Source organism: Macaca fascicularis, chromosome 13 (assembly GCF_037993035.2).
Source record: "Macaca fascicularis isolate 582-1 chromosome 13, T2T-MFA8v1.1".
Lineage (NCBI taxonomy): Eukaryota > Metazoa > Chordata > Mammalia > Primates > Cercopithecidae > Macaca > Macaca fascicularis.
Window position 1 is genome coordinate 107,604,156 of NC_088387.1, and position 72,089 is coordinate 107,676,244.

A 72,089-nucleotide genomic window follows, 5' to 3' on the forward strand; every position below is an offset into this window, starting at 1 on the left:
CCTGTCCCAACTTTGTGATAGATGATTAGAGTCATTTCTTGAGGAAAGGTAATTTCATTTCCCAGTCTTGGCCTCAATGTCTCTGCACCTAAAATGCTGAGATTGGGTTAAATGATAGCTAAAGTGTAATTTCTCTGACTCCCTTATGAGATTGGCTTTTGAGATTTACACTTTTCCCCCCAATACATTTCTCAATAAACTAATATGTATAACCAAAATTACCATTAAAAAATTGCATGTTAGTGAGTATAGGGCTTCCTCTATCCCCAGCAGATTTTGTTCCTTGTCTCAAACTCATCTAACTTAGTAAAAATATGTTCCTTATATAGAAAATCACATAGAAAATCATCGTTATCATTTATTCTGCTCTGTATGACAGGATCCACTTCAGAAACTTTCTGGGACTATTCTAACAGTCACAACTGAACAAACCTTCATTCATCCAAAGCTAAGCCAAAGTTGATTGAGACTTCAAGGTTAAGTTGTTGCCGTGATTAACTGATTCTGTGGAATAAACGTTGAATAATACGTATTTTGGTGTTTAAAAATTGTAATGTATTTGGAACATCCTGTTGTGCATTACCTTTTCTTTCTAGAAATATTTAAATGATTTTTAAACATCAGAAATGAATTTCAGATCTTCATCCCCTGTGATCAACAGATGTTTATCTGTTAAAGAGATTGTTGGAAGTTTCCTTGTCACGGTCTAGACATAATGCAGTGCCACCTGGATAAAACCTTGCAGCCCAGACTGGGGATTTTGCCCATTTTATTAGCCAGTTTCAGGTCCAAGGGTGCATGCGGGTCTCTATACATAAGGTCATTGACCTGATCCTAAAGTATGAAATCTGATTTAGGCCAAAATAAGCATTTCTAAGATCTCACTTGCATTGTATTCAAAGTCATTAGGAGTTACAGTGAACAAATGCCTCTGATACTTATTTTGAATCCTCACTCTTATTTGCCACATGTTCTTGAGACTTTGAAGAATTACTTTACTTCTTTGGTGTCTGTGTCTTTATTTATAAGTGGTGGAGAATTGTACTCTGTGTGTAGAACTTCATTTTCTAAGATGTATTTCAAGGAAGTCTAGTCCCAGGGGATGCACTATCAAAAAGGAATTTTATGGTAATTTGAGTTTAGAAAATTCTGTGTATTCTTAGAGACTCAAAATGCATAACAAGCAAGATACAGTGACTCATGCCTGTAATCCCAGCACTTTGGAAGGCCGAGGTTGGAGGATCACTTGAGCCTAAGAGTTTGAGGCTGTAGTGAGCTATGATAGCACCATTGCACTCAAGCTTGGGTGACAGAGTAAGACCTTTAAAGACCTGGGTAGTGTTAATGAAAAACAGTATGCCATTTCACTTGTGTTCTAAATTATTTCTGAACAAGGAATCATTTTACCTTTTATTTCCCCACTACCGAGTTTGTGGAACATGCTTAGAGAAATGTCATAGAATAATTTGAAGGCATGGTGAACAAAGATGTGAAAATATTTTGATATTTGATGATAATTCTCAAGCATAGGTTGTTGAAAAACTCTCATTACTATACTTTTAAGAGCATCTTGCTGTGCCAATATCAAACTAAAACTTCCCTAACACTTGACTTTCTCCTAGAATCATATACATTTTCATGTCATCATCCTATTTGATCATCTACTTTTGACACCAGTTAAACAATGGGTATAACATAAGAACATTTTGGCCACAAAAAATCAGAGTTTAAGATAGTGAAACCATCACTTCTTGAGCATTTCACCCCATACTCCCCTCTTACTCTGGCTCCTCTCCTGCCTCTCCCACTCTCTACATCTCCTCTTCCTTCCCCTCCTTTACTTTTCCCCTTTTCCTTCACGATCTCTGACAGCCTGACATAGTCTTTTGGTCCAAGCCAACCAAGTTTTACTGGGACTTTACGTTTGAGAAAAGTGCTATGCCAATACTGGGATCCAAAACAGGTAGCACCTAGACGTGGCTCTCAAAAGTCTTACTTTCTGATAGAGATAATGCATATGGAACAAAGAAGCTAAGAGTGACTCATGAAATAATGAGATTCTCTGTAAAGTACAGGAAGTGACCCAGTAGTTAACTACTCCTTCTTCCCAGTAGTAGAAGGAGTAGTTAATCTTGCTGGGAAATGTGGGAAGGGAAGTTCGTTAGTTAGGGTTCTTCAGAAGGAGAGAACTAATAGGATACATGTATATATGAAAGGCAGTTTATTAAGGATAATTGACTCACACTGGTATATATGAAAGGGAGTTTATTAAGGTTAATTGACTCCTGTAATCACAAGGCAAAGTCCCATGATAGGCCATCTGCAAACTGAGAAAGAAGGAAGCCAGTAGTGGCTGAGTCTGAGTCCAAAAGCTTCAAAAGTAGGGAAGCCGACAGTGCAGCCTTCAGTCTGTGGCTGAAGGCCAGAGAGCCCCTGGCAAACCACTGGTGTGAGTCCAAGAAAGAGTCCAAAGGTGGAAGAACCTGGAGTCTGATTTTCAAAGGCAGGAAGCATCCAGCACAGGAGAAAGATGAAGTCCAGAAGACTCATCAAACCAGCTTATCCCACCTTCTTCCACCTGCTCTGTTCCAGCCGCGCTGGCAGCCAATTGAATGGTGCCCACCCACACTGACGGTGGGTCTTCCTCTCCCAGTTCATGGACTCAAATGTTAATCTCCTCTGGCAACACCTTCACAGACACACCCAGAAACAATACTTTACCAGCCATCTAGACATCCTTCAATCCAATCAAGTTGACACCTAATATTAACCATCACAGGAAGTGTGCACTGAATGCTTCACAGAGTAGGAGATGCCAGAGCAAGTGAGTTGTCATTTCCTGGGCAGTCAAGGACAGCAAGGTGGTTCTAGTAAGGGTAGTAGATTGTGAAAAACCACAGAGAGGGAGAGAGGGAGAGAGGGAGAGAGGGAGAGGAGGGGGGAGAGAGAGAGAGAGAGAGAAAGAGAGAGAGAAACAAGTTAGATGACATGCAAATCTGCAAATCATCCAAATAAGTAGTAGAAATTTGGAGAGAAGCTGACACCGCCCTTTGGGCAGTGGCTTTCTATCATTTGTAAGCTTTGAAAACTCCTTGACTTCTTATCTGGAAGCTCAAATTTTACTTTGCACTTTCCCTAGCTGAAACAAGGGGAGAGAGCTTCCACTAGGCACTACTGGAAATCCACTGCTGCAGAAATATGAGCATATCTGTTTTCTGGTAGCACTCAGTAAATTTTTAATAGTGGCATAAAAGGATGAAAGTTTACCAAAACTAGAGAAAAGAAAAGGGGTAAATGAAAACACTTTATTGGATGCTATTTCAGGTGAAAAACCAGGATCCATCTGTTAATCCAGTAACACACGTAAGCAGCTTTCAAGAAAAGGAAGTGCTGATGTACATTAGCTCCTTCTGCTATTAAACGTGCTGGAACATATTTTAAAAACAGTTTAGAGCTAAAATTATACCCATTTATATCTTCTATTCCTTTGAGGTCTTTTAGTGATAGACAAGTCCGAACTATATTTATTCACGTGGGAGAAGAATTATCTTTGATTACCAAGTACTTTCTGCTTGAATGAAACCACTGCTGGGTATGTTGGGGTAGGTGTGTTTCTGTAAGATCAAAGATGGGGAAAGTTTGAGTGAAAGGAAATTTATTGCAAACATTATAAACATTCAGTTGACTTCTACCTCCCTATTTAGCCATGGCTCTGAATTTAACATGAATGCATTAGAAAAGGCTTTGTGTTATTTTTCTTGGCATACCTAAGTTGGTGTCCCTAAAGGGACAGCTTTATCCTCTCATGGGTGTCTTCTATCAGTCCTCACCTGGTGAGAAGGATATTTAAATCTTTAGCTCTGCCCATGGCAATGCCATGCTACAGACAAACATAGAAGGATATTCTGACCTGGCTTTATCAACCGTGTTACTTATATCTTGGCTCTTTTTTCCCATGGAGACAGAAATGCCAAACCAAGGCTTTGGTATGTTTTATCTGTTTCATTTGTAAATTACTCTTTTTTTTCACAAACGAATACATGTTCACTACAGATACATTTAAAAAACACAGATATGCAAAGGGAAGAAATTAAATCTACTGGCGATGCTTGACTCCTAGAAATAATTACTATTAACATTTAGAGTATATCCATATATTCATCTTGTCTTATATACTTTACAGTGCTTAAATGGTGTTACACAGATTATTTTGTAACCCAATTTTTGCATTTTAAATATATCAAAAACAAAAATACTTTTAAATTCAGTAAACAGTTCTACAACATAGCTTTTGCATGGATGCATGCTATTTCATTATAAGGATACATTCCAATTCATTTAAACAAACAATTCATTTCTGGACATTTGGCTTCTGGTTTGGAACCAATATAAACAGTGTGGCCAGAAATATACTACTCGCTAAAATTTGTACTCATTTATACTTTCCTCCTTAGAATAAATCCACAAGTGGAATTTCTGGGTCAAAGGCTATGCACATGCACATGGCCACTGCTGTTGATATGCTTTGAAAAACTGTCCTCAAGAAGGAAGGCTATTCTTGTTATGCTCCAAAAATGAATGCATGATAACATTTCCAACAAATATTACCAGTTCCAGTAAATACTGGTTCAGCCAGTTTCATATCACTTAAAATTCCTGGGGGTGATATCCTCCTCTGTACAATGGGTACAATAAAATGTACACTCAAGGGAAAGTGGTTAGGATTAAATGAGATAAGTGAGGCAGAGGAGCCTTCTACATGGTAGGGGCTCAGTAATGCATTTGGAATTGATTTAAGTTCATTTTGAGAATCCAACTTACAGATACAGCTCTTTGATGGATATTACATTTTAACTATTGAAGCTTTAGGATAAGGATTAAGTCACTTACGAACCACCATGATTCTATGCACCCTAAGGGAGGTTCCTCATCAGGTGGAGGGAAAGAGGTGCCTCAGGATAGGCACTGGGGACTCAGAAGGTTGTAGGGGTGGAGGATGAGAAATCACTTAATGGGCACGATGCACATTATTTGGGTGATGGATACACAAAAAGCTCAGACTTTACTGCTATGCAATGCATCCATGTAACAAAATTGTACCTGTACCCCTTCAAGTTATACAAATTTAAAAATAAAAGACAAAACAAAATTAAAACTGCTCTTAAAATCAACTTGAAATCAAGTGAGCCAGGTGGGCCTTAGTGATGTGGGGACTCCAAAAGGGTGGATAATTTTAAAGAAAATATAATCATTGGTTAAAGCTTGGAAAATACTGAAAAATATAGACGGTAGAGTGGTCCCCTGTAGAGCCGTTGTCCCTGATCTGCACTCTGGCATGGTGCCATTGGCTGATAGGGCAAATCGCTTTCTTTCTGGATTGAGAAGCACCAGAGCATGGTGATAAACCGTGCTAGGTGTGTGGAGTCAGAATTCTGGGTCCACCATTTGCTTGCTCGTTGAATCTGAGCCATTCTCCACACCTGTATCGGGTCTCTCGGGGATGATAATGATATATTGCAGGGTTGTGTGAGGATTAGATGAGCGAACACGGGTAAGTCACTTAACCTGGAGTCTGGGAATCCATAACGATCCACACACGTGGCTGTTGCTACTTTATGTATTTTTTGGCACTCCACTGCTTGGTTACACAGAGGCCACCGGGAACAACTCTAGGTGACTCTCTGGGTTATGGAGGGCAACAAATGTTACCCCCCACCGTTCGTCATTGTCCACAGAGTCCTCTTGAGCAGAGAACCATGGGAGAAGTTTCCTTCCTGTTTTCTGAAATGGAATAATGTTGCTTATTGCTGTTGTTTTCCTGTTAATGCTTCATTTTGTCCACATACAACACATAGTCTACTGTGTCTCCCTGTCTGTGTTGGTGGCTAGAAAGCTTAGGGGTGGATTTGTGTCCAATCTCTAGCTAATATGTAGGGCTTCTTGGGATACATTTCATACACTAGTCACCCTACTGGCTATACCTTATCTTTCTTATGTTCATTCCACATCTCTTTACATTTTCTCAAATTTAATATTTTCTTGCATGTATTTTGTAAACAACTTCAAATTGATTTTAGAACAAGACAGATATAACTAAAGAAATAAAAATTAAGAAGAACATAAAACCCATCCCTGGTACACCCACTGCGGTAAATCTTGCTTATATAATTTCTTCTTTCCCTCTTCGCTCATTGTCTCTGTCTCTGTCCCTCAAATGTGTATCCATCCTTCCAGCTTACCTGCAGGCATGCAAGGTATGATTTTCATATAACTTTATGTCCTCAACATTTTCTTTCATTATAAAGTTCTTCATAAAATGGCTTTTAATGGCTGTCTAGCCTTCTATCATATAGATAAGCCATACTTTACTTAACTATTCTCCTGTTGTTAAAATTTAGGCTTTGTTTTTCTAAATTTTCCTTTGCTGTGTAACATTTATCTTTTTTTTTCATAAAAGGCATTTTATAATGTGGCAGACTTTATAGAAGTTTGGGGCTACATTAGGGGTTAACTTCACAGCAACACTAACAGTTATAATGCTTATCACTAACCTTGTGTATAAATTTATATAATGCTTTACCGTTTTTAAACAAAATGCTTTCTTATGTTATTGGCAATACTCCTCCTCCTATTAAAAATGAAATTAAAGCATATAATGATTTCTGTCTGCCCCAGCAGAGTCAGGAAGCAGGAGAGTGGCATTCCCTGAGCCAGCCCTCTATGCATCAGGCAAGTGTGTAAAACAAGGAATAAAAATATCTTCTCCTTTTGGCATACAGAGGGCTTCATTAGAGAAGTCACTGAGGAATAGGAAGGCTTAGCTAGTAATTCCTGCTGCACCTGGCTTCTTCTTTCTCAAACCCCCAGAGGCAGTCTCCAACCATCGAATCCATGGCCTGAGAAGCAGGAGGCGTCCTTGCTGGGACCTCACTCCTGGTGGGTCTGGAGTTCACAGGCATCATCAAGTCTTCCTCAAAGACTGGGCCCTTCACCACTTGGTTTTCAGCAAAATGCAAGAATCTGACATCCCCGGATATGTTAAGGGTTTTGAGTTGGATGTTTTTCCAACTCAGTTGGCAAAGTCTGAAGGCCATGTTTAATAGAAGATGAGATGCTTGAGCTTTCAGCCTTTATCTTTAATTAAAGATTATAAGCAACATTTTAAATTCCCCTGTCAAAGAACTCCCTGCCTACAGCTCCCATGCCTAGTGATCCAGGCTTGAGGCCTTTATCTTGCCTCTGTGGTTGTGGCACCATATTCTGTCTCAATCTACTGACTTTTGTTTCCAGAATGTTATTTGAGTCAGGCTCAGACCTCCTTCAGAAACAACTGTGTCGTCTGTATAGATCCTCCTGAGTTTTGGATATCTGTGTTAGCAAACATGTCTCTTGCTTATGTTGTTTTTCAAGAAGAAGGCCTGGGTTGACTCTAGAATCCAGCTTCTATCAGCTGAGCCACTGTGAACACCAATTAGAACTTTAGTTTTTAAACCCATATCCAGGAAAATAATTATTTCCTCACAGAGTCACTGTGGAGACTGAACTGTCTGAGGTTAGATGAGATATTATTTGAGGACATGGCTGATACTTAACCAATGCCTGTTTCATTACGATGACCTGATTTTGATTCAAGAGTTTGACCTGGGCACAATTGGAAGGAGTTGTGAGAGCAAACAGTTACCAAGTTCTCAGAATATGCCTGTTACCATCCTCAATGCCTTACCAAAAATCCTACAAGGTAGGCACTGTTTTCATCCCCAGATCCACAGAGAAGTTAAGTGGCTTGTTGAGGTTTAGAGCTAGATGGAAACAAAGCCATGATTTGAACTCAAACAGTCTGGTTGTAGAATCTGTTCTCTTGACCACTCACTCATGCTGCCTAAAGCCTAACACATTGATTAAGAATGTGTTCTCTTTAAAGATTAACAAAAGCTCTGAATGTGGTTAGGCATTGGGAACCCTGGCCGGGCATTGCATCTTATTGCCAATAAATACCCACCTTTGCCTCCCAGCCAGTCACAGTCCCCTCTTGAGTCTGGGTCCTGTGACTTCAGCTCTGTTTTTTTCCTAAAACAGTGTATGACTTGCAAACCTGCTTTGCCACTGAGAGGTTTACATCTCAGTAGATCCTGGACCAGAGAGACCCAAGGAAAACAACCTCTTGTGTCCCAGTACCAAAGAAGAGGGGCTGTGACCCAGCATAGGAGTGGCATAAACTGAGTGTTGTTCTACACAGGAAAGTCCTGTGTGGCTCCTTCCAGGCGAGACTGTCAAATTTTTTACTCAACTTCAAATTATGCATTTTGGGGCTAAACTTTATCCCACAGAGCTCTTAAGCTTACACAGCAGTGTGCAGTTTACAAAGTGTTTTCACTGCTTTGCCTTGTATAGTTGCCATAGCTAGTTCATGAGGGAAACCAGCAGTTTTTTCTTCCATCCCTGGCTCTCTAGTCCCTCCTCTTTGCTTTATTGAGTTCCTGTGGTGGGGTGTGTTTTGAGAACTAAAAAACAAAAGACAAGGCTCTTCCCTTACTTTCCCGTTGAGTCCTCATGGATTAATAAATGGGGATGTGCTTTAGAATCTGGATTTCTTGATGGGAAATCTAGCGATTGCTCTTTCCTCGGCTTGCCTTTTCCAAATGGCCACCAAACTTGATTAAGCGCTGAGTGCTGACGTATCAGTAACACAGGGCTCATAGCGAGCCTGTTACAGAAACTGTGGGCTCTAGGCCTGATCTTCTGCATGCTTAGGAAATGGCTCAGATCCAATCAGCTTGCATTTGATAAATCCTTTTTGAGGTTGTAGCCAAGGCTGACCGCAGCTAGTGATGCTAATGCTACATCTTGCAGAAACAAGAATGGTTAAAATCAAGAACTAACGTGCCCTAACAGCACTTTTAAAACAGGACGAAACAACATGAACATACTAATTTCTTAATCCATTAATTAATTAATTAATTTGTTCACTCTGAAATGGGGTGACCTCTGCATGGTAAAGGACTTGTCATGTCCATTGTATCTGTAGAATACCAATGATCAGTCATTGTAGAATACCAATGATCAGTCTCTCTGCATGCCCCCCTCTCATCAGGCCCCCAAAACTCTCTGATCAATAATGAGTAAAAGCTCTATACAGTTTCTTTCTCCTCTTTGTCTTGGGTCTTGAGGATGAAGGTGGCAGGAGAAGGGCATTCGTTTCTATTTCGCAAAGTGGTGGTTAAGAAGGAGGTCAACTTGGTGAGTTGCATCCAGGCACGATAAATGTTTCAAGTCCTCTTCCCTTAGTAGCTGCAGAGTCAGGGCATCATCAATTTCTGCTGTAATGAGACTTCAGCTTGGGGCTGCCCACTCCCTAGTACTTAGAAAGAGGTGACAATCAAACTGGCAAAGGCACTGTAAAGTTCACTCAGCAGAGACTTGGGTGAAGGAAGGTCAATGGTAATGCTGCCACTTATTGGGCATGGCGCATTAGGCATGTTGGATGGTGTGTAGGGAGGTGGAGGGCAAGTCCCTCTAGCAGAAGACTGAAGCTATCAGGAGTCGTAGCACCCAGGTCAGAGTCTGGGTCTACTGCTGGTCCTATTATATTCCTGTCTCTCATGCCATCTGTCAGAAAACAGAGTTATAGCTGTACTGATTAACCATTTCAGCCTTCCCACATGGCTACCTCTTCAAATGGCTGAGCTAAGACTTGTTCAAGCACTTACTACATCAAGAACCCAGATTCTCCATCCTTTTCTCTTCCTGAAGATATTCCCTTTTGAAAACTTTAAAATGCAAAGGTTCCCATTAGCTATTTTTTTTCTCAAGAAGGTGAACCTAATGACCACCCTCTGAGTAGGTCACCCTTAGGATTCCAAAGTGACTCTCATTCCTGCCAATATTGTGACATGACCTGTAATTATACTTTTTTAAAAAAATATTCTGACAGATAATCTGTCTCCCTCCATAGATTCATTCATTCCTATGCCAACCTCAAGGGGCCAGGAATTTGTAAATAAGTCATAGATATTCTAGATATGTGTCTAGCAATAAACTTGATTTTTTCATATTTCTCTAATTCCCCAGGATCTGCCTGGCTTCTGACATGTTGGACTTTGTTTCCTGGTACTGGCTGGGGGACACCCTTCAAAGCTGATGGCTGAACTCAGTTTCTCCAGCTTGGTGTTGGGTACCCCTAGGATATGGCTGTGCTCAATTCCTTGTCCCTGGTACTCCTGGCCCCTCTGACTGGCTCCCTTTACATGTAGCCCCAGCCCCATCCTAGGGCTTACCCTCCCCCCGCCCCTCAACCCCTTAACACCCTGGAGGGAACATGCTTACTATACCTTGTCTGTTACAAATTGTTCAGAACTCAATAAACCCTGGACAACACTCTTTCTGACTTAATTTATTCTTATAATGTGTCTTTGTAAGTCATCTTCTCATGAATAACAGGGCTAGGGTTTCGCTTGCCTTGTTGATATGTTGTTAAAAAGAAATAAATTGTATTTGAGTAAATCTGAAAAAGAAGAAGACTCTCCCTCCTTTCTCACCAGTCCTGCCCCACTGTTGCCCAATGTCAAAAATGTACTTGATCTGAAATTGCTCAGTAAACCACAAACAATAAAATAGAAATAATCTCTCTCTACAAAAATGAGGATGAATTAGTTATCCTTTAAATAACAAACTTGAAAGAGTACTAATCTACCCTGAGAACTTTTTGAAGACCTGCCTTTGTCGCCAACTCTCTAGGAGGCCTGCTGTAGTCCTTAACCTCTGGGACCCTCTTGTCCTCTCTTTATAAACAGAAGGCACAACATGGATATTCTATGGTCCTAAGAGGATGGCACATCATTCACAATGTAATGTGAGCAAATAGTGAGACCTTTGGTTATACATAATTTTGTTTTTACTATATGGATAAACCTTGATATTTAGAAATGAGCAGAATTATGTTATTCTCTGTACAGCCATTTGAAGTTAATTAGGCAGTGAATCTTAATTACCTATATTAGATGAACCTGGAAAACTAAAGTGAAACAGTTTCTGCACACTGTCTTCCAATCTGCCATTAATAGCATAAACAAAGAGCCAAATTCCTACATTTCGTCAGCAACCACTGACTTCAGGGTTTTTTAATTCATGGTTACATTTTTATCCCAGGTTAACAGTTTCCAGATCCAAGATAAGCCTCAACATTCTCTCTTGAAATGAAGATGAGAGAAGCTTAAGAATTTATTCTGTTTGGGCTGCTATATCAAATACTGTAACTGGGATGCCTTATAAGTAACAGATTTATTGCTCACAATTCTGGAGGCTGGGAATTTCAAGATCGAGGTGCCAGCAGATTTAATGTCTGGCAGGTGCCCATTTCCTGGTTCATAGATGGCATCTCCTTACTATCTTCCCAAGGGGTAAGTTCTCTGAAGCCTTTTTATTCTTTATTCTTTTTTTTTTTTAAATAAGGGCACTGATCCCAGAAATTTTATCTCTTAATACTATCACATTAGGATTAGATTTCAACAGATAAATTTGGGAGAGGATAAAAAATGTCTAGACACCAGCAAGGACTATGGCAATTCTTTACTCAGGCAATTAAGTTGTTCTGATTCTATTAAAATTTATTTTCTTCAGCTCCTAACATCTTGTATGTGCAAGTGTCTCAGCCTGAAATTTTTGTCTAAGTAGTGAAGTATCTAGGAGTAAGATCATCCACGTTAGAATAAGACCTGCTTCAGACAATCTGGATTTGAACATAGCAGTTGATGTCTTCTTTCTTCACTATGTAGAGCAAAAGGATTTTAGAAACCACCTAGTTCTCAGCCACATTTGGCCCATTTTGCTGATAGGAAAACTAAGTCTCAGAGGGGTCAAATGTTTTGCTCAAAGTCATGCAGCAGCTAGTAGCAAACCCAAAACTAGGATCTAGCTTTCTGACTTTTAATCCTTGATAAAAAAAAAAAAAAGAAAAAGAAAAAGTGTATGTTTGGTTGATTTAAAATGCTGAGTGTGGAAGGAAAATAATTTCAAAAGATTAACAACAATTACAATTTCTTTTTTCCAATGAATCCCAAGCCCTTTGATGCTAAAACATTGAAAAAGATGAAGTTTCCTTTTACAGCTGTGCAGACTTAGACTTCTCCTTTGTACCTGGAAACATGATGCATTATTCATGCAAACAGAATGTATTTGTTCTGAGACTCTGCAGAGGAACAAAAAAAAAGTTAATGGCAAAATTAAGAGAAGGAGTGATCTCTGCTGTGCTTTGACAGAACAGCTATGAATAGCTATCTAAAGTTAGACATGGAAGCCCTCCTTGGGAAAGGAGCCCAAATAAAGACATTAATGAAAGCAGATTTATCGATGCATCTGGAATTCTACTGACTTTGTTCCTTCAGGTACAATGGTGTGCCATCTCTGGAGTCCTTCCCTTTCAAGTTTTAAGGCATTTAAGTGTTTTGTTTAATTTAATTTAATTTAGGAGAGCTAAATAATTAAACATGAGGCCAAAGTACATAAGAAAGTGGCAGTCTTTTATTGCAAATATGCACACGCTCTCAGGCGAAGTTCTCTGGTCCTCAGGTGTGGGGGGCCAGGGAAGTCCCACCGGCGCTCTGGGGTGATGTTCTCCGGTCCACGAATGTGGGGGGCCAAAGAAGTCACCCTGGCTCCGGCCGGCGGCAGACTTTTATGCCTGGGAGCTGGAAGGGGAGGAGTTTGGGGCGTTTGTGTAGGAGTGGCTTCTTGAATTTCACTGTCCCCGGCTTGACGTCATTCTGCGCATGCTCAGTTGATTTGGTTCTTCCCCCGGGCGTGGGAAAATCTGTGATGAAGAACCCGGAAACAACAGGGACTGCTCCATCTTGTTCACCTTCCTCCATCTTGTCCCTTTTCCCTCACCCAAACATTAAGTACTAGACACCACAGTAAAAAGGGCTATGGATTCTATTTGTCCTCACTGTATGTTTTAGATGTGTAAAAAATATTATTTGCATGTTGTGAGATGTCAGAATAGTTTGAAGAGGGAGGTTACAGTGTTTTATAAAAAGGAAATATCCCAAAGTGGAAATGATTACTGTGGCATCACTCTGTTAATAGGCACTTGCTTAAAGTCTAGTGTATGGCAGACATCACAGTTATTAAATATGGATAGCAAGATTTTTCAACAGGTGATCTACAGACACCTACAGCTGACTCACTTGAGGCCGTTGACAAGATGTAGATACGCATGCCAATTCCAGAGCTTCTGTAGCTGAATCTTTGGGGATAGACCTGAGCCTCTGCATTGCTAATGTGCTTCTGGGGGCTTCTGATACAAGAAACTGCTGTCGAGGGTGAAGATTCTTTCCTTCTTTTGCTTCTTTATTCAAAGTCGCTTATTTCATTTGAGGTATACAATGAAAGATGCGTTTAAATTAGGTCAAGATGTTTTGGGGCAAGCTTGTGACTGGTCTTTTTTCTTCCTATAGATAGTTTAGACTTTACCCCATAGGAAATAGGGAACTCACCACAATCTTTGAGTAAGATGGAATGCCTGATTTGATTTTTAGGAAAATAATCCTAGGAGCAATGGGGACACTGCACAATAGTGAAAAGATTGATTCGATCATTAAGGTTGTTTCTAAATGAGTTTCTCATACATTTATGTTGCTCCAAGATCATCTAATAGAAAGGAGAAGATCTGATATTCAGAATGTAGCTAAGAGTTGTTTTAATTTAATTTAATGTAACTTAATTTAGGAGAGCTAAGTAATTAAACATGAGGCCAAAGTACATAAGAAAGTGGCAGTCTTTTATTGCAAATATGCATACACTCTCGGACAAGGTTCTCTGGTCCTCAGGTGTGGGGGGCCAGGGAAGTCGCGCTGGCGCTCTGGGGTGATGTTCTCCGGTCCACAAATGCGGGGGCCGAAGAAGTCACGCCGCCTCCTGCCAGCTGCGGACTTTTATGCCTGGGAGCTGGAAGGGGAGGAGTTTGGGGCGTTTGTGTAGGAGTGGCTTCTTGAATTTCGGTGTCCCCGGCTTGACGTCATTCTGTGCATGCTCAGTTGATTTGGTTCTTTTCCCGGGCGTGGGAAAATCTGTGATGAAGAACCCGGAAACAACAGGGACTGCTCCATCTTGTTCACCTTCCTCCATCTTGTCCCTTTTCCTTCACCCAAACAAGAGTATTTCTCTTTTTCTCTCCATGATAAGAACATTTTGGAGTGGGTTTATTTCTTCCCCTGCTCATTCCTCTTTACTTGTGCAGAAGTAACTAGCCTGATTAGTATAACTATGGCCAGTTGTTCTCCAATTTTGGTGTGCATAAGAATCACCTGGAGGGCATGTTACACTAAAGACTGTTGGGCCTCACCCCCAGAGGTTCTGATTTGGTGGGCCTGGGTTGGGAGACCAATAAATTTGCATTTCTAACGAGTTGCCAGGAGATGCTGATGCTTAACAAGGGGCCACACCTGGAGAGCTATCTTTTTAGGCCAAAGCGTTCTTTACCTGGAAGTCTCTTGAAATAGTAAGAAGGGCAGTGGGGGGTTCCTCTTTGCTTTATTTTTCAATGAATTAAGCTCATCTGAGCTGGTCCTATTCACACTGTGGAGAGACACCCTGTTCCAACTTTTCAGTCTAAGACCACGTGTGTATGTCAAGGTGAACCTGCTTGTGCGTCCAGCTGTATCACTTGGGTGACGCATAGATTAGGATGTTGTATTTCAGCAATCTCAAATCCAAGTTCACCATCTCATCCTTCTATTTACTAGATTGTTAGACAGGAAGGGGGAATGTGATAGTATTTGAACATCAACCACTTTTGTCCTCTTTAGGAAGAAAGTTTCCTTACAGAAAATCTGCATATTTGCTCAAATGAGCTGATATGCCAAACCTTGGCACCCCTTAGGCCGAGAAGTTTGCAGTAGATTGTGTGTGGATGCCATAGCATTGCAGTGACAGGGAGACATTATATTACCGGGACTTTAAGTTACAAAAATGAAGCTAAATTGCACCTATAAAACATTACTGTGTGATGTTTTGGCCCGGAGATTGTTAATATTTGGGATTTGACAGAGTACTAGAGTAGCATTTTCAAATATTGTCTCTGTTTTGTTTTGAATTTCATCCTAGGAGAAGAGGAAACTTTTCCCAGGAGACTTGCATTCATTCAGCTTCCAGAGGTGGAGTCACTCCTGCCCACATGACTCCCAGGTATGTTCTAGATTGTTCCCTTCAGAAGCCCTGAACATGAGTATGGGTTTCAGAGATCCGTGCTGAGATCAATGACAGAGAAATGTTGCATTTTTAGTCAATGAGAAGATAAAAAGAAATAGGATTTCTTCCTAGATCAGTAATGTGTCATTTTGGTGCATTGAGACTGAAAGCCTATGAAATGGAAAAAAAATTAAAACAGCCCATGTGTGAAGCAGACTGTTTTCAGGAATGGGAGCAGAATTAGTTTTAAAAATGACAAGTTTTCGTTGTCAAGTCAGAGAGGAGCAGTGGAAACGTGGGGAAAGAAATGAAGGAATCTGTGTTGATTGAAATGGAGCAAGAGAGGCATTTTCTTAACCCAAAGACTGAGAACTTACGAAATGCACAGATACGAATGGGAAAGGATTTTGCTGTATCTAATTGCTTTCAAAGGAATAACTAAAAATAAAGAGGATGATTTAGTCGTTACTAGAATGGAGCCTATATTTCTCCCCTAAATTTTGGCAACTATTAGGCAGTATCTTCTCAGAGAGGGAACTAGAATGTTTTCCCAGAGGAAGGCTGCCTTAAGCACCGTTGAGAGACCTTCTCTTAGTAGTAAGTGGGGAACCAGTCACAAGAGCAAATGAGATACCACCCTAAAACCCGAGACAGCTACATGAGGAGATTACATGAGATGGTCAGATTGTTAAGGTGGATACCAGCAGAGCATACTTCAACGTAGCACAGTGACTTGTGGGGAAACAGATAAGGCATGTGGTATGAGGGATATGGCTAGGAAATGTATGAAGTTGATGGATTCAGGGAAGATTGCATTCTCAGTTTCAGCAAGAAACATCAGTAAGATTTAAACTGGGCCTAGATTTGCTGTAGACTGCGGGAAGAGACCATCCATGTTGTGGGCTGCGTTTATTTTTGGCATATCTGGAACAGACTGAATTTCTTTCTCTCATGCTGGGGACACCGTGAGACAGAAGCTGGAGGAATGTGTGTCTGGCCCAAGAGCAAAGAGAAAGGAAGGAAAGCAGAGTGATCTAGCTAATAGGGTTAGCTCCACATGTGGTTAAGAAGAGAGAGAAGCAACTTAGAAAGTAGGTTAAACATTTTAAACTTCACTTAGTCTGCTGAGAAGGAAGAAAAGGAAAACAGGGGAACCAGAGCACTCAGATAAATCCCTCTGTGATTAAAAAAAAAAGAAAAAAAAATGAGAAAAGAAAGACATTTTGCTGCCAGAAAAACAGAACAAGTTAGTCAAGGCCTGAAAAATTCGAACACTGACAGATGAGAAGATTTTCAGGGAGGGTACATGGTCTGGGGCGTGTTGATTCTTGCTGGCCTCTGGAGGTACACTTGCTTTTGGAAGTTCATGAATTTGCTAAAGGCGATTTTGAACAGAGAGATGTGGAGAACGAGGATGACTACCTTTAAGAGATAAGCTTTGTGTGCCTAGGTAACTCAAGAGCAAGAGGTAAGATCAGTAGCCACTAGTACATGAAAATACAACAGGCTTTGGAATCTTGCTGGGGGTGAAGAATGGCATAGAGAAAGCAAGGCAGTTGGGAGAGCTGACTGTTTATAAAAGTTATACATGTGAGGAAACATCCTCGTGAGAGACTCACTAGACAGGGTCTGCCACTATTCGGTTTTGAGTTAAAGAACATACAGCTCAAAATGGGGTTGGAATTTCAGAGGGACAGACCCTAAGAGGGAATATCCACCTGCAACTGTTTAACTCTTGTAAAAAGTCAGGATAATCCCAAATGCTACTCCTAGGGGGGCTGTATGATAGATGGATTTATTTTTTCCTTCAAGAAATCAGGAGGTCACAATTAACCTCTCAATAGAAGATTTCTCCTTACTGGTTTTAGATAATGACCCCAGGACAGACACAATACCCTCCTGGCAGAACTAAAGCCAAAAATATTTCCTCCTTTTTCTCAGTCAGTATTAAGCATTTGTGGCTGGAGATAGTACCGTGAGCCTGGGTCACTCTTCGAATTAGGTGCTAGGATCTGAAAACCTGACTCTGCATGCAGTAGGTGATTCAGAAGCTGGGGATTTATTTGTGACATCTAAACAGTGCTGGTATGAGTTTGGCTCCGTGATACTCTTATGTGTACTTCCCACTGATGCTATGGAAAATGAAATCATGAGAAACTTGGAGTTCCACTAACTCAATTTTGGAGGTGCTAAAAGCTGTAACCACTTGGCAGAAGTGGACCAAGATGCTACTTTTGCTGAAGACAGCCTCCATCAGAGTGACACTCATCTGGCTGAGGAAGAGCAGAATAAGGAAGTAGGGAGTGTATTATTTTCTAGGCTGCTGTAAGAAAGGTTGATCATCCCTAATTGAAACATCCAAAATCCAAAATGGTCCACAATCTGAGACTTTTTGAGTGCTGACATGAGGCCACAAGTGGAAACATCCACACTTGAATTCCGTGCATGAAACAAATTTGTGTTTTATGCACAAAATTAGTAAGAATATTGTATAAAACTACATTCAGGTTATGTGGATAATGTGTACATGAAACATAAATGAATTTCTTGTTTAGACTGAGGTCCAATCCCCAACATATTTCATTATGTATATGCAAATACTTCAAAAAAAAAAAAAAAAAAAAAGAAATCCGAAACACTTCTGGTTTCAAGCATATTAAGTAAGAGGTACTCAAACTGTACCACAGATTTGGTGGCTTAAACCAACATGAATGTGTGGTCTTATTGTTCTGTGAGTCTGAAATGGGTCTCATTGGGTTAACATTAAGTTTGGCAGGTTTGCTCTTGCCTTCTAGAGGCTTTAGGGGAGAATCCATTCTCTTGCCTTTTGCAGCTTCTAAAGGTGGCCCACCTTCCTTGGCTCATGGCCCCTTCAGATACCTTCAGAACCAGCAACACTAGGCTGATTCCTTCTCACACTGCTGTCTCTGTGGCTCCGAGTTCCTCTTGCCCTTTTAAGGACCCTTATTGTTACATTGGGCCCATACAGAGAATCTAGGATAATCTCCCTATTTTAAGGTGGCTAATTAGCAACCTTAATTCTATCTGCAACTTTAGTTCTCCTTTGCCATATAAGGTAACATATTCACAGATTCGAGATTAGGACATGGACACAGGACAATTATTCTGCCTAATACAGGGAGCAAGAAATTTTGTGCCGGGCGCGGTGGCTCAAGCCTGTAATCCCAGCACTTTGGGAGGCCGGGATGGGCGGATCACGAGGTCAGGAGATCGAGACCATCCTGACTAACACGGTGAAACCCCGTCTCTACTAAAAAATACAAAAAACTAGCCGGGCGAGGTGGTGGGCACCTGTGGTCCCAGCTACTCGGGAGGCTGAGGCAGGAGAATGGCATAAACCCGGGAGGCGGAGCTTGCAATGAGCTGAGATTCAGCCACTGCACTCCAGCCTGGGGAATAGAGCGAGACTCTGTCTCAAAAAAAAAAAAAAAAAAAAAAAAGAAATTTTGACTTCAGTTCTTTAATCTTGAATGTATGAGGCATAGAGGATTTTTAAAAATTTTACTTCCTTCCTTAGAATGTAAAAATGGGGAGATCCACATACAAATTCCGGGCATTTTTATGTTACTCTTCATTGTATATCTTATAAGCAATATTTTAATGATGTGGCAGGGCATAATTTGAAATAAAATAGGTGATGAATTTTTGGTATAGGATAGAGCATTTAATGCTAATTTCATTAATGTCTTCTTCTGGCTCTTCAGCTGAACTGCCCGTATCATAGAAGGGCAGTTGTTCGTCTGTCTTATAGGCAGAAGCAGGAACCTTTTTTATACGGATGATCTTTTTCTCCATAAAGAAAATGAGTAAAGCAATACTCCTGGCTGACCCAAGTCTTGGCCTTTGAACCAAATGTTAAGAAAGAAGAAAAGTGAGGGAAAGGAAGGAGAAACACGTAACCTTTTCTTTCTATGCCAAAGAAGAGTCTGCCCTCCTCTCTGTGAGTAGGGAATATTGTGGTGAGCAGTTTCAGATTTTCTCTCCAGTAGTTTTCTTGGGCCCATACTGTTACGGTTACTGAGGGTCATGGTTCTCTCTCTCTGCTTGTCTCATGGTTCAGTAAAAGGGAAGTGAATTTTTTTTCTGCTTTCTGTCCAATGTGATAAAACTATACATACCCACTGTACAAATGCAAATTTTTAGCTTGTGACTGGTGAGAAATTCTGAAAACTTTGCTTCAGGTACCATTACCATAAGAGGGTAGGGCAGTGTCCATTTATTCTCAGGCGCAGGTAGTACTTTCCAAACCAACTTTATCGAGAAACCCTATGTCAAGGGCTTGTATGCAATTTCGAAGATTAACAATGCTGTTATATTGATCACCATTAACTATCAGTTCTTTGAAATTGGGATGGAGGGGTGATTTCTTCACCCCCAAACTTACATGTCTAGAAGATAAACAGAAATCCTAACAAGCAGAAATTTAAAGATGATATTACAACACCTCTCAACCTACCGAAGCTGTGACCTAAATTGTTATCCACAGTTTTATAAACACATACACTTTTATGAAGTCTTAACCCACAATGCTGTGATCGTCATCATCATCTTCATTAGAAGCAGATGACAGCAAAGTGTTGCCTACACATTTAGAATAATGTTTAAATAATTCCTGGGTGGGGGGTGAACCTGGTAACCTAATCAATTTTTGAGGGGCTATAGTAGGAGCTGGGGATGGGGGATTATTTAACAAATAATGTCTTCAAGAAACTAATTTATCATCTAAGATGATGATGAGAGTATATTAAATTGAAAAACAGATCACTCTATAAAAAAGCAATCAATATAAAAATCTCATCAATATCATTGGGATAAATTTTTGAAATATAACATTGTTATTTGCTTTTTCTCTTCTATAAACACTTAAGATTTAGTATAGGATATTTGGAAAATATAGTGCAATGCATGCACACACATATCTCAATTTTCACTTCTGAGGATACATCACTGTTGAGAATTGTAGTTGAACATATTTTTGTTGTTGTTGTTGTTTTGTTTTTGTTTTTGTTTTTTGAGATGGAGTCTAGCTCTATCGCCAGGCTGAAGTGCAGTGGCACCATCTTGGCTCACTGCAACCTCCGATTTCCTGATTCAAGTGATTCTCTTGCCTCAGCCTCTCAAGTAGCTGGAATTACATTCATGCACCACCATGCCCAGCTAATTTTTGTATTTTTAGTAGAGATGGGGTTTTACCACGTTTGCCAGAATGGTCTTGATCTCCTGACCGAGGCCCGCCTTGGCATCCCAAAGTGCTGGGATTACAGGTATGAGCCACCGTGCCTGGCCTGAACATGTTTTTATTGTGTCAGACAAGCCTTATCCCTTCCACTCAAATGGCTATCCCCAAATCTCTCCTATGTAGACATTCCAGAACTTCCCGGAACAGCTCCCAGTACTTGGTTGTGCTGGTGTCTTCCAATGTCAGTCTTGATGCTTTGTTTTCAACTTCCTTTCTTTTGAAAAAGCAAATCTCAGTATTCTGGAACATTTGTTACACTCTTGTTGCCTCCCTTAGGCCAGGCAACCTTGAAGGCAAGAGCCGTTCGTTCCAGTATCAGAAGGGAGATACTAACGAGGAGGGTGCAATGCTGCAGATGTGCTGAGTATGTATCTTATTCTCTGAAATCAGTATATTTTTCAGCTAGTTCTTCCTCCTGATAAAGGAAGATGAACTCTCTCTCTGAATCCTTTATTTTTGTTTCTAGAGACAGAAAGATTAACGGAAAGACAGAAAGATTATAAACACAGGTATAGCCTGTGTTTATAATCCTTTTTTTATGGACAAAACTCAGAATCAAAATCAACTGATCTTCTACTTCCCTCCCCAATCACCATTTTATTTTTCCTCACAGTAGTTTAAAACGTGATCAGAAAGATTTTGTTATGTACTATTTTCAGGGCCCAAATACAAGAAAAAGTAGCTGCTGTAACAATTCAATTTTAGAATAATATTTCTAAGAAATGCTCTGAAATGAAATGCATTTTAAACCATTGTATCATTGAATGTCACCAATTTTTTTTTTTCAGTTTGCTCCTTTACTAGTTGTCCAGGTATTTCAATCCTTTCCTTTTGAATGGCTTTAAAAATTATTTATAATAAACTGTAGCTATTATTGCAATGAAGTGATATTATTCCGGATAGGTGAATATATGTTATTTTTGTAGAGCAATCATTTAGGAATCATAGTGTAGACAATTCAGAGGTTATTTCTCTTTACTGGGGAGGAAATCAACTCACAGGATGCTTCCTAACTTTATTTCCCTCTCTTGTTGAATACGTCTCTGGTTTCTTATACATAAACCCTTGAGTTACATCGGTTGTTGGTTATTGCAGTGACCTTAAGGCCGCACAGCTAGTGAATGGCAGGCTTGAGGCCAGAGCCAAATATTTAGTACCCAAGTCCTTTGCCCTTGGCACTGATTTTGCTTCCTGTCCAAAAGGATTAAAATAGTTTCCATTTAGGTGACTAAAAATAAATAAGAGATCCTTGACTGGAAGGCTTTTACTGTACAGAAAATTTCTTTTCATGTTTGAAAAGCTTTAAGCCCCAATTTCATTCTTCTGTATGTATCTAGTTTTCTCAACACTATTTATTAAAGAGACTATTATTTTTTATTGCAAATTCTTGGCTCCTTTGTCAAAAATCAGTTGGCCATATATGTATGGGTTTATGTCTGAGCTCTCTATATTATTCCCTTGGTCAGGTTATCTATTATTATTATTAATATTTTTGGCGAGCACCATGCTATTTTAATTACTATTGCTTTGTAGTATTGTTTGAAATTAGGTAATGTGATACCTCCAGCTTTGTTCTTTTTGCTCAAGATTGCCTTAGCTATTCAGGTATTTTTGTAGTTCCATATAAATTTTAGTATTTTTTTCTATTTCTGTGAAAAATAATGTTGGAATTTTGATGGAAATTACATTGAATTTGTAGATTGCTTTAAGTAGTATGGACATTTTAAAAACTAGTTTTTTTCAATCCATGAACACAGGATATCTTTCCATTTATTTGTGTCTTGTACAATCTCTTTCATCAAAGTTTTATAGTTTTTGGTGTATACATCTTTCGCCTCTTTGGTTAAATTTATTCCTAAGTATTTTATTTTTTGTAGCTCTTATAAATGAGATTACTCTCTTGATTTCTTTTGCAAATCATTTGTTGTTAGTGTATAGAAATGCTAATGACTTTGTGTGTTGATTTTGTATTCTGTGACTTTACTGTATTTGATTATTAGTTCTAACAGTTCTTTGGTGGAGTTTGTAGAGTTTTCTGTATATAAAATCATGTCATCACCAGTGACAATTTCACTACTTCCTTCCCTACTTGGATACCTTAATTTCTGTCTCTTGGCTAACTGCTCTGGCAAGTTCTTCCAATACTGTTGAGTAGAAGTTGTGAGAGTAGGCATCCTTGTCTTGTTCCAGGTCTTAGAAGTAAGGGTTTCAGTTTTTCACTAATGAGTATAATGCTAGCTGTGGGCTTCTCACACATGGCCTTTATTGTGTTGTATTGTATTTCTTCTATACTAATTTGGTGACAATTTTTAATTATGAAAGAATGTAGAATTTTATCAAATGCTTTATCTACATATAATCAGATATATGGTTTTTGCCCTTCATTCTGTTATCTCACAACATATACAAAAATCAAATCAAAAATGTATGAAAGACTTAAACATAAGACCACAAACTGTAAAGCTGCCAGAAGAAAACATAGGGGTGAAGTTACGTGAGATTGTAGGGCCAATGATCTTTTGGATTTGATGCCAGAAGTGCAGGCAATAGAAACAAAAATAGACAAATGGGATTATGTTAAACTGTAAAGCTTCTGCATAGCAAAGGAAAGAATCAACAGGGTAAGGAGACTCCCTACTGAATGAGTGAATATATTTGGAAATCATACAAGTCCTAAGGAGCTAATATCCAAAATATAATGTATAAGGAACTCAAACAATTCAATAGTAAGAAAACAACACGGTTTTAGAAATAGGCAAAGGACCTGAATAGATAATTTTAGAAGAAGCCATACAAATGGTTAACAGGTGTATGAAAAGGTGCTCCACATCACTAATTATTAGGGAAATACAAACTAAAACCACAATAAAATCTCACTTCATGCTGTTAGAATGACTACTATCAAAAAGAAGAAAGGTAAGTATTGATGAGTATGTGTAGAAAAGGGATCCCTTGCATGCTGTCGGTGGGAATGTAAATTAATATAGTCATTATGGAAAACTGTGTGGAGGTTCCTGAAAAAACTAGAAATAGAATTGTCATATGATCCAGCAATCCCATTTCTGAATATTTACACAGAAGATTTGAAATCAGTTTGGCAAAGGGTTATCTGCACTTCTATGTTCCTTGCAGCATTATTCACAATAGCCAAGTTATAGAATCAACCTAAGTCCATCAACAGAAGAATGAATAAAAAAAAAATGTGCTAGGAACACGAAATGGAATACTATTTGGCCTTAAAAGAGAAGGAAATCCTGACATTTGTGACAACATGGATGGAATTGGAAATGTTATGCTAAGTGAAATAAGCCAGGCACAGAAAGACAAATGCCACATTCTCACTTATATGTAGAATCTAAATCAATTGAACTCACAGAAGCAGAGGGTAAGACGGTGGTTACAGAGGCTGGGGGGTGGAGCAATGGGGAACATGATGGTCAGAGCATATAAAACCTTAAGAGGAACATATTTTTGGGTTATGTTGCACAGCATAGTGAATACAGTTAATAATAGAGTATTGTATATTTCAAAATTTCTGAGAGTAAATTTCGAGTGTTTTCACCACAGACAATCTTAACTATCGGAAGTGCTGGATATGTTAACAAGCTTGATTTAATTATGTCACATTGTATTAATAACTCATAGCATCACTTTGTACCCTATAAATTTATAAAATTATAAATTGTCAATTTATAATTCAAACAAAACAAAACAAAACAAAAGCCTTGAGCTCCAGGGCTGGCTCCTACTTCACAGCCAGGATGAGACCCTTAGCAGAGAGCATGCTGGGAGGATGGAGAAGAAAGATGGACACCATCGTGCTTTCCCAGTGCTGATAGGGTCTCTACTGGGATGTCATTTTCTATAGCTATTTATTAATTAATGGAACAAATGTTTACTAAGCATTTGCTCTGTGTCAGAGATGTTTAGGATAAAAAGGGGTGAACAAAACAAACAAATAGTGCGGCTTCCTGGAGCTCACATTTTAACAATTGCCTTAGTGTTTTATTCTGTTAAGTCTGTCTTTAGCACCAATGATCTGAATGCTATCTCTATAATAGATATTTTGGTCGCAGAACAATTGCTACTCTTTACTGGATGCTTGTAACATTCCAGATACCATGCTAAGCAGGTCATACATTATTCAATTTAAACTACCCATCTTTGAGGTTGTTCTTATAATTTTTACTCTATATAATTAGTACATGGTAGATCTAGAATTTTAACATAGGTCTGTTTGACTCCTAAAGTTATTCTCTTTACCACAATCTACACTAGTGTATCTTAATAATCGTTGTCTTAAGTTAGAGGTCCAAAATAAAATAAAATAAAATAAAATAAAACATGAAATTGCTTTATTTTCATATCAGATAAATTCAACATAAATTAGTTTTCAAATCAGAAGAAAGCTATTTGTTCTTTAAGTCCCATTGTGAGGTGGTAAAATAGAAGTATAAACTTCAGGATGGACAATTATGTCTATTTCAACACTTGCCTAGCTTATCATACATGGATGTGTTACTGTTGAAAATTATACCATCATCAGCAATTGTCTTCAGTTCTTTGTACTTGACCAAGAGTATACAGTAGATATATTACATGGTTAAAATGATTGCCACTATTTTTTTTTTCTGGCACAGGGTCTTGCTGTGTGGTCCAGGCTGGAATGCAGTGGCATGATCTCATCTTACTGCAACCTCCATCTCCCTTACTCAAGGAATCCTCCCACCTCAGCCTCCCAAGTAAGCTGGGACTACAGGTGCCTGCCATCATGCCAGGCTAATTGTTGTATTTTTTGTAGAGATGGGATCTCACTATGTTGCCCAGGCTGGTCTTGAACTCCTGGGCTCAAGTGATCTGCCCATCTCAACCTCCCAAAGGTGTGAGTCACTGCACCTGGACTTTTGCCAATAGATTTTAATAATTATTGTATTTATCTTCAATGGAAAGTATGGGTCATAGCTTAAGGAAGTATGTATTTAAAACATACTTACACACATACAATACATACATACACACATTGTGGCAAAAGAGTTACTAGTGGTTTATACAAATGTATGAGTTTATGTAGCTTTTCCTCAACTCAGGTCTTTGATAATACATACAGTCTTTGACTCCCATTCTTCTTGTAACTTTCAAATGCTTACCTGTTTTAAAAGCTCTGTTTCCTTCTCTTCCCCTCTGTCCTTCTTGGATACCCGTTCTTTTGCAAATATTCATTATGGCTGCTCCATGTAACTTCTACAGCATTAGAAGTTCAAAGCTGGGGCCAGGCTTTATGATTCCAACTACACTAGCTGTGATTTCAGCATGATTTTGAAAACAACAATGAATTCTAGGTGGTTAGAGAAAGTAATGATTACCATAGATGTGCAAGCAAGTCTGATGCAATGGAGAAATTAGAAAATTATATCAGGAGATATTAATATTAGCAGATGCTAACCATTGAGAGATGATCATATTCCAAGCAATTCTGCTAAGTGGTTTGTATAAATCATCTCATTTAATCCTCACAGCAGGCCTATGTAAAAGATAACTGATTGCTGAGAGAGGTTCAGTAACTTGCTCATGGTTTGCACTGCTTGCAGATAGCTAATCAGAATTAAAGTCCAGGTAATTTTATTTCTAGAATTAGGATTCTTCTATAGTATGTGATAGGGTCAGAGATGGTGAGGAAGCCTTCACAGAGGCAACACCGCTGTACTTAAGCAAAAATTTCTACTGACACTTCAATCCCATTTACCTCACTTTACCATTTCAGGTGTAACTAGATAGCATCAAACATCTCTTATTTAATTAGATTAACTAAACCATATAACATAAGTAATTATAATTAATTATCTAATCAAATAGTTGTAATGACTGAAATTTACATAGTCCATGTTTTAGCACCATTTGGATTTGTGCACAGTTTACTACAGCCCTGTTCATTGTTCTTCTCACTACCAAAGAATGCTTAGATTTGATTTAAAAGTTGTCTCTTGCTTCTTGTATTGTGCCTCAGATTCTAGGATTACAACCAAAAAGAAATTGTATGAGGTAAAATTTTATGATATTTTCAATCAAGAAAATCATAGACCATGAACAAAATGGACAGGTATTTGAACAAAATCTTTAGGCATCTTGGTCTTTATCATGAAAGCTTCTATTATGAAGTCAGTTAGAGACGATAATCTATTTGGCTTAACCATGTATAGCTATCATGTGCCCAAAGCTGTGTGACTCATCTTCATTGTTCTTTTACATGAACTGGAAAAAGGTGCTGCTATTCAGCTAGGCAATGGCAAGAGGATTTGTTAGGGAGAAGCAGGCATCGCTTCACAGAGATGGATGCAGCCCTGAGCCAGGACACAAACTTGGCAGGTGAAGAGAGGGATGAATTGCAGCCCATACTTACCAACAGAACAGGAACATTTGCGAAGTAAACAACCATACACGTTGGTTCTGTCTGCCTGTTGCTATAGAGGAAATTACAGGTAGAACGCTGGATACCATGTATTCCTTTCATATGGTCTTAAGACCTTCTGTAAGGTCGGTAGTGAGGAAACTGACTAAGAGAAGCTGTGAGCACACAGCTATTAAGTGTGGGAGCCAGGATTTAGACTGAGGTCTGATTTATTCTAAAGTATGGCTCATTCTCTCTGATACACAAATACCTTATTTCTGCTCTGAAAGAATTTCCAAACTTGTGGGTGGCATAATTAGCCCCGATGAACAAAAAGCAGCAAGTCGAATCCTGTTTCTTGTGCACATCAAGCATTTTCTCATCTCTTTGCCTTTGTTTAATCTCTTTCTCCTACTAGGAGTTCCCTTTTCTTCTCATCTTCATGTATTAAAATCTTGTCTGTTTTAAAAAATGTCAATAAAATACTATTCTCTCCATGAAGCTTTCTGTGATACCCTTTAACATGAAAATAATCTCCATCCTCGGCTGGGCGCGGTGGCTCACGCCTGTAATCCAGCACTTTGGGAGGCCGAGGCGGGCGGATCACAAGGTCAGGAGATCGAGACCACGGTGAAACCCCGTCTCTACTAAAAATACAAAAAATTAGCCGGGCGCGGTTGTGGGCGCCTGTAGTCCCAGCTACTCGGGAGGCTGAGGCAGGAGAATGGCGTGAACCCGGGAGGCGGAGCTTGCAGTGAGCCGAGATCGCGCCACTGCACTCCAGCCTGGGCTGGGCGACAGAGCGAGACTCCGTCTCAAAAAAAAAAAAAAAGAAAAAAAAAAAAAGAAAATAATCTACATCCTCAAAATCCCCAAAGCACATTCTTTACCACTCTGATGGATCTGACCTTGTTGGAACTTTCATATGGCTATATGTATACATGCCTCTTTTGTGCCCCTCTAATGGACCATAAATTCTTAGATGCTGACGTTATATAAAAACTTTTTATCACCACTTCTTGGCACAGTATAGGAATTCAAGAGTTTGTTAACTAAATAAATCAATGATTGTATAAATGATTGAATGAATAAACCAATGATAATTAAGACTTATTTTCAATAAAATGATAGGCCAACCACCAATGCTGCTGGAAATAATGAAAAATCTTGATAAGAGAGTTTTGAAAATCTTAAATAAAGAGCTAACATGATGTTACCAGCTGAAATGAATGCCCCTCAAATTTGTATGTTGAAGTCTTAACCCTCAGTACCTCAGAATTTAACTTTATTTGGAAACAGGACCACTGCAGAGATAGTTAGCTGTTAAGAAACTAGAGAAAAGCAATGCATTGCCTACTGAAGAACAGCAATTGGAGTGGCAGTAGAATTATCATCTGAAACCATGGAAGCCAAAAGGAAGTGGCACAAAGCATCAAGTGCTAAAAGAAAAGAGTAATCAACTCTGATTTTATATGCAGCAAAAATATCCTTCAGGAATGAAGGGAAAATGCAAGCCTCCTAAGATAAAGGAAAACTATGAAAATTTATTGCTAACGGAGACACCCTTAAAAATAACTACAGGTGACTCGGTGCGGTGGCTCAGGCTTGTAATTCCAGCACGTTGTGAGGCTGAGATGGGAGGATTGCTTGAGCCCAGGAGTTCAAGACCAGCCTGGGCAACATAGTGAGACCCATCTCTACAAGAAATAAACAAAATTAGTCAGGTGTGGTTGGTGCATGTCTGTAGTCCCAGCTACTCAGGAGGCTGAGGTGGGAGGATCCCTGGAGCCTAGGAGGTCAAGGCTGCAGTGAGTCAAGATCGTACTACTGCACTCCAGCCTGGGCGACAGAGTGAGACTCTGTCTCAAAAATAACAGCATGGCTGAATCCCACATTCCATGCAGCATCTATCTCGCTCTTTATATCTTAGAGTTATTGGGAGGTTTAGGATTTTTCTAGTCATCTCATTCCTACAGGACAGTTCTCCAGGTGGTCTTGAACCAACCCAGTTTCCCCTTTTCTTGTTTGTAGTTTTCAACAATAACTGTAGAAGGTTCTGGGAATGCACATCCTGATATAAGCAGAAACTGGAGCAACCTGGGCTCTGTTACAGTCCCTCCCAGAAAAGGATGTCCTTCAAAGCTTTGGCACAGTGTGTCATGTTCCCTGCGGTATAAACCCTGGGGCACTTACAGAAGAGGCTACATCTGCCCTGGGCAGCTTTCCTGAGCCTTTTCCTGAAGCAAGCTTGCCCCGAATCCTGGTTTCTGTGGTCCCTTGCTACCTATTTGTAAGTAATAAACCCGCTTTCTGTGACTTGGGTATTTGAGCATTCTGTCTCACAGACTCATGCTCCAGATATGAATTGTGTTATTCCTCTGGAATAAAGAAGCAGTAGCTGCAGCAGATGTCTTGTTTATTAAGCATGTTTTAGTTCCTGCTAAGACATCATACACAGCCCTTTGATACCTGGCCCCTACTTCCCTTTTATTCTCTGTGTGGGGCATCCTGAATGGTATTTAGCATCTGTGCGGCCCTGGTCCTCTCTGAGCCTTTGCCTGTTTTCTTCTCTTTCCTTCTGGGAATACCTTATCACCAATCTCTTTCCCAGTTAACACCTCCTAAAAGTCAGTTTTTAGGTTAATTCCTTCACAGAGGTATCCCTGATGCTCTGGATTATGTTAGATGCTCTTGGAATGTGCCTTCAAGGGATCATGTCTTTCACTTACCATGGAAAACATCCCATTCATTGGAATGAGCTGCTGGCTTCCCGGGGGCAGGAGCTGTGTTATCTTTTCCACTGTCAACCTGTGTCAGGTACTCTCTTCATGCATCATGAAAGTCAATAAACCTCTGCCATAGAAATGAAAAACAAGTCTATGATTCTTTTCTGAGAGGTTCAGAGGAAGCTTCACTGTCCTCTGCCAATAGTGAATCAATGATCACCAATCACTGATGGACTGTATTTGGTCCCACATTGGATAATTTCTTTTTTTTTTTTTTTTGAGACGGAGTCTCACTCTGTCGCCCGGGCTGAAGTGCAGTGGCCGGATCTCAGCTCACTGCAATCTCTGCCTCCCGGGTTTACGCCATTCTCCTGCCTCAGCCTCCCGAGTAGCTGGGACTGCAGGTGCCCACCACCACACCCAGCTAATTTTTTGTATTTTTAGTAGAGACGGGGTTTCACTGTGTTAGCCAGGATGGTCTTGATCTCCTGACCTTGTGATCCACACGCCTCGGCCTTCCAAAGTGCTGGGATTACAGGCATGAGCCACCACGCCCAGCCCATATTGGATAATTTCTAAGTCATTACTCATTTCTGCTGTACTAATATTCTTTTGTGCTACGTAACTATTATATTAAAGTCAAGAGAAAAAAAAATGCAAGAAATGAAAAAACAACCTACTATTTCTTAGTTTCCAAGAAAAATAGAAGATTTAAGCCTCCCCTATTAGATTAAATCATTTTTCTAGGACATGCTAATTTAAACTAGGTTGTAAAATATATCCCAATTACTACATTTAGCAAAGCTATGTAGCATGAATTTTCTGTCACATTTTCCTAAAATGGGCTTCATTTATATCCTATTTTACTTTGCCTCATTTGATTTAATTGTTCTTGAAATATTCTACTTTCTTGTACAAACTTAGATCTTGAGGGCATTGCCCTCATGCATAACAAATTTGTTTTTTACAATCTTAAGGATAAAAGAACTTCAACTCCATTATTTCTTTCAAAAATCTTTGATAAGATATTTTAAAAATGTATTTTGTACTTATAAAATGCTATAAAATAATACTATGCACTCTTTCAATTTCCAAGTTATTTATGATTTTAAGAAATGTTTATAAAATACTGAGAATTCAAAATTCTTTAGATCACAAAATTTCAGATAACTCATGTAAGCTTCACAGCTACCTCAATCAGTAGGAGAGTACTGTCACTTTTATCCATGTTTTACAGGGGACAGCATGGTAATATGTAGTTTTAATCCAAGATTCACATTTGTGATTTTCTTTGATATGTAGAATACATTAAAAATAACAATAAGTAAACCCTTCAGAAGATACAGTTCTGTTAAGCACATTTATGAATGAGAGATTAAAAACTTCAGAGCATGGTAGCTGAGTCCTGACAGTGCAAATGTACTGAACACTTTTAGGTTCCTTTGCCATCAAATTAATCATTTGGCTAAAGTGGAAAAAATATGAGTCGACCTTCACATTTAAAGTTGCTGTTATCAACCTGCAAAGAGAACATTCAGTTAAAAAATCATTTTTAAAAGAGTCTATCATAAAAAAGATAATTATGGGTTTGAAGCATCTCAAATTATAGAATTCCATAGAATTTTAGAGCAAAAAGCACTCTTTCAGATCTGCTAGTATTCTGAACTTTCAAAGAATTACAGTATTCTAATGCTTTTTAGAGGTGCTGTAGCCTGAGTTCCCAAGTACAATGACATATTTTGGTTCTGACGCATGAGGAAATTTTTATCAATTCTGAATAAATGAAAAAAAAACTAGTCAATTGTTTAAATAAACTCAATTATATTAAATTTAAAGAATTACATGTTATCTAAGATTTTAATTGTTTTATGTTTTTAAAATTCAAATAATATTTTCTTGTTTTATTTGCAGAAATTAAAAATTGACAATCCTATCTCAGGCTCCTCCTCCCCTTCTCTGAGTGTATATGGGAAATTTTATTAGTCTGTGATACCAAACAATTTGGGTTCAGGAATATTAGCCACTGCTGGTGCTTCTGGAAGGATAGATGGATAAGATAAGGACAGGAAGTGTTCAACAACTTGCCGTAGGTCTGGGCTTGGAGCCTGGGTCCCCTGACTCCCAGGCCAGGTCTCTCCAGCTCATTGTGCTGCCACAGAAACCACAAAATAGCTGCTTTTCCCTTTTCTTTGCCAAATCCAAGAGTGAGAAGCTAAATTGCACATTAAAATTCTACTCACCAATTCATGATAAAGCATTAAAAATTTAAATTTGATCCCTTTTGTCAAGCACCTTTCCTTTTATTAATTATCTAATCACAACAGACTCGATCAATAACCCTTGTTACATGAATCTCCAGCTTATTGATAACGTCCATCTGGGTACTATCGTGTATATGAAGACAAATGTATTTAAAAATTATTAGAGCACTTAAAATGAGGGTAAATAAAACTAGCCCAGTCTCAGCAGAATTGTGAGAAAATCATGAGGGGGGAAAATTACTTTCAATGGTAATGTTAAGGAGATTCACTCCAGCCCTGAGCCTACAGAAGATAACATCTTAAATACAAATTTCATTCTCTGATGACAGAAAAACTGTTAAACAGCTGGCGTTCAAGAAGGAAAATAGCCTAGAGTAGGGTGAAATTCCAAACATGCTATAAAAACAAATGCCTGATATTTTTATTGAGGTAATTTATTTTGAAAGGGAGGCGAGTAAATATTTAAAAAACAAAGTCAATAATTTTCTTTTTATTTGTTCAGACAAATGAAAAGGTCAGTAACTGAGCTCCTGATATGTGCTCCCAGGAGACAGGACCATAACGGTGATTTTTCAGCCTTGTAATTACTGCTGGTTTGCAAAGAGCATACATATTTGCATAATATAAAGCAACATGTTATGAATACAACAAAATGTAGGATACAGCCGCCAGTGCTGGCAAAATTAACTGGACCTAAGGGGAAATCAACTCTTTTAGCCTCCCCTAAATGTTCCCAATACCTCTAGATAGTGGGCATTTTGGAGGTTGATGATGTTTCCTATGATGCCGACCATTTCTGCAGATGGTATATACAATGTGTGAGAAAAACTGAACAGCAAGAAATTAGAAATAATCCTTTATGTTTGCATGTTGATCTAATATTTTACAAAACACTTTGCATATGGGAAAATAAGGTTCAGAAATGTCAAGATGTTAGTTCAAAGCCACTCAGGTAGAAATGGCTGAAGAGGAATGGAAACTAGTGACGTATGACTCCAGATTCAACTTGTCTGCCACACGCTACTTCAAATCTATCACTCAGTGTCTTAGAATATGCTTGTGTCTTAACATGTGCACTATAAGCATGTTCATTTCACCTGGGAGATGGCTGTTTCTCCTTAATTTGGTAACTCTTTTGTATTCAGAGATCTTGAGATTCAGAGCTGGGGCCTTGCAGATGAGGGAGTAAAGTTAAATGATGATCCCAAATCCAACTTAGGTCAGACTCCATGATTTGGTAGTTCTGTCACCTGGCTCCAGGTGATTGATTGTTCTTTCCAACACAGCCCATTCTGTTTCTTTCCAAAGTTGCTTAGTTTCAACCAAGGGGCTTGTCACCATAGCCTCGTGCAACGTTAGGAGGACTAAAAAATTACGTGATATAAATAAAGTAGCTTGTACGTGTTTAGAAAGGTACAAAGATCTAAACTAGTACTGACAATACAAGGAACCCCATTCAGGTCTTTAGGAATCAATTGAGTGGACTTCTAGTTATAAATGGCTTATTATTATTATTTTTTAAATATTGCTCTGTCACCCAGGCTAGAGTGTAATGGCAGGATCTTGGCTCACTGAAACCGCCATCTCCCAGGTTCAGGTGATTCTTCTACCTCAGCCTCCTGAGTAGCTGGGACTGTAGGCACACACCACCACATCCAGCTAATTTTTGTATTTTTAGTAGAGATGGGGTTTCACCATATTGGCCAGGCTGGTCTTGAACTCCTGACCTTGTGATCTGCCTGCCTCGGACCCCCAGAGTGCTGGGATTATAGACTGAGCCACTGCACCCGGCCGTAGATGGCTTAATTCTGGCCATGTTGAGGTTTGTCTGCCACTGATGTTTTGTCTTCCTCTCCATCTAGTCGAACTCAAGCAACATAAAGGAATGTCTTCATTTCCATGATCTAGTGAGGTTTTCTGTTTGATTTTGGTGTCTATAAACTCCTGGAGAAATCTCCTTTACCCTTGTAATTGCCTAACAATGCCGTAACCTGGAAGATGACTTATGTTTGCATTTCATTCATATTTAAAACAAACATGAATAATGTTCAGCATTTATTTCTCCAATTCCTTAAGACAGCTGCCCTCTTGTTCTGTCCTATAATTCACCTGTATTTCATGTTGAATCATGACACCAGTCAAGATTCTGAGAGAGACAAACTGTTCAAACACAAATACTTCATTTAAAGTATTCTCAGCCCAGTACTTTGGGAGGCTGAGGCAGGTGGATCACCTGAGGTCAGGACTTTGAGACCAGCCTGGCTAACATGGTGAAACCCCATCTCTACTAAAAATACAAAAACTAGCTGGGCATGGTGGTGGGCACCGTAATCCCAGCTACCCAGGAGGCTGAGGCAGGAGAATTGTTTGAACCTGGGAGTCATAGTTTGCAGTAACCTGAGATGGTGCCATTGCACTCCAGCCTGGGCAACAAGAGCTAAACTCTGTCTCTATCATCTATCTATCTATCTATCTATCTATCTATCTATCTATCTGTCTATCTATCTATCATCTATCATGTATTTATCTCTCTATCATCTATCTATCATCTGTCATGTATTTATCTATCTATCATCTATCATGTATTTATCTATCTATCTATCTATCTATCCATCTATCCATCCATCCATCCATCCATCCATCCATCCATCCATCCATCCATCTATCTATCCTCTTAGTTAAGAATGCTTTGATTTCAGGTTAATTTACCTAAACAGTATCAGAATGAAGTAGAAACAGCGTGAGACTCAGAATTTGGATCCTGAAGCTCCAATCCCAGTTTCACTGCTAGGTTGCTTTATGAGCCTTGGCAAGTCTCTCTTCTGTGAGCCTGACTGCAATGAGGGATTAATTAGATGGTGCCTAAGTTCCGTCCCAGGCTACAGTCATTACATTATCTTGAAATCTATAATGGCAGAAGGGCTTCATCTGACTTCTTGACAGACGTCTATTGCCCCATAACTATGGGAAACAAGCTAGACTGAAACCTACACAAAGCATTCTCCTTTATGTTCTTGGTAAAAATACTGGATCAGGTTCTCAGAGCATGTTAACAAGTCTCAGGTAGTGGTACTTCATCCTGATTCTGCAGGTTTCTAAAGGCTTATCATCTATATTCTCATTTATTTGTGGCTATTGGCTGGTTATGGAGTGGCAGACATCTTAATTGCACATTAATGAGGAGTTAATTGCAATTAAGTGTTTTAATAGCAGCTGGTGATTATTAGCTTTTGAAGAAAAGGCAATTTTAGTTTAAGTAGGTCCCACAGCTTTTTAGGCTGAAAAAGGATAGACAATAATAGACCCTTAAAGCAGAGAATCTATGTGCAGCAGAGAATCTATGTGCAGCAGAGAACAGTCTTTAGGAGAGAATGTACCCTTTCAATGAGATCACTCATATGACTTGGGTCTCCTCTAAGAGAGGATCAAATCCATGTCAGGGCATTGGAATGGATTCCTATGGATTTGGAGTCAGGTTTCCCTATCATACCAGCTTAGACAAACTCTGTGTTTGAGTCGTAGGGTCCTCACTTGTAAAATCAATAATTACTACCATACCCACCTCCCTGGGTGTTGCTAAACTCAGATAAGATGAAAGACACGAAAGTGCTTACAAACACATGTGTATATATTCACTCCTAGCTGTGCTGATCATGTAAAGTCATCTCTCATTATACTCTGGAGGACATTTAAGCCAAGACAATCTCTATACAACCCAGTATAAAACTATTATAGAGGTAATTCACTGATAGATGAAAGGTGCCTGGGATGGGGTTATTGTTGAAACATCAAAACGGCAGAGGAAGTTTCCAAGAATCAACGACTCATGCTGAATCTTGAAGGGACCTGGAGGAAATGAGGCCTCTTGTCTGGTACAGTTTACGGACAGGCAGGTCTAGATTCCTTCCTTCTCTGTGATTCTAGGCAAAGAATCCTTACCCCAAAGTGCTTTAGACATTTTCCTTCTGTCTTCTGACATTTCCTTTCTCTAAAAGAGGACAGACAATTCGGAGATGAGCTTAGGGCACAATTTCAGGTTGGACAACTAAACTTTCTCTATACTCTGGGTTCATGTCAACTGAGGAGCTTCAAGTGCTTCTTGTCTTTCCCTAGGCTAAGGCAAAAGATTATTTTTCCCTCTAAGCAGACACAGAGATGATGAAGAGACCAAACTGTTGGAGGAGTTCCTATCCCACCAGTCCACATATCCTGTGTGATGGAAGCAAATCAGTCCTGAGCCCCGGCTGCCATGTCTGTGACTCTTTCCTTCACTGTTCACTGGCCCCTCTTTTTGGACCCCTCTCCTTGCTCTCTAGGTCCTGCCATCTGTAGAGACTAGTGGCATCTCCATTGCTGGATTTTTCATCCTTCTCTTTCTTCTCTTCCCCCTTCTTCCTTTTTTGGCTTCTTCAAAATAGTAATAATGATGATTACTATAGCAAAATGTATTTGGCTAAGAGTTTGTAGATCTGTAACCTGATATCACAACTGAAAGGTATGACGGTTTCCAGTTTATAGAAGAGGAAACTAATGCTCAAGGTTACATGATCAAGAAAAGACTTATTCAAACTTCACATAGCTACTTAGAGAGAGTGTTAGAATTTGTGTCTGCAGGTTCAAAGTCCTGTGGTGTTTGCATCACACCCTGTTTCTTTACCTGTGTACCTAAATTTATTCTTAACAGAAATCAGATATTAGCCTAGCATATGTTATGGAGAATGAAAGTGTTTTCTTTTTGTGGAATTACTTGTCCTTTGGTAAGTTGAATTCACGTAAAAATAACACTAGACTGGGCAGTCGGAATTCCAGGGTTCAAATCTCGGATCTCCTGTCTGTAAGACAAATAGAGGACTCAATGAGCAGTTTTCCTACTTTTCGCTTAAATGTATACAAGGCCTCTCTGTTACACAACTTTAGGTGGTGACGTTCACTTTGTGTCCCATGGCAGTGATGTTGTTTTTGTGTATGATATTTTGGACTCTGGTGGTGTTTCAAATGTAAAAACCAATAATTTATTTATTTCTCACTTAGCTTATTTGTTTCGTTATTATGGTACTGACATTTTGGTTGTACAGAATGTGTAAAATCTGTATTAAGTGTTTCTTTGTTTTAAATAGATGTTAATTATAATGCCAGCTGCATGACTTTCCTCTAACTATGTAACTTCCTTGATTCTTGGTTTCTCTGACAATCTAGAATGGTCTCAGGCTGGACTTCTAATATCATCTAACCTACAGCTGTGCAGATTTTAAAAGATGCTCTGCGGAATGAGTTTGTGTACTTCTCTCTCTCTCTCTCTCTCTGTCTCTGTGTGTGTGTGTGTGTTGAGACAGTTTTGGAGGTGTGGCCAGGAGCCCATTTCTCTAAACTGTCTCTGAAGCCAGTAGGATCCATTGTTTTCTTTGTACTGATAGCCAGCCTTAGCTGCTGTAGGGGCATTCAGGGCTTGAGTCATTCACTCATTCATTTATTATTCAACTCAACAAGTATTTATGAAGGGCTGACCCTGGCAGGCCCTGTACTATGATGAGTCAGACCCTAACCCTGTGTGAAAGAAACTCGTGGATCAATGTCAATATAGACAGGCCAAGAAACTATCAGAAAGCAATACTGTATGAGCTACGGTAGGAGCACTAAGGAAGCCTTCCAAAGTTATTCAAGCAGTCAGGGCAAGGGAGACTTCATTACTGATTTAGCTATTGAGGATGAGTTTTTCAGCAGAGTGGCGAAGGAATGGGTAATGAGTTGGGAAAGATTTCCTGGTAGAGAAGACAACATGACCTGAGACGTGGTGATGAAGTTGGTTAAGATATTTGTTTATTTAATCACTTAATCTATCCCAATATTGTGCCTTTACTTGGGACAGTAGCAGACTAGGGCTGTAGCTGGAGGCTGAAGAGAGCCACTTTGTCCTAAGAGAACGAGGAAAGCAGAAGCAAATTCCTAAAAAATTTTTTCTTGAGACATTGAATCTTTCACTAACAAGCCTAGTTCCTGAGCTCTGAGACTGAGTTCCCCACCCAGCTGGACCCATGGCACCATGACTGAATCCTGAGTGACAGATGAAAGAGAGACCTGGGATGCAAACCACATACCAATTTAGCAAAGGAGCCCTCTCGGGATTTCCTCTAAGATCCTGACTGCAGAGAAACGACACCATTTCCTGGCTTTAAAATGGAATTTTGAAAACCTTTCTAGTAACCTGCTTCTTTTGTATTGATTAATTTAACTATGCATGGGAATTGTATTTGGTGGTGATGGGAGGTTGTTTTAGGGAGATCTCAGAAGGCTTTTTTTTACCTCCAATAGCCTCAAATTTCCTATTCTGGGATATAAACCTTGCTTTTCACATGGTAAGATAAAGCTTAGAAAGTCAAGCTCCAGCAAGAGCTGACACAGCAACTCTGCTCAGGTGGGCCATGTTCTGCAAATCAGGGGTCCTTGACTCTGCCACTCACTGGCACAGCTCTCTGGAACTTAGTAAAGTGAGAAAATTAAACTATATGATAACTACATAAACAGTTCATCTTTCTAGGGCAACTTCTAGTAGAGATTGGATTGGCTGGAAGCATCTGATGGTGGCTAAAACGCTATGCCTTGTGGGTAAGAATGGACCAAAATGGGGGAACTACTATCCATGGCTGGCCCTGTTGGGGGGAGGCCCTTCTTTTTGGATCATCAGGGCTGAGCTCCACCCATCTAAGTAGTCCAGTGTCGGGTGCAGATACCTGTATTACAGTTGAGCTCCCTACATGCCTCCACCTATTCTTTGGTGATGGCCATTTCCCTGCCTAGATGGGCTTCCAAGATCCATCTCTGCAGTGGATTAACCTACCCAGTGTGTGTCCCACACAAGTGAGCAGATTCTGTGCCCAGCTTTGGCTTTCTCACTTTTCCTTCTTTTCCAATTCACCTGCTCGATCCTTCTGGGAGTGAGCCAACGTGCCATCTGCCCAGGGCTCCAGATTGGAAAAGAGAGGGGACACAGTTAGAAAGGAGACCTCCTCATGTATACAAGACAGAGGTCATTTCCTGGTAGAAGCAGTATGTAATTGTATTGCTTACAAATAGCCAATTCAAGCCTCAAAATGAGGCCATGGAAAGGGAAGATGAACTCAATAAAAATCAAACCCTTGAAACTTACTTTGAACATATAATTTTAGTAACAATCATCATCTGGATTAATTATGAAATTACTAGTGATGTATAACCAATGAAATTACCTCTTAAAACTTTTATGTTTTTCTCCGTCCTCTTCTTGAAATACAGAATAAATCCAAAATGAGTATTTATCCCAGTAAAACGCCTTGGTTTCAAAGAACAGCCAGCCTTGCTGCCTGTTGATTCTTCCCAGGTGAATGCCACCCCCAGGCTTTCTTTGGCATGCTTCAACATTATGCATGAGCAATTTGGCTTGTAAAACCAGTTTGCAAATAAATGAATTTCAGAGATCTGTTTAACAAGAAGGCAAAATAGTGATCAAAGTGTTCAGTTGATTAGAAGAGGAATATGAAAAAGAGGAAGACAATAAGAGACAGAAATGAAGAGAAGGATGTATGCATGTGTATATATGATCAAACCTGCAATCTGACAGCTCTGCGGCCTCAGGAGGACTGAAACATTCACTCTCAGTGCTGTTGGGAGCCTGAGGACTAATGAGTGCTGATGGCAGATGTATTGTGCCTTTCTGCTTACAAAGTTCTTGCAGTTATGCTATCTCCTTTGATCTCAGCAATCTGCTCAGAAAGCTAGACCAGAATTGCAATTCCCATTTCACAGATGACATTGAGAAGTGACTTGTCCAAGGAGATCATTTCTGTGTGTGTGTTTCTTTGTTTTTCTTTTCTTTTTTATTTTTTTGAGACGGAGTTTCACTCTTGTTGCCCAGGCTGGAGTGCAATGGCGTGATCTTGGCTCACTGCAACCTCCGCCTCCTGGGTTCAAGCGAAAATCATTTGTTTTTTGATAGAGTCAATTCTTGCCAATGAGCTACAGAGGCTCTATACATTCTTTGTCAAGTCCACCTTCCTCATCAATTCTTTCCTCATTGCTCTGCTGTTGTAAGGTAACTTGAGAAGTACCCCCATGTGCATGAAATGGATTTAGTGCTCCCCATTCCTGATGTCTTAACGCCTCAGAAATTTCTCTCCAGAAATTATATTCTTGACTTCCTCAGTTCTCTTTGGAAAGGCAAATGTTGCTGGAAGGATTCGTATCTTAAAGGAAGGAAGGTGGATTAGAGGAAAGAACACTTGGAAACTGCAATGGGCACAGATTACCTGAAACATCATTCAGCACTGAGTGTACAATTATACCCAAGCATCTCAGCTTGGCACTAAAAGCCCTTCACTTTAATTTTTCAGCTTTATAATCAACTTTATGATCAAGGCATGTACTATCATTTGCTGCTTCCTAAACACACCCTGCACTTTCTCATCCCTTCCTAATAGGAAGCACTCACTTTCAACAAGAAGTTGTCTTCTTTCAATTTGCCTCCTTTCCCCTTCCTGCTGTTTCTTCTTCTTGGGACTTCTGTAGTAATTTTCACAGTAGCCAGCATCAATTGTAGTGTGGGCTACTTTTCTGTTGCAGCTCTGACCAATTTCCACACACTTGGTGGCTTAATATAATGCAAATGATCTTACAGTTCTGTAGGTCAGAAGTCTGACCTAGTCACTATCCCATTGCTTAATCCCATTGCTAAATCCCATTGCTAAATCGTACTCAAATACGTCAGTATTGGCTTCTTTCTGTTTGGCTTATGTGCTGAAGTTTAGCACACTGAAAGCAGGGCCTTCATCAGTCTCATTTACCATTGTAAACTCAACTCACAGTAATGACTAAAGCCTCAGTGCATAGGCCATCTTTTCGGGGCCATTTTTCTTAACTTCCAGACCTGGCATTCAGTGCCATATTCTTTGTTAGGTTGTCAACTCCTCAGGGGATATGTCCTGGTCTCACTCTCCAAGTTATGCCTCAAAGCACTCAGCTCAATGCACACCCACAACTGTGTGTAATACTGCCTCCACACACAGAGAAGGGGCTTCCCAGAGTCTAGCATTATTTAATTGACTTTTCCTATGTTCTTAAGGGCTACTGATCCAAATAAACTTTAGAATGCTCTTTCTAACTCTCTTTTCCTGCAAGTGTGATCAGTGTTCATAAACAGGTGAGTATTCAAGAGCTTTTCTAATTCTTTTCTGAGCCTCATAATCCTCCTGAGTCCTCACCAAAAGTAACTCCTGAACCCAGAACTTAGGAATTCCAAACGTAAGAGGCTAATACTGCACTGAAATGCCTAGTCGATGTCCTGCTTAAAATTCATAGGCTTGTATTTACTGCTTGCCAACTGCCACCCTTGGGAGTACCAGACTGAATGCTAATTTTCTTCTTGAAAGCCCTGAAGACAGACCTTAAGGAAAAGCAATTACAAAAATATATTACCACTGCCACCCCTAACTTCCTTTCAGTCATTTTAGAAATCAGTTTCCCATATCTTACAGAAGAACTCATATGTGAACTTTGGCGTTCGAAAGGCTTGGGTTCAAATTACAGAACGGCCATTTCCTAGGTGTATTATCTACATGAAGTTACTTCACACTTCTGAGCAGGGCCCCCAGCACAGCTTTACAGGCCATTTACTGTACAGTCTCAGTAGATGCCACCCACATAGATCACAATGAAAACAACCCACTCTGGAGTTGTACACTGCTGCAGCCCCATCTGAGCTTCACTATACTGTAAAACGTTTGATTTGAACAACTGCCATGCATGCTGGTTATGGGGATTGATTGAAAATAATGCATCTAAAATACTTGGCATACATTGGAGTCACAATAAATATTAGTGAAGTGTCTGGTTTGAAGCTAGCTCTTGAGATGTTCTCATGAACACTGGACTGGAGCATGTTTTACCCAGCCACTAGCAGGTGGGAATTTTCAGCCCTTTTCATCCACACAAACACATAATTTGGCTTCTGATGGACTGGGGTTGATAATTGTTTACAACTGAGTGTTGTGCTTTCATCTGAGTAGCCTTCATTAGGCACAGAGAAAGAAACAGGTGCTGTTCTTTTGAGGTTATCACCACGCAGAGCTTCCTGACTCTCTCTCGGGCTTGGATATAAGGGAAAAAATGTTCTAAGGCAAATGTCATTGTCTGAGTGACGTTTCTAAATCTTGACTCAGAGCACATCACCTTCCACCTATTCAGCTCATTTATTGTAGCAAAGAGGGCAACTCCATTTAAAAAATGTATGATTCTAAAGGAGCTTTATTATGGCCATATATTAGAAGTATACATTTATAGCTAATTATTTGAATATTTAAATATGTTCTTTATGTTTTGACACACACAAAAGATCATTATACTGTATAACTTTATCTTGTTTATCTAATCTTTGTAATAATTAATATGCTATGCTTTATTTATTTTTAAAAATTATGTGTTTATTCTTTCTAATAAACTCTCCACCCTACATTTTCTCTCATGGAGACTGATGATGATACATGTATACAAAGATGTTATGAAAAGATATAGAACTCACATCATGGAACTTTCTAGGGGGAGCATGGCCAGGCACCCAAGGTGCTGGGGAATCACCGTAGTGAAGGGACGAGCAAGTGGCTCTGGGTGTTATTATGACTAGGGACTGGGGCCGGGATGAAGGGCCCTCTGCCACAGACCAGGGACACATTTAAAGGACACATTGTAATTGTGTGTATTTTTGAGGTACAATTTCATGTTTTAACACATATCTATGTTGTACTATAATTAACAAATGTTGTATATTACCAAATACCCAGGAAATAGGCTTTCAAAAGTTCTCACCGCAAAAACGTAATCAATGCATGAAGTGATGAATACATTAACTACCCTGACTGGGTCATTATACAGCATAGATATGTGACTCCATTTTTTTATGTGTGACCACTCACAGTGTTCATGCTCTCTCTCTCTCCCTCCCCTCTTACTCCATGTCTAAGTAAGCTGATTAGAAAGCCTAGGTGTACCCTCCATTTGCCCCAGAAGGAAGTTCTAACCATGGAATCCCTGGCCTGTGGTATAGGACCCTTGACCCTGGCCCCAGTCCCTAGCCATGATAACACCCAGAGCCACTTGCCCATCCCTTCACTAGAGTGATTCTCCAGCAGCTTGGGTGCCATGCTCCCCCCAGAAAGTTCTATGATGTGGGTTATAAATTTTTTTGTCCCATCTTTGTACATGTGTATCATCATCAGTCTCCATAAGAGAAAATTTGGGGTGGAGAGTTTATGAAATCCTCCATTGGGCAACCATAAAACATTTTATTTGCCTTTCTATCCATAAAACTCTTACATGCTAGGTGGCAGCTAGGATAGAAAAAAAGAGAATTGGACATGAGGGTGAAAGACAAGTGTGAGTCTTGTTTTAGCCAGTTATCAGCTGTGTGGTATCAGTGAATGGCTTACGTGTTCTCACTCCATTGAAATGGGCATCACGAGAAGTCAAAGGATAAAGACTTCAGCGCCTAACCCCATGTTTAGACATAGTAGTTGCTGGGATATTATGCTGATTCAGTGGGACAATGACTAACGTGCTTAACACCGTGCCTAGAATATAGTAAGTGTTCAACAAGAGCTAGCTTTCTTCCTTTTTCACCCTCTCTTTTCTTGATTCTCCTTTATCACCATAAAGAAATTCAGCAATAGATCTTTACTTCCTGCTTAGCTACCCTCAGTGTCCTGTCCAGCCCTGCCCTTGCACTGGATTCCCTATCCGAAATAAACTCAGGTCAAGAGAAGGATTTCATGATCCTAAGAACAGAGTAAGCCTAGGAGTTGTCATTCCAGGTCTAGACAATAAGGACTTGGGACCATCAGTGGCCATTTCCACTAAGACCATGTAAAAAGATGTAATCATATTTTGGGGGATTTGCATCAAAAAAAGTGTCCATCTCACGATAAAGTAGAAGTGATATTGGTAGATTTAATAAAATACAAATTATAGATTCAGACTTTCATGAAAAGGCATTTTGGAAAGAAAGGAATGAACATCAAAGAGAAAAGTCAAACTCTGAGGTAAATGTGGGTGGGGAACTTAGAATGAAGGGCAATGGTTAAGAAAGTAATCCTGTAATATTTGTAGGTGGTTATGGTCACAACACGCCCTATAATTTAGAGTCTTGTAATTTGGAAGACAACATTAAAGGTAACATGAACTGCTTTTGCCATGAGGCAATAAAGCTGTAAATGATTATCTTTTTAGTTCAGTTTATTCACCCCATCACTATTTCCTCGTTGTTTTCAAAGAAAGATTGGATAACCTTTTTGTTGCCCCAAATATAGGGTGACCTTTCTTTAATACAGAGAGAATTATTTTCTTTCAAAGGAACAGTTCTGTTTTCTGGACAACTCTCCTTTGTGAAATATAGGATTTTAGGTTGTCAGATCTATTGTATCCTTAGAGAGAATCTTAAGAAGTCCGACCCCCTCTGCTAAGAGATGAGGAGACTGCATTCCCTATCTTAAATAAAGTCAAGCCAAGAGAAGGATTTCATGATCCTAAGAGCAGAGTAAGCCTAGAAGTAAGACCCAATAAGGTTAAGTAACTTGCCCAAGATCTTACAACAGGTTAATGACTGACTATCTTGCTTTTTTTCCTGTGTAGCAATACATACTATACAATTGACTATTTCTCATTATTATGAGAGACATTACCACTCCATCTATGTATTTAATGTGAACTTGAGTTTTCTCCTAAACTTTTATCTGGGTCACTAATAATGCATTTCGAAATTGATCCTGCTGTATTTTGTGGTCTTTGATTAAAGCTTAAAATTAGAGGAAGACTTAAGAGTGATATGCCTCAACATCTCCACAATGTGGGAATTCCCTTAATAACATTCCATTTCTGATAGGTAAACATGTACTTTTTCTTTAACAGTTCTAGTGGTGAAGAACTAACTGCCATAGGAGCAAGTACAGGCTCTCACTTGCTCTCTTTTCTCTTAGTCATGTTGAACACAATACTCTTTTTTTTTTTTTTTTTTTTTTTTTTTTGAGGTGGAGTCTTGATCTGTCACCCAGGCTGGAGTGCAGTGGCACCATCTCAGCTCACTGCAACCTCAAGCGATTCTTCTGCCTCAGCCTCCTGAGTAGCTCGGATTACAGGCGTATGCCATCACACCTGGCTGATTTTTGTATTTTTTAGTAGAGACAGGATTTCACCATGTTGATCAGGCTGGTCTCAAACTACTGACCTCGTGATCTGCCTGCCTCAGCCTCCCAAAGTGTTGGGATTACAGGCTTGAGCCACTGCGCCCGGCCTAGCACAATACTCTCTATCCAAGCCAGCCTATCCCTTCTTTGCTTTTCTTCATCTTATTCCAAAACTGAAATCCTTCATTCTTAGGCCACAAGCATTGTTCTCAAGCCTTGGTTCCTTCTCAGCTTTCTTGACCCTGTTTTATTGGGTTTGACCGTGTCATCGCTTGTTCACGTCTTTTAAAAATTGGACTTTATTTGAGGAACTTGACAAACTACTTGTAAAAATAAACAATCTCATCTATTTTGCTTTTCTTTTGGTGATTTGTGATTGTGTATTTTCTCTTTGTAGCATCCTAGGAATCTTATAGAAGAGGCAGTTCAGGGAATATTGCCACAGATGGTAAAACCAAGACTAAATGAGGCTACTTGATTCACAGATACCCACACAACTAGTTGAGAGACGGATTTCAGACTGACATATTGGTCTCTGTCACCGAAGCTGAAGCTCAGTTTTGTTTTTAACAATCTGTGTGTTCTCCCTATTGAATCAATGTCTAGCACCTGTGATTATATCTGGGGATGAGAGGCATTTTGGGGGAATGCAGGGAAATTCCTTTTATTCCTAAAATTAACCCAGTACCATAATCCCCCACTCCATATCTTATTTCCGATAACCACTACATATTGTGCAATTCTTATTTTTTTCATTTTGTCTATTTTGAGTAGCTAATCCCCTTCCTTCCTACTCATATGTCTGGCCTAGGTCTCCTAGAACAGAAAGACAGCTTTTTCTAGATTGTACATAGCTTCCCAAATTCATGACAGTCATTCTCCTGTGATTTCCACACTGGAATCTTGCCTGTGAAATGTGTCCAACTGTTCCTAGGTGGCTTCTCAGTTTTAGACTAATTCCCATCATGTTGAAACAAAACAGACTTGTGAGACATAAGCTCAGATTTTAGATTTTGAGAACTGGTATTTTATCATTCAGTTCTAGAATCTGAAATGACAAAGGAAAGGATAGAGAAGAGTTGGTAGTTGGCATGTTAACAGGCAATGAACACAGGAGAAGAACAGGTACATTAATTTAATCTCTCTCTGATTCTCAGGATCATCATTGGTAAGTCAGACAAACTGTCATCAACCTGCTCCTCTTCCTGTACATCCATGAGCCAGCACATATGAAGTGCCCACCATTGGTGCTAGAAACACAGTAGGCTCTCAACCAGTGGTGATTTACTGTTTTATGACAAATGAGATCAGGCATAGAAAATGTCAACTTCAGAGGTCTCATTATTATTAGTTGTTCCTTGGGTGCTTAGGCTTTCTCTCTTTAATTAGGGGCTACTCCATTTCCCTTTTGGAATACCATTAAATCACAAAGGCTGCCTTTGATCTGCCTGGATAGGTCACACCCAGATTTGTAAATACAGTTACAATCTCTAATTATATTGTAAGTGCTGACAGCTTGCTGCCTAGAAGGGAATAAGTATAAACCAGGATCCTTAGCCACTACTTCAGTTTCTCCATTCCTGGATGAACCAGGTAAGAAGTGTGAGAAAGAGCTCTGACTTTCCTCTTTTGGAAATCTTCCCGCAAATCAAGTAATTCTGGTCCTACCTAGTCGCTGGGGCATACACAGAGAGCAGAAAACAGAAGTCAGCATAGTATTGAAAAGCATGAGCTTTAGAATCAGGCAGATAAGTTGATTCAAATCTTAGATGAGCCATTTGACTGCTGTAAAGCAAGTGGCAAGTTTTTTTTTTTTTTTTTTTTCTGTCACCATAAGTCCCCATTTTCCTTACTTATAAAAGGGACATCATGTTACCTACTTTTTGAGTTGTTGTGAGATCAAAAGAGATAATGTGTGTGATGCACTTAGCACATAGTAGAGGCTAAATACGCGTTAGTTTTGTTTTCGTCTTTTCCCCCCCAGACTTTCTGTAAATGCACTAATGTCTGCCTCCTCAGCAGGGTTTGTCTTTCCATGCTCAGGAAGCTGCCCCTGTCACTCCCAAGCAGTGAGTGTGTTTATTGAAATGGTTTCCCAGCCTGCCTAAAAGGCCAATAAAGAACACCATATTCCTCATATGCCTATTCATTTACTTATGCACTCTATTAACTTCCATTGAAGTCCTCATATATGAGATGCAGGTAAATTGGAAATTACAGTTTATGTTAAAATATTAACCAATCTCCTTAAGAAATACATTAAATCAAGAGTAGAGCTTCTGAGATATAATTTAGAAACTATAGGCTGGGTGCGGTGGCTCACACCTGTAATCCCAGCATTTTGGGAGGCTGAGGCAAGCGGATCATGAGGCCAGCCTAGTCAACATAGTGAAACCCCGTCTCTACTAAAAATACAAAAAATTTAGCAAGGTGTGGTGGTGTGCGCCTGTAATCCCAGCTCCTCAGGAGGCTGAGGAAGGATAATTGCTTGAACCCTGGAGGCAGAGGTTGCAGTACACTGAGATCGTGCCGTTGCACTCCAGCTGGGGCAACAGGGTGAGATTCCATCCCCCCACCAAAAAAAAGAAAAAAGAAAAAAAAAAACTATATAATTTACATACTTTGATGAAACTTGCATTTAAATGATTGACTTATATTTCCATACATCTTGATAACTTGCAAAATGATTTTATTTGAATACTCTTAATCTATCATCTATCTATCTATCTAACTATCTATCTATCTATCTATCTATCTATCTATCTATCTATCTGTCTGTCTGTCTATCTTAGTCTGTTAGGGTTACTATAACAAAATATTATAAACTGGGTAGTTATCAAAAAGAGAAATTTAATTCTGTTCTGGGGGCTGGGAGTCCAAGAGCAAAGCACTAGTTGATTTGATGTCTGGTGAGGGTCCCCTTCTTGGCTCATAGTCGGCCATATTTATTCATTTATTTATATTTATTTTTGAGACAGGTTTTTGCACTGTTGCCCAGGCTGGAGTGCAATGGCACAATGTTGGCTTACTACAACCTCTGCCCCCCAGGATCCAGTGATCCTCATGCCTCAGCCTCCTGAGTAGCTGGGATTACAGGCATGTGCCACCATGCCCAGCTAATTTTTGTATTTTTTGTAGACACGTGGATTTACCATGTTGGCCAGGCTGGTCTCAAATTCCCGGCCTCAAGTGTTCCACCCGCCTTGGCCTCCGAAAGTGCTGGGATTACAGGTGTAAGTCACCATGCCCAGCCTATAGCCAACTTCTTGTTATAGCGTCCCATGAAGGGAGGGGTAAACAAGCTCTCTTAGGCTTCTGTTGATAAGGGCACTAACCTCAGAGCCCTCATGACCTCCCCACCACCAAAAGCCCACCTCCTAAGACAATCACATTGGGGATTAGGATTTCAATGACCACAAATGAATTTTGGGAAGACACAAATATTCAGACTATCTTTCTAGCTATCTAATTTCCTTGTGCACAGTAGGACTATGCCATATTTTAATTACATTGATAGATCTCTAGAAACGAAGGGGTAATCTGTCATTTACTAACAAAATACTGCCAGATATATTTTATTTAAGAATTCCTGCTTTTTTCACTAGAAAGGAAACAGAATGAACTCATCTCAGCATTGTTTTATATAACAAAAATGTATAAAGTATCTATAACATGGCAAAGACTGCATGATTCCCCTCCTCTGACTGCTTGGCCCCATTGGATTCTTTCTAAAACTGTGTCTTCAGGCAAAGCTGAAGTTTGCATATCGTTAGCATGTTGTGGAGGGAATGTCATACATCAAAAAGGAGATGTTGGACTAAAAATTAGTTGTTGAGTTAAGGGGGTAGTGGTCTTGGTTGGAATTAATGAAGTCAAGTAGAAGATGAGAAAAGGATGGGAAGAGAGGTGGGAGAAGCAGACTGGGCAGCAGTGTGTGTGATTAAGAGGAAAATGGCATCAGTGGATTCTAAACAGGGAGGGCCAATGCCTATTTTTATTTAGTAGTCAGCAAGCCTTTATTGAGTATTACTATATACCAATGTAAAGATGCCAATGTAAAATGGTTTCTCCACCTCAAGGAATTTTGTTTATTGGCTGTGCCCGTCTCAGCATCATCCAGGAAATAGGTCAAGGATTAATCTTGTGTGATTCATCTTTATCTAACGTAGGCAATAACAGTCAGGCACACCTTAATGCCATTTGACACTTGTTTTGTACAATTGCCTCCTCTCTTTCCAATTCTTCACACACACACACACACACACACACACACACCTGGCTAAACTTTGATTTACTGTATAATTCTTTTATAGGAAGAAAAAAATTGGTCAAAATATATGAACAGCTGTTCTCTTTGACAGTTGTATTTTTCATTGCAAGTTAATTAAAAGATAAGACGTGGGTCCAACCGTGATACACTGATTCTCTCTTTGAATCTTTGGGAAAAAAATTTGGAGCTGACCCTGGATCAGCGAGGTAAATATTTATTATAGCTATAGAAGCCAAGAAATTCTTTCTTACCATTGTGGCCACTTTTCTCTGAGGAACTATAGACCTGGACTTGTGTGGGAAAGAGTGGGAAGAAACATGAAGGGCTTTGTGGGAAGCAGCGAAATGAGGTCTGGTGGGACTCAGATGGATCCTAACTCTGGCTCTGTCACAATCCCACAGTGCATGTGATCCCTGGCAAGCAGCTTGAAACACTGTGTAACTGTTCTTCTGATCTGCTACAAAAGATAATCGTATCTAGTCCTCATCCAGAGTCTTACTAAGAAGAGAAGACTAACTCATGAGAAATAACTAAGGAGTAGCAGAAACAGGTGTTCACAAGAATGACATTTGTGATTATTAACCATGACAGTGTGTGTCAGATTTTTTTTTTTTTTTTTTTTTGACAATATCTTGCTCTGTTACCCAGACTGGAGTGCAGTGGCATGATCACAGCTCACTACAGCCTTGACCTTCCAGGCTCAAGTGATCCTCCTGCCTCAGCCTCCTAACTGTGACTACCAGCACATGCCACCACACCCAGCTAATGTATCTTTTGTAGAGACATGGTCTTGCTATATTGCCCAGTCTGATCTCAAACTCCTGGTCTCAAGCAATCCTCCCACCTCGGCCTCCCGAGTGGCTGGGACTCTAGGTGTCTGCCACCATGCCTGGTTAATTTTTTAATGTTTTGTAGAGATGGGATTTTACTATGTTGCGCATGCTGGTCTGGAACTCCTGGACTTAGGTGATCTTCCTGCCTAGGCCTCGCAGAGTGTTGGCATTACAGGCATGAGCCACCACTCCTAGCCACTTATAGTAATGTTAAAAAGTAACAAATACCTAGATTCTACCTCAGACTGGAGTTATTCAGTCACCTTACCTTTGCCCTCACTCCCCCATACCCTTCTCCAAAAAAAAAAAAAAAAAAAAAAAAGTGTATAAAAATGATATGAAAGGCTGGGCATGGTGGCTCATGCCGGTAATCCCAGCACTTTGGGAGGCAGGAGCGGGCGAATCACCTGAGGTCCAGAGTTTGAGACCAGCCTGACCAACATGGTGAAACCCCATCTCTACTAAAAGTACAAAATTAGCCAGGCGTGGTGGTGTGTGCCTGTAATCCCAGCTACTCAGAAGGCTGAGGCAGGAGAATTGCTTGAACCTGGGAGGCAGAGGTTGCAGTGAACTGAGATCAAGCCATTGCACTCCAGCCTGAGCAACAAGAGTGCAACTCTGTCTCAACAACAACAACAACATGATATTAAAAAAGAGATCCTCCTTAGGTACACACATAAAACATTTTCAAATGAAGCCTGCTAGACTGTGAACTGCTGGGAGGCAGCTAGCGGGAAGAGTATCTTAGCAGCTCTGTGCCCTTCAACCTGGAATGGGGCTTTAGCCACTGTTAGAGAGGGACAGAGGAGGGAGCAGTGGCTGGGGTCAGGAATGTTAGGGTTTTAGTCTCTGCTACTCATAGCTATGTGACTTTGGGCAAGTCAATTTCTCTCTTTGATCTTCAATTTTCTGACCTGCAAAATAAGGTAATTACAGAGTGGTGGCCCTCAATGTTTTCCAAAGCATGGGCTCTGTGGAGACCGATTTGGGCTTGAATCCTGGCTTCAACACTTATTTTTGGCCTTGGCACCTAGATTGTTAATTTTTTTCCATTTTCTTCTCCTTTCCTACACATAATTACGATCCTTCACATAATTACGTTCTCTGTGACTAAGACACAGAGAACACTGTGTGTTCCATCTGGTCTACCTCTGGCTTATCTTGCTTTCAACTAATTCTACAGAGTGAGGAAGAGGGAATATATAATAAATGGAGAGACACTTAAAGCTATGATTGGATATGTTTGGCTGTAAAACATCTGGAAAATTCAACTTCTTAAGGCAGTGTCTGTGGGGAGATATTGGGATATTAACCACCCTGACAAACTCATAGTAACAAAGCACTTTCAGAAATGATATTGAACAGGATAGCATGTGAGCATTCTGGCAATCCTGTGAATCAGCCGGGCATGGATTGTTTTCCACTTTTGCTGAGGATACATCTCAGGCCCAGAAATTTTAAGTGACTTAAGTTAAAGGTTTCTTGTGAATATGGCAGGAGTGCCCAAATATCAATCAGGTGTTCTGAATGCAACCTACTTCTCTACCCTGCTGCTTGTTTATATCAACACTGACCATTACTAGTAATATAAGTAGTGTTTATGATGTTTTTCAACATTCAAACTCTTTTCATATACTGTCATATCAGCTGTAAGCAATACCTGGAGGCTTATTTTAATTTTACCCAGCTGTAAGTTTCTTTTACAGCTGAAGAAACTTAATCTCAGAGATTTTAAAATATCTGTCCAACATCATAAAATAGCAAGTAATGGATTTACAATTCAATGTTTTGAACTCTTTGTTTCAGTACTTTGGAAACCGTATTAATAGTTTCTTTACTAAATTCTGTATTTCCATAGATTCGTAATCCTTTTTGAGAGAATTACTTGATAGAATGGACAGAAATTAGACAACAATTCAGAAAGGCCTTCCAATTTGTATTTATTTCATTCTTCTTGGTAGTGCTATCAAGACATACAAAGACAAAGATTATCTCATGAATCCAAAAGATTCTTAAAATTGAGTTCCATTAATTCCTTCTGAGCCCAGATGCCACCAACTGAAGTCTTCAAATGTGTGGATTTCTAAGCTGTAGACCAGTTTTCCCCCACACAGTGTGTCCAGCTACTTAAATTTGATATTCTAATGTGCATATGAACTCTGGGTATTGGGAAAGTTATTGATCTGGATTGCATGACAGCTGCTTAATTCCAAAGTCTTAATTCCAAAGTTACAAAAATAAACCAAACTTGAAAATTAGCTAGTTCTGTCCCAGGCTCATCCACTTTTTCCCCCTTGTGTCTAACAGTGAACTAGTCCATCTTATAGCTGCAGTTCTTGTTTAGCTGTGCTTCCTTTTAGCCTTTCCCAAAATGTGTTACTAATGAAGTTAGATTTTCTGTATTAATTTGGTACCGTATTGTACCAATATATGTTAATTATCCATTATATTTGTATTTTACTTTATGAAAATGGTGATGCACATTAATCTAACTCCTATATACCTTGTGATACAGTAATAAAATATAGTGTGATTCTCATTTTACACATGAGAAAAAGTATCGTGATTACTACTAATAAAAAGAGACTTGAAAAATTGTGACCTCAGTTCTGCTAAATATAGGACTAGTCCTTTTTTACGCTACATATATGATATCTACTTTAGATATCACTTCTTTGGCCACTTTTTAAAATCAACAGATCTACTTTCTAACTGAGAGTTAGTGGACACTTACCTTATGTCCATACGCTCCATGGCATAGAATAACTGGAGCTTTTGTTACAACTAAAAGTTATAATAAGCTATTCTATAGTGGTTTGGCAACTCTGAAAAGAAAAATCATCTCAGCTCAATTATGTCCCCTCAAGTTTAATCCATTTAATCCAGCTTTCTTTTTATGAGTTTCGGCTCTTGCTTGGAGAATTCTCTCTGCCACTCTCTGTTCTACTTATAGGTGTATTTTGTTAAGACTCCAAATACGTTAAGTCTCCAAATAAGGAAAAATACGAGGAAGAAAAACCATTTATATGTTATGATTTATTGTCAAAATGGTTATGTTGGTGAGTGGGGATTCACTCTAGTTTATGAATAATATATTTATGCTATTAAATCTCCTGAATTTATAAGACCTGTGGTCAAAAGAGAGACTCTAAGTATAATGAATTGCTACCACATAAAGGTAGTCAATCTCTATCAGCTTCCATTCAAAAAATGAGCTGGAATGGTTGCAGAAATGCTCTGAGAGGTTTCCAACTGGTGCTTTCTGTTTTAGTTTTGCAAGCTCTTTGGGAAAAAAAAAGTATTGAGCAGCCGACCCAAATTTTTTGATAACTTTAGTGGGCCCAGAAGCAGTGTATGCTGTGACTTATTAATACAGACGGGAGGCAAAATCTATGATTCTGTTAGAATTGGGGCATTTGGAGTGACTGAGAGGTTGAAATGTCAGCATTTGAACATGCAAAGTATTCAAAAAGGCCAGAATTTCATCTAGGTTCAGACTGGTGTTAAATAAATGGATGTAAGTGGAGCCAGGAAGCATAAGTTTTCTGTACAATTGACTTTTTGTAGCTAAAAATATTAGAGCATTCTGGTTTCTTTATTCAACTTTCATTGATTTAGTGTCTACTGTGACACAAGCACTGCTTTAGGTATTTGGATGCATCAGAGAATGAAACAGACGAAGTCCTTGCTTATGGGGAACTTACATGAGAGAGGCCAAAAGTAATTAATAAACAAGCAAATATTTAGGAACTCAAGTGATAAAAATGACCATGGAAAAAGAGCACCTGCTCAACTCATTGATTCAAGTCAACCAAGATGCATGCAAATAAAGTGGCTTGTGAGTTCAGAGGGTAACTTCTTTTTGCCAAGGAAAATAATAGAGCCTCAGGAAAAAAGTGACCTTTAGTTTGGGACTTGAAGGATAAATGACATTACAGTAGACAGAGGGGATGGGCTTGGAAAATCCTTCCAATGCAGAAGGAGACTCATACAAATATATGCACATATACCAGTGCATGATGTGTTTCAAGAGCTGTGAGTTAGCTGCTGTATCTGGATAGTATTGTTCATGAAGAAAGGCAGTAGATCATAAGACAACCAAGGAGAGCAATGGAGAGCCACCTAAAGACGTTAACATGATGAGAGTTAGGTGCTGTATAAGATCCCTTTGTTTTAAGGGCCTTGTTCTACACAACATCTCTGCATTGAGTTAAATAGATGTGCATGTTGCAAATACTGAACCTGGGGGTCATGTCCCATAGACACAATCAGGGGAGTTGAAAAGCCTGCATGACGCAGATTTAACATCCATTGGTGCTCACTGTATGTTAGAAACTTATCTAAGCCCCCTATACAGAGATTATTTTATTTAATTCTTACAAGGAGGCTATCATCATGGTACTATTATTATTTTAACACTACAAATAAGGGAAGAGTGAAGGAACATGTTAGAATCATATAGTTAGGCTGCAAGAGGCCTTCAAGGCTATGTATTACATTCTCATTAGGTGGGGAAGAAAATGGAAAGGGAAAGTGCTCCATCCATAGTACCCCCGCAAGTTAGTAGCAGAGCTGGGACTAGAGATCAGTCCTCTGGCTTTGGGTTCTGAAATGCATAGTACAGGAATCATTGAACTAAACATGAGCCCGTGCCTCCTAGTGGGTCTCCATGTCCTTCTGTCCCTTTATTGACTATGAAGTATACAGACACCGTGTTCTCTGTCACTTGAGAGGCCTCAAGAAACCATCTCAATAACAATGGGTGTTCACCATTAGTGGTTAATTCATTTGGGAAGATCATTTCCTGCCCCACATTGTAGCTCTGAAATTAGAATGACCCCGAATGGGGAGTCATTTTAAGTATTCACTATTTTCGAGTGAGTTTGTCAAAAGTTTTTATATCTAAGCCCTTGCAACTCCATAGGTGGAAAATATTGGTTTGCATTGACATCAGAAGCTACTGGGGTAAAAAGACGGGGCTCTGAGAGAAGAATGTGTAAGTACAGCAGGGGTTTTGTGGTTAGTTTTCAATTTGGAGCTGGCATTTGCCTCCTCCTCTTTCATGAATTCCAATTCCTGCCATTCTTCTGTTATTACATTGTACTAAAGCCAAGCTAATGTACATTTCTAGCTTGCATGATATTTTGGTGATAATTTATATAATATCTTAATTACATGCCACTCTTTACTCTAGTGGCTTTCTTTCCATCTTTGGGTTGTGTCTTATCCTGCTATTCCCAGGAATCCTTCCTGAATCTGCCCCAGCCAGCTCTAAGCACACCCTTGTACTGTGTTTTCTTCACTATTCTGTACTGGGTGGATGCATTTACTGTATCTCTTTGCAGACTCATCTGTGCATGCTGCCAAGAAGGTAAAGTGAGGTAACAAAACTGGATTCTGGTTCCAGCTCCCCACTTACTAACCTATGACAAGTTCTAGTTTCCTCCTCCCTAAGGCAACTCATCCACCAAGAGATGGGAGGTTGTATCAAATATCCCTTCCCAATCTAAAAAGCAAAAGCCTAAGTTTTTGATACATTGCAGTCTTCTCAGTATGAGAGCGAATTCCCTATTTCTCTTGGAGTCTGTGCTCTACACCGAATAAGCAGCAAATGGCACAGTAGAAAGAACATTCAACCTAAAGTCATAGGCTTGTGTACAGATTTCAGCTCTGCTGTTACCTTTCTGCATGACCTTGGATAAGCCTCTTTGACAGACTTGGCCTTGGTATCCTCATCTACAAATTAGGGAGGATATATAACTCATAGCTGTGGGGAGGATTAAAAGAGATAAAGTGTAACAGTGCAGCACACACGATAACTTCCAAAAATGTTGAGTTGCAGCCACACAAAGGGGATATTCAGCTTTTGTTGTTACAATTGAGGGTTTATCTGGTTGAATTTGACATAACTGTAACTATCACCAGACCCTCTTTTGTCCAAAATGAGGAGTTCTTTTGTTACAGAGATAGATTAGAATAAGTTTAACTCAGTGGGAAGACTGCTGCTGTGCTTGGAAGCAAGGGCATCCTGGAGGGTCTATAACTAACCTTGCATTCTATAGAATCTCAATTCATACCTTGAAATATTTAGCACAATGACAGACACAGCTATATTTGCAGTTCCAAGATTAAAAAACAGGGTAAATGCCTTCATAAACAGATCTATAATCATTGAGATGTTTCCAATAAACTGTAATGAAATGTATTATTATTTTACCTATGAGACTCAATAGATTTGCAGATGGATAAGGACCAGTTCAGCTCAGCTCATCTCATTCTGTGAAATTGCCCATTCAGAGCTGCCCACTGCAATATATTCAGGAGTGATTTGTAGCAAACTTGCTCAAGTGACTTCACATTACAACCTTTTTCTCAAGACACTTTTCTAATGGCTCCTTTTTCTTGCTGGGTTTTCAAAGTCTTCTTTTGCTTTTGTTCTTGAATTTCAGAAGGGCCTAGGACAATTTAAAATAGGCAAATATAACATAATGAAATTGATTAAAAAATGTAAAGAAAATGAGCTTCAGGGCCAGAAAATTAAAACTTGAGTGTGCTTATAGCCAGGTAGAAAAAGCAGTGAAGAGCAAGGTGAAAGTATGTGTGTTCCACAGACATTAGGCTACATGTGTTTATTGACCACCTACTGTTTGTTAGAAATTAGAATACTAGCAAAACCTGCCTTCAAGATATCCCTCTTGACAGAGCGATGGGAATTAGCATTGTGGTGGGAAGTGTATGAAGTATATGAAGAATTTGACGCTGGGGAGATGTATTCGTTTCCTGTGGCTAGTGTAACAAATTACCACTAACTTAGTGGCTTAAAACCACACATTTATTATCATGTAGTGCTGTAGGTCAGAAGTCCACCACGAGTCTCCCTGGGCTGAAATCAAGTGTCAGCATGGCTGCATCCCTTCTGAAGGCAGGGGTCCCCAACCCCTGGTCCATGGCCAGTACTGGTCTGTGGCCTGTTAGAAACAGGGCAGCATAGAAGGAGGTGAGCATCGGGGGAGTGAGCAAAGCTTTATCTGTACTTACAGCTGCTCCCCATCACTCACATTACCTCCTGAGCTCCTCCTTCTGTCAGATCAGCTGTGGCATTAGATTCTCATAAGAGCACAAATCCTACTGTGAACTGCACAGGTGAGGGATCTAGGTTGCATGCTCCTTATGAGAATCTAATGCCTGATGATCTGTCACTGTTTCCCATCACCCCTAGATGGGACCATCTACTTTCAGGAAAACAAGCTTAGGCCTCCCACTAATTCTACATGATTGTGGGTTGTATGATTATTTCATTATATATTACAACATAATAATAATAGAAATAAAATGGACAATAAATGTAATACACTTTAATCATCCTGGAACCATCCCCTGCCCCCTAGTCTGTAGAAAAAATTGTCTTTCATGAAACTGGCCCCTGGTGCTGACAAGGTGGCTGACTGCTGCTTTGAGGGGATGATTCTTCTCTTTGCCTTTCTTCAGCTTCCAGAGACACCCACGTTCCGTGGCTTGTGGCCCCTCCCTCCATCTTCAAAGTTCAGATTTAGTCGTTCTCCCACTGGGTGACTCTTACCTCCTCTTCTGCTTCTCTCTTTCAATTTTGAGATCTGCATTAGTTCTCTGGGTCTGCTTTCACAAGATACAAAGCCCCAAATGGAGTGGTTTATACAAGAGAAATTTACTGCCTCCCAGTTTGGAGGCAGGAGCCTGAGATCAAGGTGTTGGAGGCACTGGTTTCTTCTGAGGGCTATGAAGGAGAACCAGTTTCCTCTCTTCTGGTGGTTTTCTTGCAATCTTTTGCACTCTTGGCTTGAGGAAGCATCACCATGCTTTCTGCCTTCACCTTCATATGCTGTTCTCCTTGTGTGTGTATCTGCGTGCTAATTTCCCCTTTTTATACAGATACCCATCATTTTAGACTAGGGGTCCATCCTAATCCAATATGATCTGATCTTAACAAATTATATCTGCAATCCCTCTATTTCCAAATAAGATCCCATTCTGAGGTAACTGGGGGTCTGGATTTCAGCAGAAAATTTTGGGAGGACACAATTCAACTCCAGCAGGACCCTTGTGATTATACTAGGCCCGCCCAGATAACCTAAGATAGTCTCCCTCTCACAAGATCCTTACTTTAGCCACATCAGCAAGGTGACATATGCACAGGTTCCAAGCATTAGGACAAGGACATCTTTAGCGGGATGTTAATCTGTCCATCACAGGAGGCTTCTGGGATCAGATATTGAAGGCCCAAAGATGAAAGGAAATTCATCAGATGTAGGGGAATTTTTGTGGGAGGACCCTTCAGATAGAAGAACCTCCAGCCCCTGCATCCTATGGAAAACAATAGTGCATTCAGTACACCACACAGATGCACGCAGGCTGGAAAGCTTTCACGCTCAGGCTTCATTTCACTCAATGTGACCTGGTCAACTATTTTTTCAATCTGATAGCACTGTCTCCAGGTTTCCATGACATCATGACCTACTTGTTCTCTTTCAACTGCCTTCACTACTCTTTTTCAGCCTTGTCCAGGAGACAGCAAGCCACAGTTGCTGGCAACATCCTGCTTACAACTGCTTTTGTAAATAAGTTTTTTTCTTGGAACACAGCCATGTCCATTTGGTTATATATTACCCATACGTGCTTTCATGATACAATGACTGAGTTGAGTAGCAGCAGGAGAGACAGTGTGGCCTTTAGAGCTGAAAATATCTTTTGCCTGGCCTTTTAGAGAAAAAGATTCCTAAAGCCTGGTCTACCTACTTTGCTGGATTTTTCTCCTCTTGGTATTAGAGAACCTCATCTCTTTTCTAGCCACATTCTGTAAACAATCTTAGCCAGTCCCCTGACTTTTACTACCTCTCTGCTCATGGCACTAACATTTGTATAAACAATTCTTATCCTGCCCCCATGAGCTCCAGACACACTTATCAAACAGCCTTCTCAACATCTCCACTTAGAAAATTAATAGGTATCCCAAATTTAATGTTTCCAAAAATGATTATTGGATTCTCTCAAATTCACTATTCTGTTTCCTCCTTAGGAAGCAAGTCAATATTGAGAGCCATCAATATCTCAGTTGTTGAAGCCAAATCTCCAAGAGAAAGCCTTCATTTTTCTCTTCCTTTCACCCTTTTATCCAATCCATCAGCAATCCAGTATCCATTACTTCTAATATATACCCAAATCTAAACCTTTCTCATGATCCGATATCTGCAACTACCCTCCTCATGCACGTCAGCATTCTCTTTCGCCTGTGTTGCTGTAATGACACTTCCTGTTCTCCTTGCTTCCACTCTGCCCCACCCCTCCCTACAGTACATTCACTAACCAGCAGCCCAGTAATCTTTTCTAAAAGTAAATCTGAAGAGATTATTTTCCCCATTGTGTCTTCTTGATGGCCTTGTCAAAAATCAGTTGATCGTATATGCTTGGGTTTATTTCTGAGCTCTCTATTTTGCTCCATTGTTCTATGTGTCAGTTTTGATGTCAGTACCATTCTGTTTTGATTACTGTAGCTTTGTAATATAAGTTGACATCAGAAAGAAAGATGCTTCCAACTTTATTTTTCTTTCTCAAGGTTGTGTTAGCTACATGGGGTCTTTCTTTGGTTCCATACAAATTTTAGGTTTTTTAAAAAAATATTTAAATTTCTTTTTATAAAAACAATATTTCTCTGAAGAATGCCATTGGAATTTTGATAGAGATTGCATCAAACCCATATAATGCTTTGAGTAGTATGAACATTTAAACACTGTTATTTTTCCAATCCATAATCATAATCACTGTCTCTCCTGCCAGTTCTCCCTGTCTCCCATTGTACTTCTGCTGCCCTGGCCTTTATGCTGCTGCTTGACCGCAGCAAGTACTTCCCCATCTCTGCAACTTTGTGCAGTTATTGTTCCTTCTGCAGGGACCCTTTGCTCTGGAACTTCACATCTTGCTGTCTTATCATCATGACCCCAGTATAAATGTCAGTTCTTCAGATAGTTCTCCTCTGACCATCTTTGCTCTAAATATGCCTCCCCAGTAACCCTCTCTTATATCACACTTTTGTGAATTTTTTAAAAATTTTCTGAATGTATCATATTTTATTATGCTTAATATTTCCACAAAACTCACTCTTTCCCCTTCCCCTTCCCCTTCCCACAACACTGGGCTACTGGTTACATGATAGCAAGCGCTTGGGCTTAGTTAGCAGCATGCCTTCAAAGCTGGAGCTGCCCAGCTAATCTGTATCAAGGAGGAGAAAAGGTGGTTACAAGAAGAAAGAAGAGCACGTGTGGCAGTACAGGGATATAAATTAGAAATGTAGGGAAAGTATTCCAGAAAAAAAGTTCTCGGTGATATTTGGTGGAAAGAGGTGGCAATAGCATTGTGTTTATCTCTGTACTTCCAGCTTTTTCCTTCATTGACCCTGGCATAAGAGGCCTCTTCCCTGGAATCTTTAGAGGTCACTCTCTGGTCGTCCACTGGTGATGGCCATCCCAATGAGTGATGTAATGCCCATAGACTGTTTTATGGATATACCATGATTTTTTAAACCAATCTTCTGAAGATGAGCATTTAGATGAGCATTTAGTCTTCTGGTTTTACAAACCCACTGTGATCAAGTCCACTGCATGCATTTTCAACTCTTGTATTTTTATAGGACCAGCTTTTTATCAGTATGCACAGTAAGGCCAGGAAAATTACTGCAGAAATATTATACAGAATTGTCTACAACTGGCCACTTTGTACTGGTCAGTAGGGACAACTAAACGCCTCAGGTCTCAGCTTCCTTGGCTGCCCAAGACTCTTTCCCAGGACCCCTCAAACCATTCCAGCCTCGAGCTAAAGGTCAATGCCTAACTCAGCAGAGTCCCTCTGGAATTCCGTGGCAGGTCACTTCCATTCTGTGCTCTGCGGTAACACTTTCTGAATGTCTGAATATGAAACCTCTGCTCCATGGGCTTTAAAATTAGATAAGATTGCATATTACTCATTTTGATGCATATTGCCAAACGTTACTCTAGAAAATTGAGCATTTATAAATCCTAAGTATGGGAATATTATTTAATTGTAATTTCATCAGCACTGGGTATTGTCCATCTTTAATTTTTGTAAATCTTATGGGGAACATATATCTTATTTAAAAAATTTGCATTATTTTGAGAATTGATAAATTGAACATACTTTTTAATTTTTATTGCTGATTTGTATCCCTTTTTAAAGAAATTTTCTGCTTATTTGTTTTGTCCTCTTTTCTTTGGATGTATGCACATTTACAAATTTTTTTTCTTTTTTTTTGAGTCAGGTTTATTAAGGTGTAATTATTTTATAAGCTTTATTGATATGTAATTTGCAGACCATACAGTTAATCATTTAGTATATTCATAGACTTGTGCAATCATCATCACAATCTAATGTTAAGATATTTTCGTCACTCCAAAAAGAAACTCTGTGCTCATTAGCAGTCACTTCTTATTACTCACCCCTCCACTAGTTCCTGACAAGCATTAATCTGCTTTCTATCTCTATGTATTTGCCTACTATAACTATTTCATGTGAATAGAATCATACAATATATGGTCTTTTGTGACTTGCTACTTTAACCTAGCATGTGTTTTTATGTTTTATCCATGTCATAGCCTGTGTCAGTACTTTATTCTTTTTTATTGTTGAGTAATATCTTATTGGATGAATATGCTATATTTTATATATTCATTTATCAGTTGATGGACATTTGGGTTGTTTCCACTTTTGGGATAATATGAAAAAGGCTTTATGAATATTCATGTACAAGTTTCTGTGTGTACATATATTTCCATTTACTTCGGTAAATAGCCAAGAGTGAAATTTCTGAGTCATATGGAAACTCTATGTTTAGCATTTTGAGGAACTGCCAAACTGTTTTTGAAAGTAGTGGCTGTACTATTTTACATTCTGACCAGCAATGTATAAGGGTTCAATTTCTTCACATTCTCAACAACATATATTATTTTCTGTTTTGTTTTGTTTTGTTTTATTGTAACCATCTTAGTGGTTGTAAAGTATTATCTCATTGTGGTCTTTATTTCCATTTTCCTAATGTCTAGTGATGGTAATCATCTTTTTATGTGCTTTTTATCTATTTGTATATTCTTAGAGAAATGTCTATTTCATATAATCTTTCAATTTTTAATGGGGTTGTTTATCTTACTACCACTGAGTTGTAAGCATTCTTTATGTATTCAAGATAGAGTCCATTATCAGATAAATACTTTGTAAATATTTTCTCTCATTTTGTGATGTCTTTTCAAATTCTGGATGGTGTCAGTTGCACCCCAAAAGTTTTTAATTTTGATGAAGTTATACATATATTTGTATATATGTATATATATGTGTGTATATAGTATATATGTGTATGTATATGTGTATGTGTGTGTGTGTGTGTGTGTGTGTGTGTATATATATATATATATATATAGAGAGAGAGAGAGAGAGAGAGAGAGAGAGAGGGATGGAGTTTTGCTCTTTTGCTCTTGTTGACCAGGCTGGAATTCAATGGTGCGATCTTAGTTCACTGCAGCCTCCACCTCCTAGGTTCAAACGATTCTCCTGCCTCAACCCCCCGAGCAGCTGGGACTATGGGTATGCACTACCATGCCCGGTTAATTTTGTATTTTTAGTAGAGATGGGGTTTCACCATGTTCGTCAGACTGGTCTTAAACTCCTGACCTCAGGTGGTCTGCCTGCCTTGGCCTCCAAAGTGTTGGGATTACAGGGGTGAGCCACTGCACCCAGCCAAAAGTGTATACTTTTTATATACAAGATTATATTATTGACAAGTATAATTTTCATGCAGTAACATTCGCTTTTTACATGTAAAGTTTTATAAATACATTATTATCATGTATCGACCACAATAATCAAGATGTAGAACAGGTCTATCATCCCTCCAATTTTTCTGGACTACTACTGGTCTATTTTTCTCTCCCTAAATTTTTGCTTTTTCAAGAATATTATGTAAATAATGTCATAGACAATAAAATACCAGATTTGTTTTAGTTTTAGTGAATCAAGTTCTAGCAAGTAGTTCTTTATAATCAAACTTACATATTTTTTATTGCCAATGTTATGATCCCTGCTTTCTTTGCCTTTGCTTATTGTTTTTGTTTTAAGATTTCTCTGTCACTTAATTTTAGTTGTGACTACTTTATACTGCGTATATAGGACATCAAAATCTTCGCCTTCTTCTCAGGTATGCAGATTTTCTGGAAATAAAGTCCTGAGTTAAAGTTGCAAAAAGCTGATACAAATTAGATCGGTAACAAGAATGAAAAAATTGCAATGAGCAGGGTGGTTGTTCTCCAATTTTTATTTAAATAGGAGAATATTTTCTTCAAATAAAACCTTGTGTCAAAGCTAAAGATGTGAACACATAGAAGCAGAGTTTCTCTTTTGAATTCTGAGCAGAAATTCTGCCCACGTCATCTCTATTCCTTCAGAGCGTAGTGAGTATCAGGGGCCTCCCTTATGAGTTACTCTGTGATCTACTAGGAGCAGCGTTAAGACATTGGTCAGCCCAGGACCCATCTCAGGATGAGGACAAGGGAGAAACTTGAGAAGCGATGAACCTAATCCTAGGGTTCCGATTTCAGGCAATGGTGTTTCCACTTTGCTCTTCCCTGCTCTAACCTCACAAGAGGAAACAAGAACACTCAGGGACAATGACAGCCGTCTTCCTATATAGGAAGGGCTGCTATGTGTCAGTCTTAAGAATTATTCGAAATTATTCCAGAAGAGAAATCTAGAATGAGAGTGATTAAATAAGCAAATAGAGGGAAGGACATTCTAAAAACAAGATCAACAGTGGAAGAGATTGCTTTTGAAATCCTTCAAGGTCAATTTCCTTGCCCCATCCTAAAAACTGTAATGGAGAACACACGATTCCACCCCGCACCACGTTCTGTGTCTGTGGCTGTTGTACACACGTCACTCTTCTGTGATAGATGCCTGTCGTCTAGCTCTTCTCTTCTATCTTGCCACTTCCCGGTGTCTGTCCTGGAGGCACAGAGGGGAGTGTCAGAGTGGCCAGTGATGGGGATCCCTAAAATGGATTTGTCTTTAAACTAAATTTTCAACTCCAACTTTAAAAAATCAATAACCCCCCAAATCAGAGTTTCTAATGAAGCACCATACATTTTCTTACTTTCAGGCATCTTTTCTGTGATATGAGACATCTTTGTAAGGGAACCAAAAGGAAATGTATAGTTTTTGTGATGTGTATGATTATTATTTCAGTGTGTGCAAAGGTAAGAATAGCCTTTCAGTGATATTTTTCCATTGTCTTTGTCTTTCTATAAACTTTCCCCTTCTTGCTCTCACCTGGGATGTAGAGTTGCTGACTATCCTCACCACCTCCAGGAGATTGTACCCATGTATTCTTTGTGCACTTATGCATCCAGTTGGCTTCTCAAATGTCCACTGAGATCCTATTAGAATTAAATAATGTCCACCTGTCAGTGCAGGGCTGCGCCAACTTGTTTCTTTAAAAGCCTGCACATAGTAATGCATTTTGGAAAGGAACCTGGGACTAACTCAAAAGAGCCAATGTTCCAAACCTCAAGTTAAATTCAATATGATTTTACCAAACTGACTATTCTATATTTGGTTTATATTTTGGTTTCATTTTGCTGTTTTGTATTATTTGTTTTTATTTTTAGCCCCCACCCAAGGTCATCAGCTTGATTGTTTCAATTTGGTATACTTTTGTAGTTTTTCTCAGTAAGTGTAGTATGATTAATCAGCTGATATTGAAGCTCTTGTGGGTCAGTAGTCCAGACATGACCTAGTCGGATCTTCCACTTGGTTCTCACAAGGTGAATCGAGGTGTTGGCAAGAGTGTTCTCATCTGAGGGCTCATCATTTCCAGGCTCATTTGGGTTGCTGGCAGAATGAACTTCCTTGTTTCAGTAAAGGCCCCAGTATTTTCATGCTGGAGGCCAACGTCAGTTGGAGCCTAAGGAAACTAAGGCCACCTACTGTTCCTTGACACTTGGGTTACCTCCAAATGGCCACTCTTATTGTTCAACCAGCAAGGATGGCAAGGCCAGGCTCTTACCTCACAGAGGACTTGGTCTCTCTTTTAAGGTCTTCATCTAAGTGAGGGTGCCCCAGGATCATCCACTTTGTATTAACTCAATAGCAACTAATTTGAGACCTTAATTACATTGGCAAACTCTCTTCGCCTTGGCCATATTCCAATGGCTAGAGGCAAGTCACAGGTTCCTCACACAGTGAAGGGCAGGCGTGATAAAGGGTGTGAACACCAAGGGGTGGCTGTTATTGGGGTCACCTTAGGGTCCATTCACCAGAGGTGTAAATGAAAACCCCATTAGGGGAACAAGAGGAGAATCTCAAGCTGTGATGTAAGGAGTCAAGGGGGGTATTGTAGAAATGAAGTTCTAAGAAAGCCAATGTCAACTCTGGGAAGGTTCCAGAATGGAGGCTGCTGGACTGAAAGGATCAGGCAGAAAAGCAGGAACTAAATTCCACAGTCAAAAATCGTCAGTGGGGAGGGTTAAGAGTACTAAATGGTCAGCAAGTACTAAATGGTCACAGTGGTGAAACTTGTGTGCAAAAGTGCCAAGGCTCCAGCAGCTGTGGATGCTACTTGTCACCCTCCCTTTGTGGACACATCAGCTGCTTTTAAAGGTTTCATCTGGAAAAAATGTGCCAAGCACTGCCCTCATCATTCCAAATACATTCTGTCATTTCCTTGTGTCTCTGGGAGGTAAAATTGGAATGTCTCATACTTGTAAAATGAGAGGCTCTGTAAAAATGCCAGAGGTGAAACTCTGTAAAACTGCTTCTATGTTGTTGTTAGGCAGCTTCCTTTGCTGTCTCATGACGCTGCTCTTGTCTTTGGCCCCAAAGCTCCACTGTCTGGTCGCCTACCTGACGCCCTGGTCTCACAGGAAGGCACATAGAATCTGTTGCTGAATCCCTACTCCCAGGGGATCTTGTTCAGGATGATGAAGGGATGTGCATACTTAGGGCCCAGTGGATTTGGCCTACAACAAGTAGAAGTGCAAACTATTGTAAGGAAGCTGTAACTTTAACACCTGAGCATGTAAATAACAGGATGATGTTTTTGAATGTGAGGATCAGGGCAAGCTTGGGCCGTGCAGTAATTAGAGACTATGAAATAGTAATTAGGTGTTTTTTAATGATGCAGTTGATTATATTGGGGTTCTCAGGTAGGGAAGCATATGGGGGTTGGCCAAAGGAAGTGGGAGAACATTGGCAAACCAGAATGGCTGGAGAGCCTACCAAGATGGCAAGGTACCAGCACCAGGGATATTTGGCATGGGTATGGGAGTATGAGAAACCTAGAAGAAACAATGGAAGCAGCATCATTGAATGCTCACGGTGAGTCAGGCATTGGTCTAAGTACTTTATGCTAATTAACTCTTTTATTCCTCATACTGTCCTATAAATTATATCCATTCTACAGATGAAAATCTGAACCATAGAGTGGAGAATAACTTGTCCAAGACCAGACAAGTGTAAAGTAGCACAATGGCTGTCTCCCCATTACAGCAGTGCACTGTGTGTCTGCTTAGCCCACAATCTCATTCTCCCTATCTTCCACCTCCTCTGTGAGTGATGGCACAATCCAATTGAACTGGCCCTGAACTGGAAACTCAGCAAGGGGGAGACAAGTTACTGAAGCAGAGAATGGGATGTGCCTCTAGGCATGCATCTAGGCTGAGCTCCTGGATTTCTGGTTTAAGGTTGCTTCACAGGATCCTCTATTTAGGGTCAGGGCCCAGCCTGAGGGAGGATTCTACCTGCGAGCACTGGAGCGCAGCCTGCTAAGCAAGGCAAGGCAATGCACTAATGAGCGCTCACCTGTCCAGGTCTGTTTGGGGTGTGAGGAATTAATGGGGGAGTGAGATCCTCCCACCCTGGGACTGCTCCCAGTTGAGTGCTGCTGCTGGCTATTCTGTCTACATGAGGACCCCACGCTGATTTTAACCCCACATCAACCAGGTCTTTTCACTAACTACAGATTCTGGTGAATATTTTATGACAAAATAGGATTGAATCTGTAGAATAATGGTTTTAATTTTTCAAAGAAATATTTTGCAACACCTCTTGCTAGATATTGATAAGGTGACCTCACTCACTAGCCCCCATTCATACTGAGCCAGGAAGGGTAATGTCCTAGGGAAGGAAGAGGTGGACAGCTGAGAACCCAGGTCACTAGAGAAGAAGCAAGATATGGTGGATTAGAAGTCCCTACTAGACAGAAAACAAAAATAAAAAACCCTTTATTTTAAGGAAAAAGAGAAAGGAAGATTAAGACAAAAGGTGAAATTCTGGAGTCCTGTCTCCTTTGTGGGGCAATGAAACCAAAAATTACTAACCTCAGACAGCTATGAAAGGCAGACAGAAACAAAGGGGCTTTTGCCCCACTTTACCATATGGGACTCTGAGTGTTGGATCCCTCCCAGGCTTTCCCTTAGCAAAACACAAATGTTAGAAAAGTGGTCAGCCAGGGAGAGGACAGTGATAGTGCCCCTGCCTCTCTGCTCCGGGGTGGCATGTGGCTACTGTAGGCGTTCTTGCTCCATCTCACTGGGGAGCAGAGGATGCTGAGTTGAGAGTCAGAGGTCTGGCGTGAGTGGACAGCAGCAAGGCTGCTGTGCTCACCTTCTCTGCTGGGACCTAAATGAGGATGTTGCAGGGGCTCAGTGGGTCCGTAGCACCAGTGAAAGCAGGGAGGAGCTGGTCAGCAGGTTTACTAATGTTGGGGATTTAGTGGTGAGGGTATCCAGCCATAGACCAAGCAGTAGAAGCCAGGAGACCATCAAGGGGCCAGGAGGAGTTAGGACGATGCCATGGGCTGTGGGAGCCATCAGGACTAGAACAGCCCAGGACCACATGTGGACCAGACACTCAACTGCTTTGTGTCCCTCTTGAACCAAACACCTTGGAATTCAAGGGAGGAAATTAACTTTGAATTGATTCACTGTCCTAAAGATCCTATCTTAAATGTAAAAGTTGAAGACAGCTTTAATTAACAAATATGATTTCCTATAACCTTATGTCACCTTGAAAAATAATGAGTTCAGATGAGTGACAGTAAATTTACTATGGTAAATTCAAAGTGTTTAATTGTTTGTTTTTAATATCACTGAGCTGTAGTGTGTAAAGCAAATCATGAGAATCCAAACAGGCAGGTTTTTCATGTATGCTTTGTAAAATGTCTCCCATTTTCACTTGTATTTCTGAGCTGATGGCTTTAGCAAGAGACTCCTCAAGAAGAAAGCCAACTGCTCAGCAGGTCAGTTAAGGAGCAAATACCAAGTCACAGAAGGGATTATCACAGCAGTGGCCACAAAGTCTAGAGAGGTGAGGGCCACAGAGTGCTTGCCACAGTCCTGGCCTCCTTGGAGTTCCAGGGAGCCCGACGCATCTTCATCACTTACTTTTGGGCTGATGAATGATGCAGGGAAGGAGACAGGAGCCAACCTTTAGAGAGAACCTATTATGGGCTCACAATTTTGCATGCATGGCCAAATTTAACCATGCCAGCACCCAGAGGGTAAGTTATCCTCATCTTATGAAAAAAGAACCAGGAGCTAAGGAGATTCAATGTCTTGCTCAAGTTGCAAAACTCCTAAATACAGACCTTGGATTGGAATCCAAGTCTTTGTGATTTTTGTTCTCTGCTCTTGTCCCTAAGCCATAGTGGAAAGTTTGGCACATCTGACTGCACTGTTTCTGTTTTTATTTTTAAATCCAGCGGAAGCCTCTTCTGATTGTTGTATCAGTTGTCTCTGGGTAACCAGGATGTTTGACAGGAGGAGTAAAGGAAGTAGGCATAATAGCAGAGGGAAGGCAAATTTGACAGTGTCCCTGTGATGTGATTATATAAGGCTGATTCACAATCTTGCACCAATTATTTAAAGGCATGGGGCTTATTCACAAGCTTGCACCAATAATTTAAAGGCATGCATTTTATTGTAATTTAATCCATTTCAATTTCATTAAATTCACTTGAATTCAATTCAGCTCAGTTTAGTTAACAAGGCTTCTCTGTAAGAGGCTTTAGTTTAGCTTCTAGGAACATGGAGATTAATTAGATTGCACCTGTCCTGTCCTTAAGAAGCTCACAGTCAGATGCAAGGACAACAGTCAGGTTTTAGCTTAAACACCTAATTATATAATCTTCATAAACAATTTTTATGGAAAAATATATTTCAAAATTCTGCATTAATTTATTAACAACTACCTACCAAATAGTGTTCCTGGCATATAAATGTTTAAAAAGTGCCTTGTTCACTATTTAGTTCCATATCAGCATATAATTACTAATTTTGAAGATGATTCAATGATGTGTAAAAGAGTATTTACTCATTTCTATTTGGAAGCAATCAGTGTATCTAAGAAAATATGTTGTTTGTTTTCAAAATCTTTACATAAAAGCAACTTCCAACATTACTTGTTAAATGTAATTGTGTTGTTTATCTGAAAGAGAAGATTGCAAAATGAATATATTGTAACACATTTTAGTAAGACAAAGAATGGTCAAATATTGAAAACTAGTTTCTCCTTGTCAGTGTTATTTAAAGCTATTGATTTGGGATTATTTAAAATATCATTTACAAACATTTTACAAATAATTGCCTACGGTTATAAAAGTACAACTTTTAGATAAAACTCAGTTGTAATCCATGAAGGTGGAATTTTGTATTTTTCTTTTTAATTTAGCTGGATTATGTTTTGATGTTTAATATTATTAAGTCATTTTAAGATCAAGCTAAGTTGAATTGAGGCTTATTTAACAGAAATTTGAATTCATGGTAAAGTCACTAGAAAAGTCAAGATTTAAAAACCATTGACATGCTAAATACAAAATTCAGTTATATTATCCAAACTTTTTTTTTTTTTTCTTGAGATGGAGTCTAGTTCTGTCGTCCAGGCTGGAGTGCAATGGCACTATCTCGGCTCACTGCAATCTCAAGCCATTCTCCTGCCTCACCCTCCTGAGTAGCTGGGCCTACAGGTGTGTGCCACCACACATGGTGACTTTTTGTACTTTTAGTAGACATGGGGCCTCACCATGTTGGCCAGGCTGGTCTTGAACTCCTGACCTCAGGTGATCCACCCGCCTCAGCCTCCCAAAATGCTGGAATTACAGGTGTGAGTCCCCATGCCTGGCCAATAATATCCAAACTTGATGAGATTACTTGGGTTAGTTTATAAGTTGATACAATAGAACTGTGAAAGATGATAGCACTGCTCACAGTGGCCTTTTCAGCAAAGGAATATCTTAATATGCTTCTTGCCACCATGCTTAGCTTAGACAGTTTAAAGTTGCCTAACATCGGGAAACACTGTGCTTCCCAGCATCACACCTAATGTTGCCTTATCACTACCACAAGAATAGAAACAATTGATATTATCATTATTTTTTGAGACACACTTTTCCATAATAACGTCCATTGCAGTTTTAATGAAACCCAAATGGAAATTCAATTAATTAAAAACCCATCCTTTTTTCATTTCCTCATTTTCAATGTAATTGAAACATTAACATGAGTTGAGAATAGAAAAAAATTAAAAACTCAAAAAAAATTATTAAATGCAAGGTGTTGGTATTATCCTGCATGTCATATATTTGCCATCTTTGGTTCATGGAGAGCTGATTCTGGCAGTCCACGGTACCACTGGAGACCTAACCTAGAACCATAGGAATCAAGCTCCCATACTGATCAGGAACAAACTCCATTGTGTGCACATCTTTTCAAAAATAAATATTTTCATGGACCCTCCAATGTGGAATTATTCTCACATTACTTAAATATGCATAAATATAAAATTAAGTATAAATTCTTTATGCTTTTATTCTTTACTTTTATTTTGAGACAGAGTCTCACTCGGTTGCCCAGGCTAGAGTGCTGTGGCAGGATCTTGGCTCATTGCAACTTCCACCTCAGGTGCTCAAGCTGTTCTCCTGCCTCAGCCTCCTGATTAACTGGGATTACAGGTGCCCACCACCATGCCCAGCTAATTTTTGTATTGTTAGTAGAGATAAGGTTTCATCATGTTGGCCAAACTGGTCTCGAAGTCGTGTCCTTAGGTGATCCACTTGCCTCAAGAACTCCCAAAGTACTGGGATTACAGGCATGAGCCACCGCACCCCGCCTCTTTATGCTTTGGTTTCATATCACTCTGAAGTCAAAACAAATTTACAGACTAAAACCAAACAAAGTACAAAACATAAATAATTTAAATTGTCAAACGTAATTCATTTTGCTGAAACTAAATTTCTGCTTGCACTTGGTCTGTGTCATGGATTATTCCTTTAATTTTAATATGCTTATTCAACTTTATTGGACTGAAGTCAATTTTCTCACCAGTTTTACACTCCCTTAGAACCATCATCCCTGCAGTTCACAGTGATGTCATTTGGAGTTCACACGGCAGGAATGCATCATTTGCCAACTAAATCTGCCTCTGTTCTTTTCTCATTAGCCTGAAACAATTAAAGTAGTACTATTTGATTGGTGACAACTCATTTATAAATATAATTACAAATTTGGATACTGGAACTGTGAGAAAGTGTTTGGAACTAAAGCAGTCATACCACTAATTCAGAGTATGCTATTTTTAATTTTTTAAATCTTTAGCAATGATGTTAAAAAATTTAAAAAGTCTGATGGGTAATGAAAAGACCTCTAAAAACTTGTCCTTGAACTTCTGTTTATAAAAACAGTCCAAAAATAACTCTGATAGGAAGCTATTTCTCACTTTATATCCTTTCTACCCTCCTTCAGTTTAACTTTGGGTGGGGTAGCAAATAACATCTGAAAGCTGGACATAGGTAGTCCTAACTGTGGTGCCTCACGCCTGTAATGCCAGAACTTTGGGAGGCTACGGTGGGTGGATCACTTAATGCCAGGAGTTCAAGACTAGCCTGGCCAA